General features: G+C 34.0%; 2 protein-coding genes across 4 annotated transcripts; both read left to right on the top strand.

Moving 5' to 3' along the window:
• Positions 1 to 21,619: 21,619 nt before the first annotated feature.
• Positions 21,620 to 26,000, top strand: LOC145578890 (IQ domain-containing protein IQM1-like). The gene is made up of 9 exons (XM_081636186.1): positions 21,620 to 22,060; positions 23,008 to 23,552; positions 23,653 to 23,767; positions 23,867 to 23,932; positions 24,244 to 24,332; positions 24,453 to 24,540; positions 24,654 to 24,884; positions 24,970 to 25,071; positions 25,280 to 26,000. Exons 2-9 carry the CDS (start codon positions 23,050 to 23,052, stop codon positions 25,673 to 25,675), a joined length of 1,590 nt encoding a protein of 529 aa, XP_081492312.1. The 5' UTR covers positions 21,620 to 22,060; positions 23,008 to 23,049; the 3' UTR covers positions 25,676 to 26,000.
• A 7,270-nt stretch (positions 26,001 to 33,270) lies between these two features.
• LOC145580049 (casein kinase 1-like protein 2) lies at positions 33,271 to 46,975 on the top strand. Of its 3 annotated transcripts, none has more exons than XR_014099260.1 (15): positions 33,271 to 33,627; positions 33,720 to 33,760; positions 37,243 to 37,312; positions 37,428 to 37,576; positions 37,661 to 37,756; positions 38,240 to 38,310; positions 40,525 to 40,586; positions 40,686 to 40,749; positions 40,826 to 40,910; positions 41,002 to 41,128; positions 41,283 to 41,365; positions 41,470 to 41,536; positions 41,712 to 41,857; positions 42,628 to 43,098; positions 46,675 to 46,975. XR_014099260.1 is itself a non-coding variant. In XM_081637370.1 (14 exons), the coding sequence occupies exons 1-14, from the start codon at positions 33,552 to 33,554 to the stop codon at positions 42,916 to 42,918; spliced, it is 1,428 nt and encodes a 475-aa protein (XP_081493496.1). In that variant the 5' UTR covers positions 33,271 to 33,551; the 3' UTR covers positions 42,919 to 43,276. The 3 variants fall into 3 exon arrangements, 1 of the variants encoding a protein (XP_081493496.1); XR_014099261.1 differs by having other exon boundaries at positions 46,721 to 46,974; XM_081637370.1 differs by lacking the exon at positions 46,675 to 46,975 and having other exon boundaries at positions 42,628 to 43,276.
• Positions 46,976 to 50,789: the final 3,814 nt, after the last annotated feature.

The raw sequence follows: 50,789 nt of genomic DNA, 5'->3' as shown, positions 1-50,789 counted from the left end.
GGGGGCAGGTGGGGTTGGTGATTTTGGTGGTGGTAGGGGAGGAAGGAGGGGGAAGAATAGAGGAGAGAGAGTGTAATTGGAGGGGGAAATGGGTATAAATTAAAAGGGGTGATATTGAGTGAACACGTGAGAGGTGCCTCAGGTAGACAATGCCAGAAAATAAGATTGAAGCCATGAAATGGGCCTAAGGTATGATCTCAACATCTCACAAAAAAAAATTGGACTAAGGTGTGTTATTATATAAAAAAAAATAATAAATAAATAAATAAAAAAAATTTATAAGATTGTTTTCCAAAAAAAAAAAAAAGTGTTGAGAAAAGTGATTTCTCACAAATTTTAGAAAATATAAGTATAAAAATTAAAGAGAACAAAATAATAGTTGAAAAAAAATGAAAGAGATAAAGCAAAAAGACTATGGATCTACAAGGTAAGGCCAATAAATCATTCTTGTGCATGATTGCAAAAATTGAAAAAAGTTACTTATCCAATTTCCTAATGTTCTCTCTTATTCTAACCATTTTAAAAAGAATACAAAACCAAAACTCAACAAGAACTTGGACATTTAGAAGCACCATGCAAATGCATAATCTATCAATAAAGATTTTTTTTTTATCTAAAGTCAATTTGTTCACGAAGTAGATGATTACAAACAACTAGGTGTCATTCAAATAAAATTCTATCTCTAATTATAATACATCTAAATAAAATCAAAAATTCTATCTCAAAACAATTTGTCAGCATTAAAAACAAAAATTCTATCTCAAAACAATTCGTCAGCATTGTCTCATTGTTATAAATACAAAGCTAAGGTGCAGTCAAAAATGAAGGTAAAGAGAGGGCCGGGGCTTGTAACGCCTGTGGAACTCGGCGTTTACTATGTCAACTCCAAGATCAATATGGCTGTCTTGCCTTGCCTTCTTGTATGTATTGATCTTGGGATTGAGATAGTAAACAACGAGTTCTTTTTAACGATGATTTCTGCTCCTCTTGTTTTTAACTTGACGATGTTAAAGCGTGAATGTTTGGGTGTGGTGTGATCGATAAAACATATTATACACGATTTATATGTTTATCATGTATCATTGTGTTTTCTCTATTCTCTTTAGGGAATTTTGTCAAAAATCTTCTTATAAAACAACTTTTTTTTTTGTCAAAAACCTTTTAAGGAGTGTAAAAACTTTTTTGGATATTCTCAATGTTACTCTTAAGTTTTTTAATTTTCTTTTTGATAAATAGCAAAATTTTCAATTCTCTTTGATAATCAACTATTACACTATTATTAATTCAATGGTGACATTATCAAATCAGTTTAATCATTTATTAATTTATTATATTTTAATAATTAAAATTTTTTAAAAACAATTTTAATTGTTTTTTTTTATAAAATAAAAAAAAATAAAGGAATAAGAAAAACAAAAAAAGCAAAATTGGTCTCATATTTTGCTTAGTGGCTAAAACACCACAAACTAATGACTTGGGTGTAAAGCGCACCTTTGTTGAGCTTTCCGGCCACCATTCTCACCGGAACCGGTGAATCAAATTTTTATTTTTCGATTTGCGTGCCGAAATATGTCCCGTAATGGTTTTGGGGGTCATTTTAACCCTTAAAGGGCCTAAATTGAGCTCGAAACAAGAAAAAAAATAGCGTACATGAATCGTTTAGCATGTTATAAAATAATTCGATTTGCGTGTCATTATTTTTAAAGCCGAATTGAGTCATTTATGCTTTTTTTTTTTTTTTTGCTTGTTTCGAGCTCAATTTGGATCCTTAAGGGTCAAAATGACCTTGAAACCTTTACATGACATTTTTCTGCACGCAAATCGAAAAAATTCACTAGCCCTTGCGAGAATGGTGGCCAGAAACTCACTAAAGGTGCACTTTGCACCCAAGTCATTACTTTGTGGTGTTTTGACTATGTACTAAGAAAAATACAAGGTGTTGGGTGCTCCCAAACTATAGTTTAGAGTGTTTAGGCCAATTTTTCCAAAAAAACCCTTTCCCCTTTCCTCCCCTCCCGAAGCCATCCTCTCTCCCAGCGGCACACCGGAACTAGTCGCTGGTGTACCGGAACCGGTCGCTATCCCTGATTCCCTCCCCTGCCGGACATGGCAACCCACCTCCCCCTTCCTCGATTCGCTATGATCTCCTTCCCTGATTTTTGAAATATGGGGGGTTTTGGCTTAGATTGGTTGGGCTTTCAGTGAAAAGCAGGTGGTGTTTATTGGAGGTGGAAGGAGGGTTTTGGAAATTGGCACCGATAAAGAAGGTATGTAGACACCTGATTGTGTCTCCCTAAAAACCAAACCCAGTGATGAATACCTTTCACGTCATTGATTATCGAACGAGGTTAAATGTGAAAGAGTCTCGTGAATCTCTCTGTTTTTAATAAAAATACTTCTTTCTGTTTTTTAAAATCTTTCTTTTCGTACCCTATTTATGAAAAACGTCCAGTCTAGTTTATTTTGGTCCATAATATGGGTCCAATAATTGTGTAATTGGATGGGGTTGAAAAGACATTTCCAACGATATGTTATAAGCCCAATTTCGATGAATAATGAGGAAATTATGGCCAAAATATTAAACTGAGTCCAAACCGGATTTTACCTACGACCCAATGATCACGTGGAGGGTCCAAAGGCTTTAATCCCATTACTAAACTAATTAGGATTAATTAGAAGCTTATATAAGTTTCTAAGAGATTTTAATTATCCTTTTTTGATAAGATAAGATCAAAGAGTTTGAAATTGAATAAAACTCCTCTTTTTGAGAATCCTTATTTTGTGCGAAATGGAATATGTTCTTATATTATATACATGACACTTAAATTTTATCAAAATTTTATAAGGTTGGATAGCTCTTGAAATTATCTTTCCAATGATATATTATAATATTAATTTCGATCTATAACGAAAAAGATATGAAAGAAATACGAAACTCTATAAAAAACTAACACCCTTCCACTATTTCGGCCATATCTTTTATTCTATAAAAGATTTTAATCTGATTCTAATTGGTTTGGAAAGTAGACTTCAAGATCTTTTCAACGACAATTTATATGCCTTATTTAGACTTCTGGATCAAAAGTTATGATATAAACAAAATCCGCAAAAAACTATTTTTATCGCGACGCGATAATCCTATCGCCCCGCGATACTTTCTATCTTGCCGCGTCAAAAGGAATTTTATTCCAATTCGAATTCGGATTCTTTTCTTAATCCTTCGACCCTCTTTTTTCTCTATAAATAGAAGTTATATCACCCTTTTTTCAATCATCAACAAGCTTGATCATCAATTATCATCTAATTCTCTTCTCTCTTTAAACTAGAAGCTTATTCTTTCTTTCTCTCTCTTGACTTTCTAAGCCTAGCCTTTTTAAACACAATACCGCATTCACGAGTCTTAGACGCACCAAACCAAGCTCGAAATTGCCTTCGCCCTAAACGTGAAAGGTTGATAATTTATGAGGGTTTGGTCCCAAATCCCTATTTCAATTATTTAAATTAATTGTTTGATTTAATATTTTTATTAAAGTTACTAACGTGTGTATTGTTTTGATAGCAAAAGATACGAGGCAATAATGTAAGTAATTTCATTGTTATATATCTTGTAGAAATCATGCTTAAATTATATTAATTCCTAGTATCAAGTTAGGATGCTTTTATTGCTTTCTAGTATCATGTTTAGGTTGCTTCCTATTTCTTATATCATGCTAGTATTACGTTAGGGATAAAGCTTTGATCTTTATTATTTAGTGACATGGTAGGGTTTGTTATTAATCTTGTTAGTATCATGCCTAGGATCTTGCTAATATTATGCTTTGATGAGAATATTATTGTGATGATGATTTGTTGTATTATTATGTTGCTTGATAATATTATTGTTATTGCTTGATCACACCCTCTCTTGTAGATTTAAAGGGAATTTGTACTTGAAATCAGGCTTAATAAGATAATTAATAATTTTATTTAATCTAATGTGATTTTAATTCAAGTGATCGCCAATAATAGTTTTGTTTGTGCATTAATATTCAACCAACATAGATTAAATAGGTTTAAGGTTAATATATTGATTGTATGTTAGTCAAAAAGCGCACATGAATATGAGAAGAATAAAGTAGAGACCTATTTAGAGCAGGTTTAATCTCTTTTAGATTGGATTTGTACCTTCGTCCCCGAATATCCAGTCATGGTTCAGGACTACTATGGAGTTAGCGATCTCATGGATCGTGAAAGGGTGTAACCTTCACCTTGTGAACGGTTTACAAGTTCCTAAAACTTGTTGGCGACTCTTTTGCTCTAGCTTCCTTCCCTTTGGACGCCACCATGCTTAAGTGTATATGATCACAGTAGGGCTCAAGTGTGGAATGCTTGAAATATTCCCTACAGTTTTTTGGCGACTCCACTAAGGGGGATTTCTATTTTTAATTCCTAAAATTTATTTTGGCAATAATTTAGAATGAGTGGATGAGACTCGAAAAGTTCTAAGTATTCATGTGCGTAATTTTGATTGACATTATTGGCATAAGCATAAAAAGGTCCGCATTGGATAGACCATCCGTAATGCGTCAAAAACATAGGACTTTTACGCGTAGGAAATTTGGAAAATATCTTTCACGACTAGAATCGAAAAAACGCTGCAAAAACTGGAAATTCTAAGAAAACAGAGAGCTCCTGAGGCATGTAGGAACTGGCGCTGAGAAAAAAGTGCCCATCGCAGTGCGATGGCTCTGTCGCGGTGCGATAGCAATATTGCGGCGTGACAGGGCTATCGTCTCGCGATGGTCCCTGTTGTCTCGAGCCAAGTTCTTCCAATACCGAGCCAGAACTTTGCCTTCTTGCTTTGACCGGTTCTAGTACTGTTTGCTTTATTGTACTTCTTGATTGAGTTTTTTCCCTCTTTTCTGAACCTATATGTGTTCTACATATGGCCATAACCCTCTGGGAATTCACGCTCCATCTACCCAATCGAACGCTCATTGCAACGAAGGGTACATCCGAGTTTATGAATTCACCAAACCATGGAAACAAGTTTAACTTGTGGGGTCCCATCCATACGCCCCAACCCTTCCAAAGGTAAGGCTTCTACGCAATGCATCCGGACTCATAACCATGGACCTTCTTTGACTAACCCTTATCCTTGAAATTTAGAGAACTAGAGCCATGGTTAGGTTGCAAACTCATTGCATCATATTGTGCTTACTTGACTATTTGTGCATTCTTGCTTGTGCACAATCTATATGTGTTTACACTAACCGTTTGTTTGACTTGTGTATAAGTCTAAATAAACTAACCAATGACTAAAGGACTTTTCTTAATTAATTGATTAATTAATTTGAGCTAATAAATATGTCTAAAATTGAGTCATAGTTCCTTTGAGTCAACCCGGATTTTTATTTCCGTATACTGCACAAGCGTCAACTTGTTTAGGTCATAACCGGAGTTCTATAAATAATTACAAGACGTACAACACATGGATCTGTAGCCCCGAGTTTTGTCTTTCATCCAATTCGGAGTCACAGATCAAAAGTTAGGACTAAAATACTACAGCCTGTCCAGTTTAGTGCACATACGTGAGGTCTTAACTTAGTCTTTGTTTGAGTCTAGTCACATGGTCATGACACGAGTCTTGAACATATCACTTACACTCACAAGTATTCACACACTTTGTACATACTCTTTTCACACCATGACCATGTCTTAGGTTTATGCATGAGTTGCTCTTTCTGTCATTTGAGTTGGGGGTTCACTCTATTCCTAATTCTTCCACATCTCTTCATCTACATCATCTTTACACTCTCTACATGCTTTCTCCATGCATATCACTCCCCACATTCTTCCATGATCTTTTCCCATCTATTGCATGTTGAATTGAGTTTGAGTCAAATAATTAACAATAAGTATTCATAACTTCCCTTTCCACAGCACTTGGTCAAGGAGAGAAGGGCGATTAATCAAGAACAACACTTTCATTCAAGTACTACTATTTTATAAACCGATTCGAAAAAAAGGAAAGCTAAGAAAATGGCATCCCAAGAAGAAGTTAATGAACTAAGGCAAAACATGACTAACTTGACCGTGATGTTCAAAACTCTCGCTCTCCAAGTCAATGACCCTACTAAGCAACAACAGCTTGAGCGAATGGAAGAAAGCTTGAGCAAAATTTCCAATGACTATAAAATTCAGGGGATTAGCTCATAAGGGGTCTCAGTGGACAAGGAACTTCTTCTACAGAAGTTCAATGCCAACGACATCCCTAGATTCAAGCCAACTGATAACCCTTACTTTCATTTAAGAGCTTTCGAAACTATAATGAATATTAAGGGAATTGATAGGAAAGCTTTCCACTCGTTATTTTCACTATCTCTAGAAATCGTTTGTCAACAATGATTCTTCTCCCTTGACAAAGAGAAAATCTCTTCTTGGGATTCTATAAGAAACGCTTTCATTGATAGATATAAGTGCAACATTCAAGTTGAAACTGACCATATGGAAGTTAAGATGCTAAAGCAAAAGGAAAATGAAGGGTTCACCTCTTTCTTCAATAAGTGGAGGGAAACTTCCTCTAGGATGGTAGAGGTTCCTACCGAAAAGGAGTCTGTAAGAATGTTCATCAAGAACCTCCAAGAGAAGTATTCAAAGCATTTGAAATACCAACACAACTTGAATACTTTCAAGGCCGTCTATGACATAGGCATTGACATTGAAGATGACCTTGCAAAACAAAAATCTACTAACAATAGTAACAACAGTGGCTGGAAAGGAAAGAAGGACGAAAATTCTTCTTCTTCTTCCGAACACACCTACTCTAGTAACAATGTTAGTACCTTTGACCTCAATGAAGTCTTAGCCATAAATATCAAGGACCTAAAAAGCAACTAAGGAAAGAGTTCACCCCTATTGAGATGAGCTATGATACTGCCTTCGATCGACTCCATGCCAAGGGACTCATTACTCCCATCGGACCTATTCAAGATCCCGCACCTGAAAAGAGGTTGCCTAGTTGGAACCCAAATCAACACTGCAAGTACCATCAAGGCAGGGGTCATGCTACCGAAAGTTGTTGGAAGCTAAAAGAGGTCATCCAATATTTGATTGATAATAACAAGCTTCCCATACCTCCACTTGGCAAGAAAACCGAGTGATGATAAAGCACAAGACACAAGGCGGGCTTCAACGACAAGATTTCGTGACCTCTTCTTCTTTTTTTTTCCTCATTTCCCAATAAGTCTAGCATAGGCACCTTTTTTTATTTTTCTTAGACTTATTTTGTAGGATTTTTTCTTTTTTCCTTTTAATAAAATGAGAATTTCTTTTCTTGCATATGATCATCGCATTACATTACAAAAAAAAAAAAAAAAAAAAAAAGATAAAAAAAAAATCCTCGTCGGACTAAGCACAAGGTATACTAATGATTTGAGGCACCCTTGTAGCCATATCATATTACCTTTACTTTTTTCGAATATACAATCCTTTCTTGATAAAACACTTTGAGCCTCGTCTAACGATTGACCTTTCTTTTTTCAACCCACATCTACCTAACCTTGGGATGGGATAGTGTGCAACCTATGCAATTTTCAAATACAAAAGCTTGAGTGATGTTATAAAAATTACAAAAGATTAAAATAGCAAAAAAATAGTGTGCAAAAGGGCAAGTGTTCCAATGTCTTTGATATGAATGTATCTTTGATGAGAACACGTCTCAAATTGCGTCTCTTATCGAGTGCTCGGTACCGTGCCTGAGAAACATGAATGCCAAGTGAGTGATATACCGTATATGATCGGGATTACCCACACTTATCAAAATAAAAATAAAAAAGCAAAAAAGAGAGAGCAAAAATATAAACAAAAGAGATTTCAAAAGTGAGGAAACCTCAAGCATACAAATACAAAGATTCAAAAGCAAGGTTGCACACCTTGGGGGCTTATCTAGGGTCTTAAGCCTTTATCTTTTCTTCTTCAACCTTTAGCCTAATCCCGTTACAACCCTTCAAAAGACCTCTTTGAGGTATACACACACTTGTGCGAGGTTCGACTAGAGCTACGTTCGGCCTTATTCCTAATGGATACGTAGGCAACCTCACATTGGGGTGCGGCCGTAATAATCATGCATTCATTCACATACATATTCACGCATAATCATATCAAGGGATCTCCAATGCTCATCCCTATCCACTTAGAGCTAGACTTGGGGGCTTGATCCTTACATCATTAGCTTACCCAGCCTAAGAGTCATCACTATTTGACTCTTTTCAAAATATATTTCCATACACTTAGCCTTTGCGGCCTAACTTTAGTGTCACTTTCACACACATCACGGATACATGACCAAATAATCCTTCCTTTAGGAACTCTTTGTCATGAAATCTTAACACAACGATGAAGCACGCCTTGTCATATCAAGATCACTCATTATCATAATCATCATTGCATCACAAAGTATGAAGTACTTAGCCTCCGTGCCTAAGTTACCTAAATAATTTCATCATCGAGTCAACAATTGAGATAGCCTAGGATGTTAAAATCCTTGCACCATAAGATATAACATCAGCATATACGACTAAACTCATTCAACAAGCACTCTCAAACACTTCACTTTTTCCTTTTCCCGTCTTTCTTTTTCGAGAGAAAGTCGATACCTTCCACAAAAGTGACGAAAAATTTGTGCTTTTCTGCATTTCGAGTCGCACGAGCACAATCACAATACAATGCACACACGAGTCATGTACATTAAGTCATGTCATGTCATATCACTCGAGTGGAGTCTTGCAACTTGAGTCATGTTGAGTCGTATGTGTCAAAATGCATTAAGTCGAGTTTACACAATTAGTTGAATAGCACCAAGCCTTAGGTCAACCCTAAGAAAAACATGGGCAAAATCCTATAGTCCAAAATATAGATGCAGGTACACTAAGTCCAAAGCTGAACGAGCTGAAAAAACTCTGACTAGGATTCAAGCGCATTGCAAAATAAACAACACAGCACGATGCACTCCAACGCATCACGATGCACCTTGGCGCAGCACGAAGCTTCCTGACACGGTGCGATATACTTGTCGCTGGCGACGACTCTGATTCGCCCGTGTTAGCCTTCGATGGTCTCCAATTTGGATTGGTCGGTCGGTGACTAATCCATTTGAGCCTTTGATGAACATTTGAGTAATCGATAGCTGTTCGATTGGTAATCGGCCTGATCACGGTCTTGATTGATGATCGGCCTGATGACGATCATATTTTGATTAAATGAACATCCTTGAAAAATTACACTTTTGATTAGTAGTCAGCTCGATTAAAACATGATTGATGATCGCCCTAATGATGATGAAATGAAGCAGATTTAAAAAAATTGATTAAGAACATTTGAGTAGTGATTGATTATAATCACAAAGAATTCCTAGGATGGAAGATTTCTACAAACCAATTTGAAGACTTTAAGAATTTTAGATATGGTTCTTAAAATGATTTTTCCAAAGATGGAAAGGTCAATTACTCCTAAGGGTAAAGACAAAAAGATTTGAAGGCTCAAGATAAAGAAGCCTTCGACAGGAGGCTCTAAGATTAAAGAGTCTCTCGCTTCGATTTGAGAAGGGCGGTTCGAGATGAAGCGGTCTTCGATAGCTTTCCCCATGATTGAGGAGGTTATCATTTAATTTGAGAAGATAGCACGAGATGGGCGATCTTCGATGGCTTTCGCTAAGATTGTGGAAGTCGTCACCCAGATTTGAGAAGAAGAGTTCGTGATGAGGCGGTCTTCGATGGCGTTCGCTATGATTATGAAGGTTCACTACTAAAATTCGACCGAATTGCGACCGTTTTTCTACGACCGTCATGAAACCGGTCGCAAAAAATGATATTTGCGACCGTTTTTGGGTTATAAAACGGTCGCAAAGGTACTTAAATATATTTTTAAAATAAAATGCATGTGAAAATTTATTCAAAATTAAATTAATTCTGTTACGACCGTTAGTAGCGGTCGCAAAATGCGTTAATTACGACCGTTTGAGAAACAGTCGCAAAATTACGACCGCCATACCGGTCGCAAAATGCGTTAATTACGACCGTTTGAGAAACGGTCGCAAAAGTGATTTTTTAAATTAATAAAAAGGTATAAAAGGAGATCCACCCAAACCCTAGTATTAGAAGCAGTCGTCTACTCTCTATCCTCTCTCTCTCTCCTCACGCATCTATCCTCTTCTCCTCTCTCTTTTCTCACACCCTTCTTCTTTCTCTCTCTTCTCTTTCCTCTTTCCACCTCCCAGTGAACGGCCCTCATCTTTTTCTCTTTCTCCCGCATCTCCTCTCTTCACCAACCCTAAATACAACAGCCACCGTCACAAGCAAAGCCCACCGTTAAAAGCAACACACGAAGTTTGGTGTTTATGGTCAAATTCAACCTTAAAAATTCCAGATTTGGAGTTTTCTTGGTCGAATTTGACCATATTCACCTGAAGAGGAAGATATATTATGAAAGGTATGTTTATTTTTCTGAAAATTTTGTTTATTTTCGAATTTTGTGGTTGAATTTCGTTTTCCGTTCAAATTTCCATGTTTGTTTGATTTTGTTATCGAATTTTGTTTGAGTTTCTGTTCGAATACCATTGATTTTGGTTTTATTTCGAGTTTTTGTTAATTCTGTTCGAATTTGTTCTTTATTTGTTCGAATTTCATAGATTTTTGGTTTGATTTTGAGCTCGAACTTGTCGAATTTAGGTTCGAATCTGTGGGTTTAATTGTCAAATTTAGGTTCGATTTATGAGGGTTTTATTTCGTTTTTGTTTGATTTTTTTGTCAAATTTTTTGTTCGAATTTGTGGGTTTAAGTGTTGTGGGTTTATTTTTTTGGGTATAATTATTGGGTTGAATTTTTGGGCGATTTTTTTTATTTAATTTTTGTTCGTTTTTTGGTTTAATTTTTGTGCATTTTATTTGTGGGTTAAATTGTTTTGATAAATTTGTTCGAATTATGTCGTTTTTTTATTTTTGTTCGAAATTGTTTGATTGTTTGATGTTGTTTTATTTCGTTTTTGTTTGCTTTTTGTTCGAAATTATCTAGGTGATTTTTTTTAATGTTTTTCTGGGTTAAGGGAGGGAGGGTGGGTGGGTGGGTGGTGGTGGGTATTGGTGGTTGAAAGTGGGCGAAGGTGATAGTGGGTAGAGGGCGGCGGCGGCTAGTGGTTGTTTAGGGTGGGCAGTGGTGGTGGTTTAGATGGGATCTGGTTTGGGTGGATCTGGGTTAAGGGTGGGTGGGTGGGTCTTTTTCTTTTTTTTTGTTGGTTTTTTTAATACTTTTATCAACCGCTTATGACGGTCGCTAATTTCAATATTTGCGACCATTTTATAAGGCGGTCGCAATTTTTAATATTTGCGACCGTTTTTTTAACGGTCGTTGAATATAGTTAAAACGACCGTTAAAAATCTAAGACCGTCAAACGGTCGTAATATTTTTTTTTTGCGACCAAGAGAATAACGACCACCATGTTACGACCGTTGACTATCGCAATTATATTTTGCAACTGTTTTCACTATTTTTTGCGACCGTTTGCGGCGGTCGCAATTTGGCCAATTTTTAGTAGTTGTTGTCACCATGATTCAAGAAAATAGCTCGTGCTGTAGCAGTAGATTTTCGACAATGTTCCCTAGGATGTGGAAGATTGTCACAACAACAAAACTAAGGACCGTTACATGCAGAATAATCTTCGACGACGTTCCCTAAGATGTGGAGGGTTGTTAAAAACAACTAAAGATGACTACAAGCAGAGTCGCCTTCGACGATGTTCCCTAGCTTGTGGAGAATTGTCACAAAAACGGGAGATAGCTACAAGCGGAGTTATCTCCGACTATGTTCCCTGGCTTGCGGGAGATGGTCACAAAACAGCAGAAGATCGCTACAAGCGGAGCAATCTTCGATGGTGTTCCCTAGCTTACGGAGGACTGTCAGAGCAAAAAAAGGTGAAGACGGCTACAAGCGGAGCGGTCTTCGCCCTTCGGCAATATTCCCCTAGCTTGAAGAAGGTTGTCAAAAATGCAGCACTAAAAATCGGTTACCCCAGCGACGTGTACTCGACGGTGCAAGATACGCGTTTCTTAACTCTTTTATCTGTTTAACTAACGCTAGTTTGCAGGTATCGGCGTTACAAGAATGATTTAGGATAACAGAACGTTCTGAATCATTCCCCGTCCATATCGCTACTTTGACTTTGGTTTTCAAAACTTATGTTTCTCCAAACTTAGTCAACATGGGGGGTTCTGTAAACACCTGATTGTGTCTCCCCAAAAACCAAACCCAGTGAAGAATACCTTTCACGTCATTGATTATCGAACGAGGTAATGTGAAAGAGTCTCATGAATTTCTCTGTTTTTTAATAAAAATACTTATTTCTGTTTTCGAAAATCTTTCTTTTCGTACCGTGTTTATGAAAAACGTCCATTCCAGTTTATTATGTTCCATAATATGGGTCCAATAATTGTGCAGTTGGATGGGGCTTGAAAAGACCTTTCTAACGATATATTATAAGCCCAATTCCAATGAATAATGAGGAAGTTATGGCCAAAATACTAAACTGATCCCAAACTAGATTTTACCTATGACTCAATGATCATGTGGAGGGTCCAAAGGCTTTAATCCTATTCCTAAACTAATTAGGATTATATAGAATCTTCTATAATTTTCTAAGAGATTTTAATTATCCTTTTTTGAAAAGATAAGATTAAAGAGTTTGAAATTGAATAAAACTCCTCTTTTTGAGAATCCTTGTTCTGTGCAAAATGGAATATGTTCATATATTATATTCATGCCTCATAATTTTTATCCAAACTTTATATGTTGTATATCTCTTGAAATTATCTTTCCAATGATATATTATAATATTAATTTCGATCTATAACGAAAAAGATATGAAAGAAATACGAAACTCTATCCAAAAATGACACCCTTCCACTATTTCGGCCATATCTTTTATTCTACAAAATATTTTAATCTGATTCCAATTGGGTTGGAAATTAGACTTCAAGGGATTTTCAACGACGTATTATATGCCTTATTTGGACTTCTGGATCAAAAGTTATGATAAAAACAAAATCCGCAAAAAACTGTTTTTATCGCAACGCGATAATCCTATCGCCCCGCGATACTTTTTATCTTGCCGCGTTCCGATTCGAATTTGGATTCTTTTCTTAATCCTTCGACCCTCTTTTTTCTCTATAATAGAGGTTATATCACCCCTTTTTCAATCATCAACAAGCTTGATCATCAACTATCATTTAATTCTCTTTTCTCTTTAAGCTAGAAACTTATTCTTTCTTTCTCTCTCTTGACTTTCTAAGCCTAGCCTTTTTAAACACAATACCGCGTTCACGAGTCTTAGACGCACCAAACCAAGCTCGAAATTGCCTTCGCCCTAAACGTGAAAGGTTGATAATTTATGAGGGTTTGGTCCCAAATCCCTATTTCAATTATTTAAATTAATTGTTTGATTTAATATTTTTATTAAAGTTACTAACGTGTGTATTGTTTTGATAGCAAAAGATACGAGGCAATAATGTAAGTAATTTCATTGTTATATATCTTGTAGAAAGCATGCTTAAATTATATTAATTCCTAGTATCATGTTAGGATGCTTTTATTGCTTTCTAGTATCATGTTTAGGTTGCTTCCTATTTCTTATATCATGCTAGTATTATGTTAGGGATAAAGCTTTGATCTTTATTATTTAGTGACATGGTAGGGTTTGTTATTAATCTTGTTAGTATCATGCCTAGGATCTTTCTAATATTATGCTTTGATGAGAATATTATTGTGATGATGATTTGTTGTATTATTATGTTGCTTGATGATATTATTGTTATTGCTTGATCACACCCTCTCTTGCAGATTTAAAGGGAATTTGTACTTGAAATCAGGCTTAATAAGATAATTAATAATTTTATTTAAGCTAATGTGATTTTAATTCAAGTGATCGCCAATAATAGTTTTGTTTGTGCATTAATATTCAACCAACATAGATTAAATAGGTTTAAGGTTAATATATTGATTGTATATTAGTCAGAAAGCGCATATGAATATGAGAAGAATAAAGTAGAGATCTATTTAGGGCAGGTTCAATCTCTTTTAGGTTGGATTTGTACCTTCGTCCCCGAATATCCAGTCATGGGTTTAGGACTACTATAGAGTTAGCGATCTCATGGATCGTGAAAGGGTGTAACATTCACCCTGTGAATGGTTTACAAGTTCCTAAAATTTGTTGGCGACTCTTTTGCTCTAGCTTCCTTCCCTTTGGACGCCACCATGCTTAAGTGTATGATCACAGTGGGGCTCAAGTGTAGGATGCTTGAAATATTCCCAACAAGGGAGATTGGGTGGTTTTGGGGTCGCGGCAACAAGGGGATGGGATTCAGCCTGGCGCTGAGAGGGGAACTAGATGGTCGCGGCTGTGATAGGTTTTTTTTCTTCAAAAGGGTTTTTTTAGGCATTTCTCTTTCCTCTCCTTTTTAAAACATTAACCATGGTTAATATTTCCTTAAAATGGTTAACTAATGTTACCGTTGAATTAGTTTTACCATTTACAAATTACCAAAGAGGTGGAGGTCGTTTTGAGGAAAGAGAAATGCCCCTTCCCTTCCCCTACTTTCGTACCAGCTCTTTGGGCCAAACTAGTGTTGTTGATAATAGTAATACAGAAAATTATATTTTTTTTTTTGGTGTTTAGAGAGCCACAAGGGCGGGGTGAGAATTGATATCAGGATCTCTTGAAATCAGGAGGCAAACTCTAACCACTTGAGTTATCCCTCACTGTCATAAAATTATTGTAACACCCTAGAAATTTCTTTCTTTTAAAATACATGTTTTGCCCTGTTTAAAACTTTAAATAGGAATATCTAAGACATTACCGCCACCGTGAAAACGGCTAAGGAAACTATCAAAGACACACAGCGGAAGACTAATTTCAAAACCATTCAAACAAGTCAACTTGAAAAGTCAATCAATGAAAGTAAAGTCAAACTAAAGTCAAACGAAGTAAAATAAAATCGACCTACAACTTGGAACCATCATAGGCCCTTATTAAAACCAAACCAACTTCAAAACTTTTGCGTTAGTCATGCATAATAATAATATCAGAAATAATTAAAGCATTAAACACATCATATACTTATAGAAACTAGCATGATTCGCTCTTCACTCATGCCCATCATAAATATGCTTCATCACCTGAAAAGCTTCTCTCAACTTGTTTCCACTACTCTCCATTAAAAATGGGTCATCATAGGGCCAAGATAGAGACAAGGCCAACAACACACAAAACACACAATCAGCAAAGCTGAGTACATAAGCGTATTTAACACACTAACATGCAATTACCTATCAACACACAACTTACCTTGTTGCACCTGTTTTTCAAGCATACAACATTCAACAAAACTTCTCACTAGAAAACTATATAATTTATTTAGCGTTGACTACGCATCGAACGGGTTTCCCACTAACCTCCCCCAAATAAATTGAGGTTACTGACATGAGAGCTAACCGTGCCAGCATCAATAACCACTCGTAAGTGGCGGAATTCCTGCGCATAATAATAATAATAATAATAATAATAATAATAATAAAAGGAATGTACAGCGTCCTGTACTCCAGTAGAAGTTATGATCAAATATAAAGTCACATAACTCCCCCCATATGTTCATACTCAAGGTATATACATTCCAAGAGTTTTGATGCGTAATCTCTTTCACTTTACGTTATTTACAGATTATTAAACTCAGTGATGACTCTCAAAACATAATCATTCAATCAACAATAATTATTCAAAAAATCAAACATACCAATTTAATTCTTGGATAATTAGTTACCACATAACATTTAATGTTGAACCTTTTTTAAAACGACCTCGGTGCCAATGACACCTTAAACGCATAAAGCGCCACAAATTCTATCCCTCGGTGTTAAAAACACCTTAAGTGCACTAAGGCACCAATATATAATTTATTCCTTGCGTACATAGACACTTATATAGCTCCTTTCCCATGCTTAAAGCATCAATAAAAATTATATGGACCATAATAAAATTCTCTTTTGATATTCCAAACCAAATTAAAACATTTAGTTTAATTAAACATGCTTTCTATCATGCCATAAATAAAAGTGTGGCTCATAAACAATATTCCAAACTATAATTTTCCATCCTTTAATCCATCACAAATAAATCATGCTTCATAATTCAATCACCAACAACAACCAAATCATAATTTCCATTCCAAATCTAGCATGATACTACTTGTAATCAATTAAACACATCTAGCATGCTACAATACAAATAAAATTATGCTAAGTACGCGAACGTACCTTGTATATGATCTTAATATCACCACAACTAATAGAAATCACTCACTTCAAAGTCTCCTACAATTTAAAATCATAAAAGAGTATTAAAATCCTCTCTACACAAATTTCCAGCAATATACTTCCTCCGTTCTTTTATTATTGCACAACTTGCCTTTTTAGGAAGTTTCACAAATATTGCACCATTTCCTCTTTAGGAAAAAAATTATTTGTGTTCACACTACAAATACCCAACATACCCTTACTTTTTCACACTTACTTTTTAGTTTATCAATATGTCACATGGGCAATTTTGTATTTTTACCTTTCTCTCTCTTACTTTTTTCCACTACCAAAATATTTTTACCAACCCCTATGGTGCAATAATAAAAAAACGGAGGAAGTATACTATTTTAAAACCCCTCATAATTTGATTAAAATAAGCTGAAATTATATTTAAAACATCATACTTTAATCCCAATTAATGGGTAATTAAAATTCCTAAAGAAAACTTGATTTTTAAAGCACTATCAAAAATTCCAGCATTATATTTTAATGAAAACTTGTTGTAATTTAGCCTTAAAACACTTTAATCAAAGGTTTAAACCATTATATATCATAATCTTTCAATAATTCATAATTCAAGAACCTAGGGTTTCAAAATTTGGGGCTTTTCAATTGAAAATAAAATCTAAAAATTAATTTACATAATACTCATAATCAAACATCAAAAATCAAATCACAAAACTCATTAATAATTAGATCTAGGATTAAACTAGTTTTTAAAACAAAGTTTTAATTTTTTTTGTTTGTTCGAAAAAGGTGGCTGGCCGGCCACCACTATCGGCTGTCGGCTGGTGCTGCTGATGGCTGGCGCCAGTGGCCCACCGGTGGTGGTGGTGGCCAGCGGTGAGGGGGAGGCCGAAAAGGGGAAGGGGAAAAAGAGAAAGAAAAAGAAAAGAAAAGAAAAATAAAGAGAAAAGGGAGAGAAGTTTACCTTGGGTTTTCTCCACTCTGGGCAAAGTTTGATTTGCCTCAAGTGTTGAATATTTATACCTCTTCTGTAGAAACCCTTCTCCCTAAACTTTTCTTTTATAAAATATTTCCAAACTTATTAAAATAAATAATTAAAATATTATAAATAAAACATTTCAATTTATTTAAATACTTATCAAAATACTTATTTTAAATAAAATACGTATAAAAATACGTATTACAATTATAATTTGAATATCTAATAATTTTTTCATTTTAATCTAATTCGTTGGGTTAGTTTGACCCAAATTCCGATCCATAGCCCAGCTTATTTCATGTCATGGTTTCTCAAGTTTTCTAAAAAACTCTAGATTGAGAAATTAATGGAGAATTGTGGAAGAATCCAGAAGTGGTGAAGGTCATGAAGACTTTAGATTTATGTAGTGGAAAAATTAAAGAGCTAGCATGTGTGTAGAATTTTCCACACACTTCTTCCACCTCCATACATCTCCTATAAATATAAGGTGTTGGGCATCATTTGAAGTAATGTATCCACATATATCATCCTCCATTACTCCGATATACGAGTATATCATGATCGGAGTTTTCTACATACACACAATCTCCCTAAGAATTTGGGTGCTCGTCATTCGTGGACTTTTTGATAATTTTTCCCTTTAATTTGCTTTCGTTGTGCACTCCCCAACACTTACATAATTTATAAAAAGTGTAATATTCAGTAGGTTTTAATAAAACAGATGCGAATATATCTAATAATAACAATTGAAAAATTAAAATACATACCAAACAAAATACCCAGAATCAAATTGCATTAGCCATTAAATAAAATGGTTTCCAAACTAACTAAGATAAGAGATAACAAAAATTTCTCGGAAGTTTGTTAGTCCTCTGTATATTATGATCATAGCCATCAAAAATTCTCAATGGTACTCATAAGTTTTTTAATTTTCTCTTTGGTAAACAGCAAAATTTTCAATTCTCTTTGGTAATCAACTATTACTACTATTAATTCAATGGTGACAAGGAATAAAAAAATAAAAAAAATAAATAAAAAACCTTTCCCCTTTCTTCTTCTGCCAAAGTCATCCTCTTTCTACCAGCGGCACACCAGAACCAGTCACCATCCCTCTTCCCTGATTCCCTCCCCTACCGGACATGGCAACCCACCTCCCCCCTTCCTCAATTCACTATGATCTTCTTCCCCGATTTTTGGTTGAAAATTCTAGGTTTTTTGGGGCGAAATTATCAGCTTTTGATTTGAATTTCCAGTCGTTATTTGCTCGATTTAGGTTACGTATTTTAGGGGGTTTTGGATCAATTATACCTCAAAAATAGGGGTTTTGGCTCGGATTTGCTCAAATATGAGGGTTTTTGGCTTAGATTTGCTAGGGTTTTCAGTGAAGAGCAGGTGGTGTTGATCGGAGGTGGAAGGAGGGTTTTGGAAATTTGCGTCATTGAAGAAGGAGGATTGGGTGGTTTTGGGGTCGCGGTAACAAGGGGGATGGGGTTCAACCTGGCGCAGAGAGGGGATCGTGATGGTCGCGGCTGGCGTCGGCCGAGATCAAGGGGTCAGGGCTGGGCTGGCGGGGGTGGTGGGGAAAAAGTGGGTGATAAGTTTTTTCAATAGGGGTATTTTAGTCATTTCTCTTTCCTCTTCCTTTTAAAACATTAACCATGGTTAATATTTCCTTAAAACGATTAACTACGTTATCATTGAATTAGTTTTACAACTTATAGATTACCAAAGAGGTGTGAGGGTCGTTTCGAGGAAAGAGAAATGCCCCTTCCCTTCCCTCCACCTTCGTACCAGCTCTTTGGGTCAAACTAGTGTTGTTGATAATAGTAATATAGAAATTATAATTTTTTGTGGTGTTTGTGGGGTGAGAATCGATACCAGAATCTCCTAAAATCAGGAGGCAAGCTCTAACCACTAGAGCTATCCCTCACCCTCAAAAAATTATAATTTGAGTATATGATAGTTTTTCATTTTAATCTAATTTGTTGAGTTAGTTTGACCCAAATTTCATAACCCAGCTTATTTCATCTCAGGGTTTCTCAAGTTTTCTAAAGAACTCTAGATTGAGAAATTGATGGAAAATTGGGAAAGAATCTACAGGTAATGAAGGTCATAAAGACTCTAGATTTATGCGGAAAATTTAAAGAGCTAGCATGTGTGTAGAATTTTCCACACACTTCTTCTACCTCCACACATCTCCTATAAATATAAGGTGTTGGGCATCATTTGGAGTAATGTATCCACCTACATCATCCTCCATTACTCTGATATATGAGTATATCATGATCGGAGTTTTCTACATACACAAGATCTCACGTCATTCGTGGACTTTTTGATAATTTTTCCCTTTAATTTCTTTCGTGGTGCACTCACCAACCCTAACCTAATTTATAAAAAAAATGTAATATTCAATAGGTTTTAATAAAACAAACGCACATATATCTAATAATAACAAATGAAAAATAAAAATACCTACTAAACAAAATACCAAGAATCAAATTGCACTAGGCATTAAATACAATGGTTTCCAAATTAAACTAACTAAGATAAGAGATAACAAAAATTACGATCATAGCCATCAAAGATATTGAAGTTGTTGGACCAACTTAGAATTTATTGAATATTAGTTCTTACATTTTATGTCAATCATAAATAGCCATTATGTTTTTTTACACTTGTAGATGATATTAAATATCTTAATTATCATTTAATTCGCTGAAAGCTAGTTTTCAACTAGTATGATTGTATGAAAGTGCTTAATATAGGAGACAAAAGGTATTTTGATGATATGAAATTAGTGTTACATTAATGAAATATAATTTGGAAAATATATTTGTGTATGTAATTTTTATATTTATATTAGGAGAATAATATCTTTAGGATTATATATATTAAGTAAAATACAATTTAGTGAATGAACATAGTGTAATATCAATATTCAATAGCATATTTGATTATTCTACGAGGTGTTGTAATTTTAAATTAGGCTGAAAACTACTTTAACTAAAATTAAAGACATTTTTTATAATTTAGGTGGATACCCGTACCTCATTCCATATTCCAAATTTTTTAAAATTAATGTTAATTAATTTCATTCAAAAAAGAATTAATTATGTTAATTAATTAAATTAAACTAAGGAGAACAAAACAAAAGAAGACAAAGTGACTGACACTATAAATAACATAAAAATAGGACAAGAATGATCGACTTTTATATAACCCTACATTCCTTGTAGTCAGTACTAGTAGTTGGCTAATTAATAAACGGAGTTATTGTATACTCGTATTACGTATGAAATATAAGTATATACCCGTACAAAAGGATAATAAAACATGTTGAAGTGTTCAACATAATGATGGACTCCTATTTCACTCCATAAGGATCTCCTAGTGGCCTCCTTTTCCGTAACTTGTTAAAAGATATGGAGTGCTAAAAAACCATTCCACTAATATATAAAGCTAAATTTTTAGTCAGGTTATGAGACATTGACACTTGGTATTTTACGGTTTTCGCCATGTATCGTATTATGTAGGCGACAATTAATTATTAATATGACATCTAGGATTTATTTGAATTTTTTTTTTTTTTTTTTTTTGTATAAATGGATAAAAAAAAGTTAATATTAAGAAAAAAAAAAAAAGTTATGAGTTATATTTTCATTAAAATTTGGATAGATTTAGTAGGATAAAAAAGTTATTTTAGAGTTTTATTTTCAATAAAACTTTTAGTTTAGAATTTTATTTTCAATAAAACTTTTGGTTTAGAATATTATTTTCAATAAAATACCATTATTTCTATACAAATGACGGATCTAGAAACGTACAAATTGAGGTTGGGGATTTAATCCTCACTAGTGGTACTTTGAGGATGGGGGATCCCTTATCCTTCCCCCCTCATTTTCAAAGTGTCTAACCCGTAAATAATAGACCAAAAAAACCGTGAGAGTTGAAGTTTAATCAGTAACCTTCTTCTTACCGTAAATAAATAAAATAATACAATTTTGAAACACAAAAAATATAATCCAAGATTATCCAATAAATTAAGACAAACGAAAAATACAAGGTAATGAAGTATATATATTTACCGGTACAATACAACCCATTAAAAAAATTAAAATTATACTCCGTAATTAGTAAATTTCAAAGAACCACCGTGTGGGACAATAATAGTGAGTCTTCGTGGGGTTTAGCTTACAATAATTGACCATTCTTTTCTCCATTTTTATTAATTTTTCTATAAAATACTCCCACTCTTCAAGTTCAAAGACCCATATATTCTTCTCTCTCTAAAGTCCAACCCATTAAAAAACGAAACCATTATTTCTTCCATTTTCTTTCTTCTAACTCGTGGGTTTGAACCCTTTATGATTTTATTAAACTTCAATATTATTAAACCCTTAAAACTCGTCAAATTTTTCCATTTTTTTTTTCCAAATTTTCTAGTCTAGTCTAGTCTTTGTTCTCTTCAAAATTACCCTCTTACCACGAGATTTCCTTAAAGTTCGATCTTTTGTTTCTTAGTTTGCTGCCGTGTTCTATTTAGTAGACTTTGATTCAACCAAATCTTTGGAATATAATTTTCTAATATTAAGCTAAACTCTATGTATATAAATACATGACTAAACAAGTCTTTAGTATGGTCATAGTTCGAAAGCAAGTTTGAGTTCAAGAAGAGAAGCTAAGCAAGAAGAGAGTTGTAGAGTTTCGATTTAGTGAAGCACTTCTAAAGATACTCAAGGTACGGAATACAATACTTAATCGTTGTCGTTTTTTAAGTTTCAATTAGCGATTTGATATACTGTTCATGTGTGTGAGATTGATCGATCTCGGATGTTGGTATAGACGTCGGGGAGTTTGTTACTGTCTTTCACTTCTTTTTATTGGTCTTTTGAAAGGACAACTTTTAAGAAAAAGGGTTTAATTTGTACGTCTTGACCTGTTCAATACTTGCTTTTGCTATTAAGATTGATATTTGGTGGTGGTGGTTGTTAACTTTGCTATATTGACAATATTGTTGTTTATTTTGCTTGATTTGTGTTGCTCAATTTTGCTCTAAATGTTATTTGGTGTGATAATTAATGTCCTTTTGGTTTGTTGATTAATCATATAGGTTCATGTTTGAATGATAGGCCTATTAAAATTTATTTATTTGGTTAATGTATAATACTAAGTATTTCTTTTGTTTGTACGAAAATTCAGAAAAATGATTGATGTGGTGAAAAACGTGTGAAAATAAAGTACTTTAAAAAAGTGACAACCAAAATACATAGTACGGAGTACCAAATATGGCAAAAATGATGAATATCTATGTAAAGAGCTAGTACAAATGTACAGTACGTGCCTAAAAAGGTTGACATTTTGTAAAGAAAAAAAAATGTTTATTTTGTTTAATTTGGCTCATTATTCACGCTAGGAAATTAGTGAATAATTTGTTGGGTAAAATAAACTGTATTATCTGGTTTAATAATAAGGGAATAATATATTGGAGATTTGGAAAACAAAGTTTTACCAAAAAAAAGAAGTGAAGATCATGTTTAATACTACGTAAGTCAAAAAGGCTAAAATATGTGACTTAATTATTTTTGTGTAGCAAACCAGGTGAGACCAATAAATATTCTTGCACATTTTCTATGTTATCCTACTTCAATTTGCATATTCTAATCTAAATTTATTTCTTTTTTCAAGGTCAGAAGTATTGTTCTTAGAGAAAATATAATATATAAATCAATGGGATTATCAGTTTCCATATTGATTTCTGCTTGGCATGAAATTCTGAGTCAAAATTTGTTCAATCTAGTCTGCAATGGCTGTCTATCTTCAAGGGCACGGCGCTTTCCATTGAGGACGGCGAGTTTTAAGAGAATTGAATCCTTTAAGAAGGGTACTCAGTCACCAAGAATTGCAGAGACGGATCTAAGTTTAGAGATGGGTGTTAGGAATTTTTCTAGTCTACAAGATCACAAGCCGGAAAAAATACTGCTTGAGAAGTCACCTTCTTTTAACTCTCTAGTACAAGAGTATGATCCTAGTAATGCTCCACGTAAAATGAGTTCTAATGGATTAAATCACAAGCCTCTGCCTGCAATCACTCTTCCTGAGCCCGCGGTACTGTTTTCTCCAAGGCCAGTTTCTGAGCTTGATGCTGCTGCAGTTAAGCTGCAGAAAGTGTACAAGAGTTACAGGACTAGAAGAAACCTTGCTGATTGTGCTGTTGTAGTTGAAGAGTTATGGTTAGTATTGAAAACATACAAATACTATATGATCAACTTTTAATATGCTGATATTTCGTGCATATTGATTAATCTGTTGTATCTGAATATATTTGCGTAGGTGGAAGGCGTTAGATTTTGCTTCGCTTAAGAGAAGCTCTGTATCATTTTTCGATACCAATAAACAGGAAACTGCTGTTGCAAAGTGGGCAAGGGCGAAAACAAGAGTTGCCAAGGTAATATCAGTAATAATTCAGTTGTGAAAATTTTGTGTTTTTTCAATTAGTTCTTCTGTAATGCTAAAATTTTCGTCGTTATGCTAATTTTATCTATAGGTGGGAAAAGGCCTGTCTCAAAATGAGAAAGCTCAGAAGTTAGCTCTACGACATTGGCTCGAAGCTGTAAGTCCTCAAACTCGCCTTAAACTAAGCTTTTCATGATCTGATTAATTATGGGGGTCAGAGTATAAAAGAAAAATAATTTCAGATAAACAAGATTTCTCAATCATGCTACAATCATTTCCATCACTTAGCTACCAACCACTTCTATAATAACTATAATAGTTCGATCAACTTGTTGTCTTGACAGTTAAACAAATAGTTATTTCGCTGAATTATTGGTTTTTAGAGTGTTGAAAAGTTATATGATCTCACCAATTATCAAGTATCAATCATCTGAGTCATTTTCTTGTCCTGTTTATTTTTTCGTACAGATTGATCCACGCCATAGATACGGGCACAACTTGCATATTTATTATGATGTTTGGTTTCAAAGCGAAAGCAGTCAACCATTCTTTTACTGGTATGTACTTCTGCAACTTACTGTAATAATCTGATACTTTTACTGAGTAATGTAAAATTAACATGATTTTACTGACCTTTCAACCATTGTTAATCCTTTCGTTTGATTTTGATAATGAAGGTTGGATATTGGAGACGGGAAAGAGGTTAATCTTGAGAAATGCCCAAGGACCAAAATGCAGCAGCAATGCATCAAATATCTTGGACCGGTAATTAGTCCTACATATCCTTTTTTTCTTCCTTTTTTTGCGCTTTAGTCTATTGATGTGGTGTTTGTCTAGTCATGTATAGATGTTTTACAATGTTATTGTTTTAAATTCAGAATGAAAGAGAAGCATACGAAGTAATTGTAGAAGATGGGAAGCTTACATACAAACAAAGCGGAAACTTAGTTCATACTGCAGGGGACTGCAAATGGATATTTGTTCTCAGTGCATCAAGATCCTTGTATGTGGGACAGAAAAAGAAAGGTCTGTTTCAACACTCAAGTTTTCTGGCTGGTGCTGCTACGTCTGCTGCTGGACGAATGATTGCTGTCAAAGGGGTTCTTGAGGTACATTTCAATAAGTACTAAAACTGTCAATTCAATACATGATCATCTACAGAATAATGACTAAGATGTGTATGTCTATTTTCAGGCTTTATGGCCATACAGCGGTCACTATCTTCCGACAGAAGAGAACTTCAACGAGCTCATGAGCTTCCTAAGGGATAACAATGTTGATCTCACCAATGTTAAGGTACTAACTCAAAAACATAAATCACACAAAAAGGTGTTAAATACAACATAAAACAAAGCATGCCTAGGATTGAAAAATGACTTAGGCCCAGCTTAATCAGTAAAATCAGTAACTGTAAATTACAAAAAAAGCATCAAATTGTATGTTACAAATTCTGTTTTGACTGAAACATGCTAACAATCTTCTGCATCGACTGTAACTTCTGCAGAAGTATGCATACAATGAGGAAGGTTCGTTTAAAATTCCTGAAGACGAAAGTTCTCCTGAGAAGACAGCAGATGTCACAGAAGTAACTACTGAAGAAGCTGTGCCAGCTGATGGCAAGGCCAAAGCCAAAGATGATCGTGAATCAGAACCATTCTCCTTTGCCAGACGCTTGTCCTGCAAATGGGTCACTGGTAATGGACCTAGGATTGGCTGTGTTAGGGACTACCCATTGGACTTACAATCCCAGGCACTCGAACAAGTCAACCTCTCACCACGCGTTACAACTAGATCATATGGCCCAATTCCTTCTCCAAGGCCTAGTCCAAAGGTTCGCGTCTCTCCAAGGCTTGCATACATGGGCTTACCAAGTCCAAGAACACAGATGGCCACGGCCTAAGCTACTGAACATTGTTAAGCCATGTGCATAACTATGATGGGGTGTAAAACCTGAAGATAGGCACCTCTGGTGCCCACTTAGTGTGATTTGTTGTAGAACTAACTTATTTCTTCATTTTTTCAATTGTTTTTTTCCCCCTTTTTTTCCAACCTTGTTTTTTTGTTTAAATAACAATTTTTAGATCCTAAATCATGATGTAAAGATGGTCAAAATGACAAAATGTAATCATGATCTTACTCTTATTATGTATATGTATGAAATCAAAGAAAGAATGAAAGTGAACATTTTAATCTTTGACTATGTACTTGGAAACGTCATTTGGTTGTTTTTGCCAGTTCATGTAATGCTTTTTGAGTTATTGGGTTGAACAAACTACTTGTGGGTCATCAACTAGTCAGAATTCAATATTTATGTATGGCACATTGACAAAATCTATATTATTGAATATTTGACCATTGACTTGACAAAATGCTTATAATGTATTTCGTATTTCACGTTTTTTGTTAAGGGACCTATGTTAAAAGGATGATACTCCCTTCGCCTTTATTTTATTTTTAATTAAATAAAAAATTTAACACAAATATAAATACACACTAAGAAATAATAAGGTCATATTATTATATATTGCCCATTGTTTATAATCTGGACTTGTTTGTTAGACATCTTTAATTTTCTAAAATATCCAAAAAAAAAAATTAAAAATCACATAGGAAAAACTCCTACAATTGAAGATTTATGCTAGTCACAAACAATTTATACTTTTGAATGATTGATAATAGTATTAAAAATGTTTTAAATGTTAACTTTAGTATAATATCAACTGCACCTGGGTTTCAAAAAAAATATCAAGTGCACCTTCTTCTTTCAGAAGGAAGGGAAAAAAAAAAAAAAAAAAAAAAAAAAATCAAGTGCACGAAGTATATATTATAATAAATTGCTATTGGTTTGTTGAAAAAGTGAATTGTATTTGCCATTTTAATAATTAAGAATCTAAATCGACAAAAATAAATAAAAAAAGTTTGTTGATATGTAACACAATTTTTGCAAGTGGGTACCGTTAAACAATACTATAACTACTACATGTAAAATCGGGAAACAAATAAGTTTCAAAGCTAATCAAGTCCAATCATGTGTAAAATAAGGTAAAATTATGGCTAATTAAGTACTCCCTTCATTCCCTTTTGATAGTCCCTTATGCGCATTTTTTACGAAAATTAATAAACATAAATAAAAATAGTTTAAATACATTGAAAAGGTAAATTGACAATGGGTATGCAAAAAAAGTAATAAAAGTACATGGGAAAACAAAATTTATATGGGAAAGTTAAATTTGCACAAATATTGTTGCAAATTGGAGGAAATTTTGGTAAAAAAATTAATATTAATGGTTGGAAAAGGCGAATGAGGTGAACATTTTGAGACTAAAATTTGTCCATAAGGGACTATTATTTGGGAACGGAGGGAATATAAGATAAAATTATGGCTAATTAAAACACACTTCAGCTTAATTTCAGTTTAGTTCAGTTCAGGTCCAATCAGTTCAGTTGAGTTCAGTTCAACTCCTAATTTCCTTCTCTCATAAAATATTAATTTCAGCTCTATACGGTTCAGTTCAGCTCCAATCAGATCAGTTCAGTAAATGTGAACAGGTCCTAAGGTGTTGTTTGGTTGATATGGGATTTTATTTCCCATAGGCAATTGCATTTCATTGAAATTAAATTCCCACATTCAATTTCCTAGGAATTGCATAAATTTGTTTGGTTACTATAAAGAAAATTGCAATTCATGGAATTTTGAGTTACCAAGGGGGGCCTTGGTAATTTATTTCCCACATTTTGTAGGAATTGGAAATTCCCATGAATTTGCCATTCCTACCACTACTAAAATACGGCCAAATTGCGACCGTCTCTGACGGTCGCAGATTATAAATTGCGACCGTCAACGGTCGTAAGGTGGTGGTCGTTATTCACGTGGTCGCAGAAAATCATTATTACGACCGTTTGACGGTCGCAGATTTTTTGCGACCGTTTTTATTATTTTCAACGACTGTTTAGAAAACGGTCGCAAAAATTAAAAATTGCGACTGGTTAAATCAGCGGTCGCAAGTTTTGGAATTAGCGACCGCCATAAGCCGTTGCTAAAATTTTTAAAATAAACAAAAAAAAGAAAAATCTCACTACTGTACTTCACATCCAGCCTCAGCAACCACCGAAACCACCTTTACCCACCACCACTGCCAACCCAAACCACCTTTACCCACCACTTCTGCCCACCCTAACCACGTAAACCCACCGCCGCTCACCTGAAACTACCTCAACCCGCCGCCGCTCACCCGAAACCACCTAACCCACCACCACCGCCAACCCAAACCACCTTTACCCACCACAACTCCCCACCCTAACCAGTAAATCAACCGCTGCTCACCTGAAACCACCTCAACCCAACGTCGCTCACCTGAAACCACCTCAACCCAACGCCGCTCACCCGAAACCACTTCAACCCACCACCGCCCACAAAATTATAAAAAATTAAGAAAATTACCCACAAAATCAGAAATAAAATTATACAATAATTATACAAATTACAGAAAATTACCCACAAATCAGAAATAAAACAATAATATAGATCTTTCAAAAATTATAAACTAAAATTACAATAAAACAACACAAATCAGAAATAAAACAATAATATAGATCTTTCAAAATTAAAAACTAAAATTACAATAAAACAATTATACATAATCAGAAATTAGAAACAATAAATCTAGATCAACAATATAACCTAAATTAAATATCATATCTAGAAAACCTTGACTTCTCTTAGGCTCGTTCTTGTGACGGTGGAGGTCTTGTTACGGTGGATAGAGTGTGTGGTCGTGACGGTGGCAAGTAGCGTGGAGGAGAGATAAAGCGCCGGCATCAACACCACAAGCGAAGCTTCCGATTTGAGCCAAAGCTTGAATGAGCAGCAATTTCTGGCTTCTTATTCTTCAATTCTCAAATGCTTTGCTTCATTTTCGGCAGTGAAATTCAGAGAATTAGGAGATGAGAGTGAATGAGGAGGAATGAAGCAGAGAGAGGAGGGGCGTGAGAAGGATAGAGTGGAGATACGGAGAAAAATGGAGGAAGAGGGTCAGCTGAGAAGAGAGATAGAGAGAAGAGGAATAGCGGCTGTTAACCAAAAAAAAAATAGGGTTAGTGTGGGTTGGGAAGCTTGAGCCCCTTATATACCCTATTTTAAAAATTAATAAATAAACAATTACGACCGCTAAAACGGTCGCAATTCTCGCAAATAGCGACTGTTTAACAAACGGTCGCATGCTGCGACCGTTTTTGGCGGTCGCAATTATTTTAATTTTATTTTGATTTATTTTTCACATATTTTTTTTAAAAAAATAAATTATTCAAATATTATTGCGACTGTTTAATAGGTAAAAAATGGTCGCAAACTTGCGACCGCCTTAAAAAAGGTCCCAAAATTACGACTGCCTTTAAAACGGTCGCAAATTTGTCATTTTGCGACCGTTTTAATGACGGTCGTAAAAAATTGGTCGCAATTTGACCGAATTCTAGTAGTGTACATATTTCACTTTTTATAGCCAACCAAACAAACCCCAATTTCTAAATTCCCATGATTTTTCAATTCTCCTTTTTTTTTTGTTCAACCAAACAAGGCCTAAGTCTAATAAGAATGTTTGAGTGAATAGAACGTATGTATAACCAATTGGTTGACGCAATCCAACATCCAAATGAGAATCAAAACCATTGTACAGGTGAATTCTAGTAACAACAATACAGGTAGGAGCATCAATTGATTATTATTGAAAAATAAACATCGATTCAATATGTTTTGAATATGTACAATAACAATTTACAATCCAAATCCGTAAATTGAATAAGCCTAAAATTAGAAAAGTGAATTAAGAAATTAAAATTGATGGTAAAATAAAAGAGGGAAAATAGGGAAGAAATACAAGAGGCAGACCCAGACAATCAGCCTGATTGATGAAATTTTATCAATCAGCCGCTGGTGTGGGCCATACACCGTACTTGCAATTAATGTTATATTCATTTGTACGGGTTTTTTTTAACAGATGCAAAATTCCTGCTAGTGACGGTGGCAAGTAACGGAACAACCACCACTAGTCCACTACCATCTTCTTCTCAGCCGCGCCATCACAGTCCATCGCAACCACCACCATCATCGCGTCCATCACCATCACAGCCCCGTGATTCTCTTCACAACAACGACCCCAAAGCCGCTTCGCGGCGGTTACAAAAAGACACCCTAGTAGCAAACGATGTAAATTAGGGCCATATCAACCCCCTAGGGGAAAGCCTTAGCATCGCAGCGGCATTTTGAACCGCCACAGGTGGTGGTATCATTGGTGTGCAGATTTATTGGCTTGGAGGAAGAAGGTGGATGGGAATTGGAGAGTGGAGGAAGAAAGAGATGAACATACAAAAATACCCCCAATTAAATAACTAAAATGACATTAATACCCCCTGATTTACATCCCATGTAAATCAGCTAAATGAACTTAGATTTCCCCGAAATATAAACCCTTGAGTAAAAAAGATGCAAATAATTGTTGGTTGATCTCCTAATCATACATAGTTCAATTTTAACTCACCATCTTTGTCCTTCTTGATCCTCTCCACCATCTCTCTCTCTTTCTCTTTCATCCTCTTTTTAACAGTGTTCCTTTGAACCCACATCTCCTTCATTAGCATATGCTCTTTCTTCTCTTTCTCCATGACAAAAAGAAAACAATAATGATAAAAGAGAAGTACATACTTTGAGGAAATACAAATTTATCTCTATGACAAACTTGTAAATATATCACAAGGGTATTCTTGTCATTTTTTACGTTTAAAGGGGGTATTTTCAAGAAGAGAAGCTCTAAAGTAACTTCAATGAAGATTAGAGAATTCATGAACAAAGAAGCTCATGAGCTCTGCCATTAATGAACACCAATAGAGTGGGGGAAGCACACAAGCACACGACAAACACTTTCCCTTTAAGGTTAATCATACCATTTCCTTCATTTCTATATTTTTTTAGGGGTTTCATTGGATTTGGCTGTGAAGGCACCAAAAATGGTGGTGTTGAGGTTTAATGCTCTCCAATGCAATAACTTGGAGAAGAAAACGAAGAAGATGAAGGTGCATGGGGATCGGAGGAGGAAGAAGATGAAAGGTGGGTGGAGTTCATATCGAAGGGAGAAAAAGCTGAAACAAGGTCACAATTATCTTGGAAGTTGATATGAAAATAACCAAGAAAACCAAGAAAAAAGGGGAAAAAAATCAACCAACAACAATTTCAATTCAACAAAACAAGATAAACCTATCTCAACAATATAATCACCAAGATATATGAAATAGGTGTTCCTAATGAAAACTAACACAAAGTAAAGCTAGGATTAAGTAACTACAAAGATTACAAAGAAAGCAAATAATCACAAAGATTATGGGTAGAGAGAGAAAGTCTCATTGATTTCAAAATTAAGCAAAAGTTCATCCAAAAAGAAATCTTAGCCCTACTTAAAGGCTTTAGAAACAAATCCTAAAGTTGTTAAATTACAACCCTTTGATTACAAATGAAAGGCCATGATAAAAAGATAGCAAAAAGAAGCACAAAAGAAAAGAAGTTGTCCGCTCGAAATAAGACCTCGGGAGCGGTCGCTCTAAAGGGTAGGAGCGGGCGCTCCTCAATACTAAAACTTCAAGTAACGCCCATAGGAGTAGGCGCTCCATTGTGAGCAGCTGACGCTCCTTATATAGGGGGAACGGGCGCTCCTCGCAACTGTCTGGACAACTCAACTACAAACGTTCATAACTTCTTCGTTTCTTGCTCAAATTAGGCATGTGACCTATCGTTGAAAGCTCTTCAACTTTACTTTCACCTCCAACTTGAATCGCCTGAAAATATTTTGTAACGAAGGAGATATGGCTAAATGAAGTAGATGTATCATACATTGATAAGTTTCTTTCTTGGCTAACACATGGAATCCTTGGAGCTTTATTCTAAGCATAGCAAACAAAACTTACTCAAGTATGATGATAGTCAATTCATTCTGAGAGGTGACCACTAAGAAGTTTAGCTCGGCTACGTGGCACAACACGTGACACTTCTTCAACTTCCTCCACCAAGTTCCATGCACCCGCATCGGAAGTCGTTGTAGAAACTACAATTTTGAGCAACCAAAAACTATTATTTTGCAAAGGGTCTTGCTAATGAACGCTCCTTAAGCGTTAGAACACCATTTAAACTATTTCTTATAATGGTATTAATTTTTGAATACATGCCAAAATCACGTGTCAATTAATGTAATGCATGTTTATTTCAATTTAATATTTCTACTTTTAGTTATTTTACGGAAAGCCCCATTTTATCATCAATTCATCATAATCGTTTATATGGTGGCTATAAACAAAAATCGTTTATTTAGTACTCTCTCCATCCCCTAATACAAAGCCTCATTTCCTTTTGGGTACACTAAAATACAATGCCTTTTTTAGCTAAAGGTTGTATTTTTTTGACATAATTGCCCCTTTTTTGATGAATTGTTATCTTTTTTCCTTTACTGTTTTGTACGTTGAACATCAATTTCCAACACTTTCTCTCTTTATCTCTTCAATTATTTCCAACTCTTTTTCCTTTCTCTCTATCTATCTCTAACCCCACATGCACATATATACTTTTAATCATTAGTTTTAAAGAAGTAAAATTTGCCAATTGCAACCATTTAAAGTTTGTATTTTGCAAATTGCAGCCATTTAAAAAAATTTGCAAATTATAGCCCAAGAGTTCTTATAAATTGTAAATTGCAGTCCAATTCAATTTTTTCATCGATTTACATATCAATTAATAAGGCAATGAGATCATAAGTTCATAACCTATTGGTTAAGATTAGGACCGGTCACAGTTTTAAGTTCCTCCCATCCTTACCTGTATTTAATACTTTATATTGTCCTTGTAATTCATCCGGATAAAAACATTGAAAAACAAAACAAAACAAAAATCACGACCACGATCCAGAAGAAGACCACACTATTCATTTTGCATCATTTTATCCACACCACACCCCTCTAAAAACTTTAGACTAGGGCCATGTTCTTTTGACCTTAAAAAAATAATATTAAGTAAATATAATTTCAGTTCAGTAAAAATAAGTCCAGTTCAGTAAAATTAATTTCAGTTCAGTAAAAATAGTTTCAGTTCAGTAAAAATAAGTTCAGTTCAGTAAAATTCAGTTTTCTTAAAGAAGAATTATAATAGAATATCAGTAAAAATAATTTCAGTTCAGCAAAAATAATTTAAGTTCAGTAAAATTAATTTAAGTTCAGCAAATATAATTTTATTTAGTAAAAATAATTTTACTTCAGTAAAAATAAGGTAAAGAGAACGGGGCATAGAGAGAAAGACAAACAATTTTCAATAATCTACATCACTTCACCACCCACCCCACCCTTTCCTAATTCCAAAACTATCATTAATCTAACCCTAACCCAAATATCTATCAACTTTAAGTACATCACTAGTATTCTACAAATACTATTACTAATAGTCTAATACACTAATACCAATACTAATACTAATACATTTTTTCTCTCTCTTCCTTTCTCCTTCCTCAAAGTAGTTGATTGATTGATTGTTCGTTCTTCACATACATTCTACTACTATGTTCATATTCTTTTCTCTCTTCAATCTTAGGGTTTTTCATCTCCTCAATTTCTATTCCCAATTTCGTTGATTTTGTTCCTCTTTATCTTCCTTTTCTTATTCTTCATTTCCCCCAATTTCCCCCCCCCCCTTTTTTTTTGTTGGTTTTGAGTTCAATTAGGGTTTGTTCGTTGCTTTTCTGTTGATTTTAATGGAGCCTCGTGTTGGGAATAAGTTTCGTCTTGGTCGTAAGATCGGAAGTGGTTCTTTTGGAGAGATCTATCTCGGTTTGCTTCTTAATCTTCACTTTTTTTTTTATAGCAATTTAATTTTCAATATTAATTTTTTTTTGATGTTTTGTTTGTTTTTTATTTTGCAGGGACTAATATTCAAACTAATGAAGAAGTGGCAATTAAGCTTGTAAGTTGTTCATTATATTTTGTTTTAATTGAATTTTGTTTGATTGTTTTACTGCCTTTATTAATTTTTATATTATTCTTATTTTGAAGCTGATGCTTAATTAAATTCGAAGTTTTTTATGGGATTACAGGGAAAAGTTATTTAGAATTGAATTGGTTTTTTTTTTTTTTTTTTTTTTTTTTTTTTTTTTTTTTTTTTTTTTTTTTTTTAAATGATTGCAAAAATGTTTTCAGGTGATGATTGATTTTGGAATTGGAAAGTGGTATTATTTGTTAGTTGCTTATTTGGGAAACTTGTGTTTGCGTTGGTGTTAATGGAAATGATGCTAATTTAAAAGTTTAACTTTGAATTGTTTTGTAATATGAGAGAATTGTGTGGGATTTTGGTTGATGTTTGATAGCTTCTAATTTAGTTAAATATGTATGAATCTGTTGTTTAGGTATTGATGTTTTCAACTAATCGAGTGTGTCCTACTTTGGGTATTCATGCATGATGTTAATTAGCATTGCTTTGCTTAGAATCATGATCCTTTCAGAGTTGTAGAACTTCTCCCATTTTCTGGTGGGAAATGTTTGGTATGACCCTCTTTGCTTTTCGAAGAATGATTTTGGATACATCCCCGGAGTGGATTGTTACCACTTATGACATACCAAACTTCTCATTTTGCACTTGGAGTTTCTGATTGTGATTTGATTTGCTTTGCAAGTAGAGTTATGTGTCATGCGTACTTTTACTTGTCATGCATAGGGTATAGACTGGATACAGTGTGAATTTCAATGTACAATCAACTGATTAATTGTAGGGTGATATACTTTTCCTTAACATTTTATTTTTATTTTTATTATTTACATTTTTTTTGAGAAAAATAGCTGGATATATAATCAGCAAAAATCAATATTTGAAACCTTAATCTTTGGGCTTTGGTTCCTCGGAAAGCATTTGGAGGCAGAATATGGTAGAAGAAATTTGTGAAGGAAGAGTGTAACAACTAAAGGGATGATATGAATAAGGCCATCTACTTTTTAGTTTATGCCTTGCTATCACTAAAATGGGTTTGAATTTTGAAAGAGTTAGTGCTGGTGCTTCTTACACTGACACACAAATTATTTCCAGTTTAGGGATTGCTGATCTAATCTCATAGTACCACAAAGATGAATTATAAAGTAAACTAGAATGAAAGTATCTAGAGCCTATCTAGTAGTTTATCTTCTCATACAAATTTCCTTGGCAAGCTGCTGTTACCGAGTACTCGAGGTCTGCATGGTGGGATATTAGAAGTAGGAAAAGGTTGAAAAGATGATATTAATGGAAATTAGGAGTATAGTTCTTGTCCAGTTATTTTATAGAATTATTTAGCTCGTGAATAAATGGAAACAATAAATGGACATGGTCAATTTGTACAAAGTAGAGAGAAGGGGAAGCATTGATTAAAAAAATTGTTTTTCTTTATCTTTATTTTCTTAACGAGAAAACAACTTCGTTTAAAGAGATTAAAAGAAAGAACACAGAAGAATTCAAAAACCATCCCTCCCTTGATTACCTTTACACACACAAATGGTATTTCTAATCCCATCCCGTGCATTTTTCTCTGCCACAAGAACCTACTTGTCAATGACTTTTAAAACTTTTATTGTGAGAAACACTTTTGCTATTGATTCATTGACCAAAACTTCTTTGATTCCATTATCTTCAAGAACTGATGTCTTATTTTTTAGGCAATCGATAATTTGCTGATAAAAGTAAAAGCAAACATTCAACATTAAGGGGAGCACGAGATGAAATAATAATGATTTCTTACAAAATATTGTGACTGATAGATTACAGCATACAGCTGTGTAGCTGACTAGCAGAGTAATGCAAACTCCTGGAAGATGTGACTGCCAAAGGTCTTTCAGTGCAGGTCTCCAATGGCTAGATCTCTGTCAATGTGGCTCTTGTGATTGGAGTGTGAGAGAGAGGGGCGGTGGGTTGGATCACAAAACATATATTGTAGTCTCCTCTTCTTTTGAGGTTTTCAGGGCACAAAACATATATTGGTGTCTCCTGCAAATTAAGAAATATGCTAGACAATGTTTCCTAGTTTTCAAGAGCATGGAATGTTATAAGAGTTACCAGGTGTTTTGTGGTGTTTCATGTCCATTTCCCAGCTCCAGGAGATTTGGTAGCATTCTTTCTTGCTATTTGAATTTTAGCTCTTATGGGTACATTAGGCTAATTGATTATTAGAATGCTTTCCATATGCTATTAATTGGGTTCTTTCTTGTGTGACATTATTCTTTTTTTTTTTTTTCAAATAAATAAAATATATTATAATGATTTCAAAATGTGCAAGTAAGGTTGGTAGGAAAGATAAATAGTAAAATATAAGTGGGTCATTACCAAATAAAGATGTGTTGCAATTATTAAACGGATGTTAAAAGGAAAGTGTTGTGATTGTTAAGAAATGGAGGGAGTACAGATTAGCCTAATTCCTTAGTATCTCCCATTCTCCCTTAGAGAATACTTTTGGAAAGCTCCAGCTGCCTTAGCTCATAAAGAAGCTAGGAAAGTCACTTTGTATTATAGCAAATTAAGCAAGATTACTACCAATTCTTTTAACCCAAACACACCAATTAGAGTGCCATCACTGCATAACCAAAGCAACTTATATAACCGCCCCTGAATGGTCAAAGAGTCTTTTTCAAAGATAGTTAGCCAATTCACAGTGAAGGAAAACATGTGAACAAAACTCACTGTTAGCTACACATTTGGTGAGGTGGCCAACTTTGATTCACACTTTTGAAGCATATCATTTGTGTTGATCCTTTTCTAAGCTAGCTTCCAATAAAAGCTCTCACCTTAAGTGGTACCTTCACTATTTAGATGAAATTTGCGATTGGTATGATATTTAGGGGACCACAACATGACAAACTTGTTTGCTAATCCCAATATAAACCTCACCAATGGAGTAATTAGATAGGCCTTTTGTGAGATGAATTTCCAAGGTAAATTGTGAGTCTACCAGACAACACTTTGAACATTTATGATATTACATTTTACCCCCTTGATATTCAAGAGTAGACATCCAGCATTTTTTTAGACAACCCCATTAAACTCCAGTTCTCCATTTTTGTTTAGGACTACACACCAAACCTCAACTCACAAGATGATCCTTTAAGAAAAAAAGAAAAAAAAAAAAAAAAAAGAAAAAGAAAAAAGAGAGTGGATGAGTTGGGGCTTATGTCTATAGGATGGACCCTTGGAACCTTTTGCAAACTGAAAGAAGAGAAATATGTTAGTCAGTGGGCATATATAAGATATCAGTTAGCATATTTATCTATGGCCATGTCCGCTGTTTATCAATTTATCCTCCCGTTATCAGTTTATCTTCTTTTATTGTTATTTAGCTTGATCGTGGCGTGCTGTGAAGTGATGTATTCATATTGTAAGAGGGTCCATGATCCATCTTATTGATGCATCTAACAGGATTTCTGTTGTTTTAGGAAAATGTTAAGACAAAACATCCACAATTGCTCTATGAGTCAAAGCTATACAGGATTCTGCAGGGAGGAAGTAATGGATTTTACAGCATTTTATATGTGAATATAGTGAAATTCATTTAGTTCCTTTTTTCCCTTGGTGTTATCATTTTTATGATATCTTATTCCTGGTACTGGTTCTTTTGCAGCTGGGATTATGAATGTGAGATGGTCTGGTGTAGAGGGTGATTACAATGTTCTTGTTATGGATTTACTTGGGCCTAGCCTTGAAGATCTATTTAATTTCTGCAGCAGGAAATTTTCGTTGAAGACAGTTCTCATGCTTGCAGATCAAATGGTATCTTTATCTGTCATGACTTTGATAATACTTGCAATGATTATATTTTATTGTTTCCATATTAATGTCAGCTTCATCTCTCAGATTAACCGGATCGAGTTTGTTCACTCAAAATCCTTCTTGCATCGTGATATTAAGCCTGACAACTTCCTCATGGGCTTGGGTAGGCGAGCAAATCAGGTATCTGTTCTGAATTCTATATGTCTTAATTTAGAGCATTTAATTGGCAAATTGATTTCAGATAGCTTATATTATTGTTCATAAATAAGTGTTACTCGTTTAAGGAAATCATTTGGTTATCTTTATTTATTTATTTTTTTTTTATTTTTTTTTTTTTGTGTAAACTTTGATTCCCATGTGACAAGTTTTTCGGGTGGAGTATAGGGGGGGTAGTGAACCTGGGGTGTATTGATATTTTCATATAAGAAAACCAAAATAAGAACAGTGAAGTTTGTTTTGAGACACCTCACATCCATAAAAATGTGGAGCGAATTTCTTTTGAGGACTGGGAGGGGAGGAAAGCTGAAAACTGACCATTTGCACTGCTATACTCCTACCACCACCCAAAAAAAAAATCAGTTGAAAGGCTCTTGTAGAACTAGAAGAGATAACTCTTTCCTAACAACATTTCTATATTTAAAATAGCTGTAATTTTGTTTCCAGGTTTACGTTATTGACTTTGGCTTAGCAAAGAAGTACAGAGATACAACTACTCATCAGCATATCCCTTACAGGTTAGATAATACTTCTGGACATGATAGACTTGATAGTTGAATGATGCTGGTGTTTACGTACTTATTTATACGGAACCTGAATGAGTCATTTTTGCAAAAGCAGTGTTTAACCATTGATATCTTTATTGCAATTTTTATTTTGTTGAGATTGATGCTTTTATTCAGGGACAGATCCATTGCGTGTTTAGTTAAAACAGCTGTATCCACAATCATCTGGTGTATAAAACAAAATAGGTTGGGGATTTCCACCAAAGTTTGTAGGCTTTGGGGAAAAGAGTTCGTACAAATGAATTCCAAATTTATGTCCGATTCCCATCTAGCTACAGAATGGGCAATCGTATTGTGAATAGAATTAGTTGATTGAAACTCGTGGTTTAGTGGTTGCACTACCCTTCCATAGATCATGGTTTCAATTTTTCCTATTCATGATTCCTCTTACCTCTTTCAGCTTCTTTCTTTTTTTTATTTATTTTATTTATTTATTTTTAATTTTATTTTACTTCTATCCCTTGCTCTCAAACTTTGTTGATGATTAATGAGGTAATGAACCGTTTTCAAAGTTATTAAAATAGTAAAGAGCGTATATAAATCATTTTTAAAATTCGGATATTTAAGGTTAATAATTGGATTTTGAATAAAGAATTGGATGTTGTAATATTTATTTTTTTGGTTTTGTGTTCAAAGTTGAAATGGCTTTGAACCTCTACAACCTATGCGAGGCACGGCTTCATCATTGCTTTTGTTTATTACTTCCTCCGTTCCAAATTAGATAACACGTTTTGACTTTTGACACTATTCATTAACTTTGCTTTGACTAACATTTGTGATTTATAGGTATGAAAAATACAGTCATGTAGGATCTTGTTAGATTCAAATATGTACTTAATTAAAATTCAATTTTTAGTATTTTTTTATAATAATATAATTAAAGATATATTTGATTGAATTTTTGCATTGGAAAACGTAATAAAAGAAACGTGTCATATATTCTTATGAAACTATGTTATCCTTTTTTAGAAGTGCCTTTTCTAACATCACTTCTCATTCGATTTCCAAAATTATGTTTTTGATCTTGGGCTTTGTTAATTTGGTTCATGTGCTAATATTTTCCCTTTGTTTAGACGAGTCCTGAGTTTTTTTTAAGAAGGTGTCAGAATTATCATTAGCCTTATAAGTATCACTATTAATTCTCTCTTAAGCTATGCATATTAACATAAAAACATGGCTATGTTGATCTATATGGGCATTTCTGGGGGTTTGCTGATCTTTGTATCTACTTCATGTCCGGATAGGCTTTGATTTTTCCCCCCTTCTTTCGGTTGCTTTATTTGTACTTTGATGGAGTTACTAAATGTTACTTACTGGTCTGTCTTCTGCTGTGACCTTATCATTAGACACAAATTTTCTAGTTGTGGGATAAACCACACATGGTGTCCTTAAATCACCCTGGGACAAGAAAAGAAGATGCGAAAATAGAGAGGAAGAGGGAGAGATAAAGAAAGCAAAGAGAGAAAGTAAAGACCGTGCAACTCTTACTCCTGATAAAGCTTTAGAGTCTGGACTCTGGACTATACAAACTTATCAATGCACTTGTTGAAGCTGTTTTGGTCACTACCTGTGTTAGATGTGTGTTTAAATGCATGGCATGAAATACTCCCTCCTTCCCACTTTAGTAGGCCACATTTTATTTCAAATCATCCCAAAACAATGTCAAAACTCATGTCTAATAACTTAAATTATGACTTTCTTATATTACTCTTACTGTGTTTTGGATTTGATGTATAGGTCCTTTTGATGTGCTTGCTTTCAACAATTGTACATAATATCAAGGATAATTTTGAAATTTCTAGCCAACTCCTAAAACATGACTTTTAATTAAATTTGGCATTTTAGAGTGGGGCAAAGGGAGTAATAAAATTTTGTTTTATCCCAAAAAAGTTGTCTATTTGTGAATTTGTATCACATTTCAATGACACAAGTTTCAAGGTGAACATTCTTTGACAAAGAGGGAGCAAGTGTGAAATACCTGCAAAATTCACTATTGACAATGTATCATATAATGAAATGCAATGGAATCTTAATTGATTAAGTGCAGGTCCAACAGGTCATTTGGAAAGACTGCTACTCTGCTAGTGGCTACTCAAAAAATTATAATGAGTATTTAAAAGGCAAGATTCTCAAATGATTCTCATATCTTTCTTTTGGAAATTGCAGAGACAATAAGAACTTGACAGGAACTGCAAGGTATGCAAGTATGAACACACACCTCGGAATAGGTAGGTTTTGTTGTGTTGTGATATAAGAAACATTTGGCTGCATTTTGATTTCATTTCAGTTCTATATCATTGTTTTTATCCTGATTTGTTATTATTTAGAGCAAAGCAGGAGGGATGATTTAGAATCTCTTGGATATGTGCTGATGTACTTCCTAAGAGGCAGGTAATTGTCGAAACCCCTTACTGCATGTTATGTTCAGATTGATCAGAGGGCTCATGTTATAAAGTCTGTCATACAGTCTTCCTTGGCAAGGACTAAAGGCTGGGACTAAGAAACAGAAGTACGAGAGAATTAGTGAGAAAAAGGTCTCCACATCTATTGAGGTATTACCATTGGGTTTTTAAGACCCGAAACTTATTTTGTTATGTTCCTCTTTTCTCATATTGCTTTCTGAAACTATTACTTATTTTTCAGGCCCTTTGTCGTGGTTATCCTACCGAATTTGCATCATACTTCCATTACTGTCGCTCGTTGCGATTTGATGATAAACCAGACTATGCATACCTGAAAAGAATCTTCCGAGATCTCTTCATTCGTGAAGGTGTGCAGTTACTTTCTGTGTTTCATGATTTCAGAACCTCCTGTTTATTTCCCTTACCCTCTCTGGTCCATCATTCTACCTGATTTAATTTTTTTAATTTGCCATTGTCTATTTACCGATTTTCCATTCTTTAAAATGTGTGTTATCAATGTAGGATTTCAATTCGATTACGTGTTTGACTGGACTATTCTGAAATATCAGCAATCGCAATTAGCCACTCCTCCTGCTCGCATAGCGGTAAGTGTTAGTGCGCATGAGGCTCTTCTCGTGGTTGGCCACTACTCTGCTCCTCTATTTTTCTCATTTATGTATTTTCCTCATTTTGTTTGTATGCATGCTAGGGTGCTGGTGCTGGACCTAGTGCAGGTGTGCCTGTTCCTCCAATAGCCAATGCTGAAAGAAATTTAGGTTGGTTTTTTTTTTTTTTTAATCAATACTTCCAATAAGTTTTGGGTTAGATATATACGAAAGGGGGTTGGGGTATATAAGTTGCGTAGCAAAAGATTGCATGTATCCCATTACTTTATATGACATATCATTTTGGATGAACTATCAGGAAATAGTTTATATATGACCTTTTCAGGTGAAGAAGAAGGCCGAGCAGGTGGCCTATCTACTGGAGATAGTTCTCGACGGAGAATAATGTCTGGGGTACTTACGAATTCTGGAAGTCTATTGAAGCAGAAGAGTCCACTTGCAAATGATCCAGCTGTAAGCAAAGATCCTATGGTATGTTCCAAGGTCTAATTTGGGGGGTATATATAAGGGCAATAGACAACACGAGTGGATACAGTAGATTCCTAATCTTAATGTGTTTGGAGTTTACAGTTTGCAATGATACAGTGGCTTTTGACATCTAATTATTTACTCTTTATTTTAAAATCTACTAATGCCCAGGGCGGTGGAACAGATCTAAACCAACCTTTGTTGAAAGCTTTATCTCAACATCTCCTAAATTCTTCTTTTAACCTATGTTGATAAATGATAGATTCTTTGTAGTGCCCAGCATAACTTGAGGTAGAAGGTGTTTAGTTTTCCTTACTTTAGTTTGATGATTTGTTAGCTAAACTATTAATGTACCTTTTATATCCAAAGCTTGTTTGTTATTACAAGATTATGATTGAAGGGTTGTTAATGAGCTTGTGTGTTTTCTTTGTGACATGTCCTATTTGAAAGCCTGTGGTAGTGCACTCCTTGAAAGATGATTTTCTTTATTTAATTTTATCACTTCTAATTACCATCTGGCGAATGAAAATTAGTGATGATGCAGGTCAATAAATTAGAGACATGTACTTGGTTGTGGAGATGCATTACCTTGGACATTTTGGAAATAATCATTTTACATGATGCTCTAATTTATTGTCCATACCTTATCTACCAAGCTGTCCATAAGTGAAAATTTTCATTTTGTATTGTGTTGTGACTTCCTATGGTTTATAAGCATTTGATATTTAATTATTGATCCTTTCTTTGAAAATAATTTTAACTTGTATTTTCAGCTGTCAAGCTTAAACCCAACGGGGAGGTCTAGTGGTTTGTTAAAGCGAGCTGTTGTTCCTGGTAGTCGTGAAGCAATTACAGGAGGGAATGAGTCTGATCCTTCCCGTTCACGTACAGCAGAGGCAAGCCCAGGCCCAGTGCAGAGGTTTTCAAGTGGCCAAAGAAGTTCACCCATTGGATCCTCTGATGCAAAGCAGCAAGCCTCTGGTAGGATTACCAGCATTAAAAACTATGAGTCCACACTCAAAGGCATTGAGAGTCTGCATTTTGATGACGAAAGGGTCCATTAAATACACTCTTGCTCACACCACATTCATGTAACAATAATAATAAAAATGATATAATTGTGTGATTACACTAGTGATGGATCCCTGTAGTTTTAAGTGACTGGGCATCGCTGAAGGAAGACTTGGAGTTGGAACCATTTACGTTCAGAATGGAAACCAAGAGAACTCATGCTGTGAATGAAGGTAATGCTTCTATACAGGCTCTTCTCTATTTGTGTGTACATCTGTGTCTATTTTCTGACAGATTTACTCGTACCCTTTATGGGATTTGCCGGTGGTACACTGGACATGATTGTAAAACTGCTACATTGTATTATTGTTTCATATTGCAGGTTATATTAGAGCTGTCAATTCGGGTAAATGGGTCGGGTTTGAGTCGGGTTTGTGTGGGTCGGGTCATCTCGGGTCGGGTCAATATGGGTTAATGTCAAGACCTATGTGGGTCGGGTTTGGGTTGGGTCATGCTTGAGTCGGGTCACGTCGGGTCATACATCTTTTCGGGTTCGGGTCGGGTTTAGGTCGGGTCAATAAAAGGTCGGGTTTACATTCGGGTCGGGTGAAAAACAAGTCGGGTTAAATTCGGGTTTTTACGGGTTTAAATGAGTTAGGGTCATGTTCGGGTTCGAGTCGGGTTCGGTTCAAGTCAATTATTTTCGGGTTATAATCAGGTCGGGTCATTATCGGGTTTGAGTCGGGGTCGGTTCAAGTCAATAATTTGCGGGTCATAATCAAGTCGGGTCATTCTCGGGTTCGGGTCGGGTTCGTTTCAATTCAAAAACTTGCGGGTTATAATCGGGTCATTTCCAAGTCGGGTCATTCTTGGGTTCAAGTCGGGTTTAGTTAATAATTTGCGGGTTACAATCAAGTTGGGTCATTTAAACTTATCTGGTCATTCTCGAGTTCAAATTGGCAAGTCAATAATTTGCAGGTTATAATCACGTCGGGTCATTTTCAAGTCGGTCTCGGGTGTGGTTCAAGTCAAAAATTTGAATTCCCTTAAAAAAATAATAATTAAAAAAAAAGATAAGTCAAGTAAGATGAGAAAGACTTGCTATTGTCTGGGTCCCGTGTATTTTTTATTTTTTTGTTTATTTTTTTTTTTTTTTTTTTTTTTTTTTTTTTTTTTTTTTTTTTTGCTGCTATCTAGTTCAGTTTTTCTTTGACGAGGATTATGTAAGAGATAAGTCAAGTAAGATGAGAAAGACTACTTTTGTTTTATAATTGGAATCCATGTTAATAAATTGAAAAAAAGCCTGAAACTCAATAGTCAATACGGAGTACTCTTTTTATCCTAAAAATTCCTAAATCCTAAAATTCGGGTTAGTAATAGGTCTGAGTTTAAATTCGGGTCGGGTCAATAACAAGTTGGGTTGAATTTGGGTCGGGTCAATAACAAGTCGGGTTTATTTTGAGTCGGGTTTAAAATTGAGTCGGGTTAGGAACGGGTCGGGTTGAACTCGGGTTGGGTTAGTAACAGGTCGGGTTGAATTCGGGTTTTGACGGGTTAAATCGGGTTTGGGTCATTCTCGGGTTCGAGTCGGGTTCGGTTCAGGTCAATAATTTACGGGTCACATTCGGGTCGGGTCCTCTCTAGGTCGGGTTCGGGTCTCAAATACTCGGGTCTAGGGTTGGTTTCAGGTCGGGTTAGGTCGGGTTCGGGTCACCATTTTTTTCGGGTTCAGACGGGTTAGGGTTAGGGTTAGGGTCGGTATTTCGGGTCGGGTCAGCTTTTGACAGCTCTAGGTTATATTGGTTTACATCTAATGAGCCTAGGCATTTTTTTTTTTTTTTCATTTTTACTAGGTTAAGCTGTATATGTTTGACTACTTTTCGTTGCTGAGGTTTCTCTTGAATTTCGTAAGGTTATGAAACTTTAGTTTGGTTGCTGGGTAATTCTGGGGGCATCACATGAATGTTGTAGGCGGGTGTAGTTGAGCATTTGCATTTATGTGGTGTGCTCTGTTAAATGGAAGTATGCTCAAACATGTGAAGCTTTTGATTAGTTTGAATTTGTATTGTTTAAAGAATACAACTAGCAAATGGGAGAAGAGTGATTACTAATGCTGTCTGCTCGTTTCAAGAGGTTACTCGAACAAATAAGGCTTATACTAGTATTACGCCTCTTAATTGCCTAATAAAATTAATAACTTTTTTGGTTTCTTGATTGCCAAATTTAGTTTGAAATTTTATACTAATAGCCATAAAAAAAGGGTAATTCTCAATGGTACTTATCAGGTTCTTTTTTTTTCTCAATGGTAAACACTAAAATATTAAATTATCTTTGGTAATTTATAATTTGTAAAACTAATTCAATGATAATATTAGTTAGGATCTTGCTAACGAACGCCCTTAAGACATTTATTAGCTTTTGCCTATTAGTTAAGCATTTTAAAGAAATATTAACCATGGTTAATGTTTTAAAAGGAAGAGAAAAGAGAAATGTCTAAATTACCCGTATTTATAAACTCTCCCCTAGCCAAGCCTCGCCTACTCATGATCCCGACGCTTACCCCACAGGACATTTCCTCTCTCTGTCACGACGCTCATCATCATCATCATCATCATCATCATTTTCACCTTTAACAAAACACCCACCATGATCATCATCATTTTCACCATTAACAGCAGCCCTAGGTTTCGACGAAGATCGAACCGGGCTAACAGATTTCCAGTTCAACAAATCGAGTCAACGACTATGACGGCTAGAAATCGGTGTTAGATCGTCGGAGAGCATGGTTTTGATGCAAATTTGCTTCTGGATATTCGTCGGAGGCTTTGCCGTAGGTAACATGAATTTGGAGCTAACTTTATGAACCCTAGGTCAAGATCGACGAGGTTGTTGGGTATTTGTTGGCATTAGAGTTGAAATTTCATATAATATTTGGGGTTTAAGGTTTCCCAACGCCATTGTTGGTTGGAAATGGTTGGGGTTTTTCGAGGGTTGGGGTTACGCCCTAAGGGTTTAGAGTATCGTGGGGGTAGGAAAAGGGGCTGGTGGTTCGTGCGGCGCTGGCGTCGGATGGTATGGGTGCGGCCGACGCCAGGGGAAGGGAGATCGAGGCTGGGCGTGGGTGGTGGTTTGTGGTTGGCTAGCTGTGGTGGCCGGGAGAAAGTGTGTTAGGTGTTTTTTTTAATAATTTAATTGTTAAAAAAAAAAATTAGAAAATCTTATTTTCAAGGATATATTAGTCATTTCGCCTTTATTTAACTATGGTTAGGCTTATAATTGTTGATTAATGTGACCACTAAATTAATAACACAAATAATTGAATACCAAAGATAATTTGATTTGGTTTTTGGATGTTTAACATTGAGAAAAATAAAAAATTCAAGAGTACTATTGAAACTTTCCCTAAAAAAAAGTAGCTTATGTATTTTTAACATATGAAATATTAACTTTTCATAACTTTTACTACGTATATATTAATATATTAATTAGAGAGATTGTGTGCTAAGAAGTTCGAATTTGTTTGATAATGTTTTTATTAACGAAACCCGCCTCCCTCTTCTCTCTTTTCTCTCTTCCTCTCTTTAGGGTTTTATTTTTCTTGGTCATTTAGGTTGAAAATAGTCTAATTTCTTCAAAAATTAGGCTATTTTCGACCCTTTTTTCTTCGATTTAATTCAATTTTTTTGTTATTTGATTTGTTTTGCTTTGTTTTGTTCTCTCCGTTTGTGAGAGTCTGCCCTAATTTTTTTGGATTTTCCTTATTTTCTGGGATTTTGATTCTCATCTATGGATGAGAATTTTATTTTTAGGGTTTAATAATAATTGAGAAGGTGATTTGGATTCATATGGGTTTAGGGGTCGTCATCAACTCTACGATCAAAAATCAGTGCAAATTGCAAAAGTCTCTACTTGGAATGATGCAAAGACATCGAAAATCACTGTTCACGTCAAGTTTGAAGCGGTGGAGTGTGAGCTATGCCCGATATGCAAATCAATTATGATTTTGATTGTAAAAGATATGTTATTTTATTATTGTTGTAGATGCCACATGACTATTTATTAATAATAATATTCTTCTTCCTGAAAAAAAAAAAAAGTTATAATTTGTTATATACAATCAGGTGTACTATACACTAACTAAGCCAAGGTTAGTTTTGCTCTTCATTTGATGATTAAATGAAAAACAATCATCAAAATGAGAACAAAATAGTACTCATGAGTGTACGGTGCACCAATAAAATGAAGGAAGTAAAATTTTGGCAGACAACCGATCCAGATTTTTATAAGTACTGCATTGATTAACCATTTGCCAATTGAGGTTTTTTGTTTTTATTATTTATTTATTTAGTTTTTGATTGATGGATATCATAAAAAGTTCATGATATATTGATATACGATATTGGTGTTTCATAAGTTTCGTAACATTTTAAATTTTATGTTAATGTCTAATTTGACCATTAATATCTTTAATTATTAATTAGTTATTTTGAAGACATGCATTGAGATTAGTTCAATACACTGTAACATTTAATATAACCATGCTTAATTATTTATATATTAGCTGATAGGTTTGCCCAAAAAAAAAAAAAAAAAAAAGAACAAAAAAATACCTCTATTTTTTTTAGTTGCAAAAAAAAAAAGGAATTTTTTTTATATGTAACAAATAATACCCTTTGTTCACCGTCAAAGCTATGTTGGGGCATGATGGGTCACAGGACCCACCATTAATTTTTTTTTTCTTTTAATTGAAGTTATTTATTTATATTTTAAAAAAAATGATATTAATAGTTTATGTATAAAATTGGATTGTTAAATCTAAGTTAAATTGTAATTATATATTAGCTTGACAAAATCAGATGGTTTAATCTATTTGGTTGCACTATGTGTTTCCTCGGCTACTTATTATTCTTTTCGTCGCATACGGTGTATTATTGATCATTTCCTTTAATTTCATTCTGTTTTCTTTCATAAAAAAGGGTACTGTATATAATAATTTCAAGTTTATATCTAATAAGATGAACCCGTGCGATGCAAGATTTATTTGTATTTTTTTTAAAATCAAATATATTTTTATGTACTCCGTATGTGATAAAAATGTTATTATTCGTTGTAAATCGAATATCATTTCATATTTTTATTTTAAAATTAATAGTGAATTTTCACTCATTCGTTATATATTATATATTTAGATAAAATTCCTAAAATTAAAATATAATATTTTATATTTAATTATTTTGAACTTTAAATTCTCACGACAATTTCGTTTTTGTGGCATTTGAAAAAAAAAATGACAAATATCTTATTTGATTGGCTATAATTAAAATTTATAATCCAACATGGCGCATTAAAAATTTTTAATCCAACTTGCTCTCTTAAAACTCGAGAAGATGATTGTTTATATTTTTTGAAACAAATATTTTTTTTGTTTTGCTATTTTATTCGTTATACATAGAATATTATTTAATATTTTTATTTAAAAATAAATTAGATGTAAGCCCGTGCGATGCACGGTTCTAGTAAATCAATTTATAATTTAAGATTTTGTATATTTATGAAGATCATTCATTAGATATTTGGATAAAATTTCTAATATCATAAGATAATTTTTTTAATTTTAACACTAAAGTTATCTTTTGTAGTTTTATTTATTTTACATGGCACTTTAATTTAAAATCTCAAACCTTATTCATTAATTTGCTAATTCAAAAATAAATGACATCTTTTTTTATTGTTAAAAATAAGTACTTTGCATATGCGTTTGTTTTATATCCTCGTTCTATATCAAAATATTAGTCTCATTTAGAATATTTGAACCATTAAAAATTGGAAAATCTTAATTCTAAATGTCTCTCTATATAAGGACAAACATAGTCATATGAGATTTAGTTTTATTCGTTTCGATGAGTACATTATTAATATCTAATTGTTATAATATTTGTTAGGATTAAAGATATTTGCGATCAAAGATTTGCATCTATAAATGTAAAAAAGATAATTATTAGTTTTTTTAAATAATTTAAATTTTAATTATTCACTATTCATTGTTTTTATCTCTGTGACAAAATTTTTAAATCTTATTCGTCACTTTTGCTTAGGTAGCGAATGAATTTTTTAATTCTAAAATAAATTATTAATCTAATTTTTCATTAGTCAAAATAATACCTTTTTTTGTGCGCCGAACGCTCTCGAAAAATGCTTACTTTATTTATATAATATTAGATTATGAATTTCCTTTCATCCGTTATACATTTAGATATAAAATGTCTAATATTAAAAGATAATATTTAATATTTAATAAATTTAAATTTTAAAACCTCATCCGTTAACTAAGAGCAAGTTTAGCCCCAAATCTTGGGGTGACATCTTCATCTTGAGTCTTAACACTTATGTTTAAGACTTCCTCCATTTTTCTTCTTAAATCTCAAGCAAGTCTCAAGTTGAGTCTTGAAATTCCAAGACTTAACTTAAGACTAGAGATTGTGACCCACTTCAATTTTATTATTATTATTATTAATATTATTATTATCATTATTATTATTATTATTATTATTATTTGTTTACACTTTTCTACTTATAATATGTCATATATTTGAGCCTTAAAGGCTAAAGTGATAAATTTGGGCAAGTCTTAGTGAGTCTTAATAAGAATTTGATGACATCATTTTCAATGGGGACCACAAAAAATGATGTCACATCCAAATCTTAAGACTTGAGGCTAAACTTGCTCTTATGTGACATATGAATGATCTATTATTATAGAAGAGTAACTAACCATAATGATAATACGATAGATATAGTACATCAAACATAATAATCATGAAATCAATTATTAATACCTATGCAAAGTAAAAGGTGCCAAATTACCAATTACATTCAGCATATGAGGGGACTAGGACTATACGAAATAAGATTATTTAATCAAATTCAATAAAAATTAATAAAGTATTCATTATAGTTAATAAAGTATGCATCAGTAATTTAATCGGCAGCGGCAATAGCACATCAACCAGCAAACCCCTATATTTACTTTGTATTAATGAAACTAGTATTTAGCCCGTACGATGTACGGGTTAAATTTGTTGGTAAAATGTTTTTTTATATGGACAAAACATACATTTAACTTTAAAAAAAGAAAAATATTTAAAAAAAAAAAAAATTATTATGTGTATTGATAAGTGTACATATCATCACGAATTGCATCAGGCCATCAGGTAATTACAACATAATTTAAACAAAAAAATAAATCAATAAATTCATCAAAATTAAATTTACAAAGTATTAATTTTTCCATTTTGTTTAAAGGTATGTTTCTCTGTAATTATTTTTATTTTTATTTTTTTTCTTGACAGATGTTTCTCTGTAATTTATTTGGTAATGTATGTAAAAAAAAAATTATTTGATAAATTCATGAAAGCTATCACAAAAATTACAAAATTAATATTTTGAATAGACTATTACATAAAAACGAAAATCGACTCATCCATCAACCCCATTATCATTTAGAACTTAAAAAACACATAAAGGAATGGAAAAGTTTAGAGAAATTAAAATGTAAAAATTGACTTAAAATGTGTGAAATTAAAATAAGGGAAAGGACATTTGTAACTAACCTTTAAAAATGCATAGAGATTAAAGGTAGGAGAAAAGAAAGATGATTGATCAAGTAACATTGAATAATTGTAAATTAATTTATTTGTAATATTAAATAGAGAAACTTTAGGGGAATAGTATTTAATGATCAAAAGCATTGTTAGTGTCATTTGGGAAATGATATGAAAGCAAGTAGAAAAACTACCAAATAAAAGAAAAAAAAAATCCTACGTGGCACTCTATTTGGCCTTTAAATTTTCCTGTTATTAAATATTAGTATAGATAACATGCATATCTAAAATATATTCAATCATAGTATCATACAGTACCAACA

Source organism: Chenopodium album, chromosome 14 (assembly GCF_948465745.1).
Source record: "Chenopodium album chromosome 14, dcCheAlbu1.1, whole genome shotgun sequence".
Lineage (NCBI taxonomy): Eukaryota > Viridiplantae > Streptophyta > Magnoliopsida > Caryophyllales > Amaranthaceae > Chenopodium > Chenopodium album.
This window is presented reverse-complemented; position numbering and strand designations above follow the sequence as displayed.

Coding starts and splice junctions, on each gene's coding strand:
- LOC145578890 (XM_081636186.1), top strand. CDS start 23,050: ATGGGATTATCAGTTTCCATATTGATTTCTGCTTGGCATGAAATTCTG. Junction 24,541..24,653: donor GCATCAAATATCTTGGACCG/GTAATTAGTCCT, acceptor TTTTAAATTCAG/AATGAAAGAGAAGCATACGA. Junction 24,885..24,969: donor CTGTCAAAGGGGTTCTTGAG/GTACATTTCAAT, acceptor GTCTATTTTCAG/GCTTTATGGCCATACAGCGG.
- LOC145580049 (XM_081637370.1), top strand. CDS start 33,552: ATGGAGCCTCGTGTTGGGAATAAGTTTCGTCTTGGTCGTAAGATCGGA. Junction 37,577..37,660: donor TCATGCTTGCAGATCAAATG/GTATCTTTATCT, acceptor TTCATCTCTCAG/ATTAACCGGATCGAGTTTGT. Junction 40,750..40,825: donor ATGTACTTCCTAAGAGGCAG/GTAATTGTCGAA, acceptor TCTGTCATACAG/TCTTCCTTGGCAAGGACTAA.